Source organism: Trichoplax adhaerens, genomic scaffold, assembly GCF_000150275.1.
Source record: "Trichoplax adhaerens TRIADscaffold_3 genomic scaffold, whole genome shotgun sequence".
In the NCBI taxonomy this organism is placed as follows: Eukaryota; Metazoa; Placozoa; class Uniplacotomia; order Trichoplacea; family Trichoplacidae; genus Trichoplax; species Trichoplax adhaerens.
In genome coordinates, this window is record NW_002060945.1 from 11872 (window position 1) to 71471 (window position 59600).

Consider the following 59600-nt stretch of genomic DNA (forward strand, 5'->3'; position numbering starts at 1 on the left):
AGTTTATGAGCCCGGAAACTAATCTCTTTACGTCAATGACGATCATTCCTTGCTGTAGGCTTTTATTTGGCTATTAATAGGAACTGTTTAACTTAAGAGTTATCCATGTCGCAAGCTATTCTAATGGGAATTAGCTCGCATGAATGAAGAAAAAACTAATTAATTATACTGTAAAACTTTCGCGACTGTGTTTTAGAATAGATAGATACTGTAGTTTGTACCATTAGCATCTAAATATTGATGATCACATATAGCTGCTAGAATGAGAATCTTTCATTAAATTACTACGATAATGATGTGGTTTCTTAATCCCCTCGACAACAACAAAAAAGTTACAACTTAATCAGGACAAGCTCCGGTTAATCTTACGATTGGATAAGCTTAACTGTACTTGCTAGGTGGTAAAATTAATGATTGTTCGTAGCCGATGGCTGATTGTTAGTGAAAACTGGTTGTCAAGCTTTAAATGATGAGAATGAATTGGAAAGCAAATATAATAAATGGAAGTTTTTATTGATCAGCATATTTAGCAATAGTCGCATTGTTGTAAAGATTGTTTGATTATATATGATTTCTATTTAAATTTTTTTGAGAAAGGGATTTAGTATTATTCCCAAAGGAATAAAGCACTGTCAGTTTAGTTCTGATGTTGCCTTGATCTTTATATTTTAGTATAAAAGAAATGTTGTCGCGAATAATCATTAAAATATGTGTATCGTTACACTAATACACCAAGTCCGAACCGTAGCGTAATGTCCTACCTGATAATTCGTTGTAATTATAATAGATAAGTTATAAGTTCTAATAATCATAGATTGCAAATTATCAACATGTTATGTTATCAAAATGCCTGTCTGCGTGGTGTCTAGGAATTGAGTCAACTTCAATATCTGTATAGTACGACGTTGCTAAGTTCCAAACGATCCGTTACTATTACAGCTAGAATCTTATAAAAAGGAAAGTCTTAAGACCTCTTCGGCATTACTTTACACGATCATTCAATGACTGTGCTAATGTATGTACAGTACAACCTCCAATAAAGTCAATTAATTAGTAGCAAAGCGCGAGCTGCATTTTATGAAAAGTATCACTAGTCAACCTCAAGATCCACCACAAGGGGGAGGGGGTACCTTGTTATTGTACAAGGTATAGCTACATGAATTACTATCAATTAGGTGGCCAACTACATTATGATCATAATTTTATATCTAATTTAATTTAATCTAATTCAAGGGGGCACCCTGTTATTCTACTGTACAAGGTATAGTTACATGAATTACTATCAATTAGGTGGGCTGGTATTATGATCTTAATTTTATATCTAATTTAATAGTAAATTTAAACTAATTCAAAGGGGGGTACCCTGTTATTCTACTATACTGTACAAGGTATAGCTATATGAATTACTATCAATTAGGTGGGCTGGTATTATGATCATAATTTTATATCTAATTTAATAGTAAATTTTAACTAATTCAAAGGGGGTGCCCTGTGATTCTACTGTACAAGCTATAGCTACATGAATTACTCTCCATTAGTTGGCCTGGTATTATGATCATAATTTTATATCTAATTTGACCTATTTTATATCTATCAGTTGAGCAGTTGCAAAGGGAAAAGGTGGTAAAAGTGATTTCCATCGAAGCTGTAGAAAGTGCAAATGATTTTGACTTCCACTCTCTTGCATCTAGCGATGTACACTTACATTTAGCTGTCCCCGAATTTTGACTAAATGTTTTAACCATTTAGTTAAAATCTTGAAGAGTCTACAGTACTGTACAGTACATCGCTAGCAGACTACAGTGTACAGTACAGTACTGTACAGTACAGCACATCGCTAGCAGACTACAGTACAGTGTACAGTACAGTACAGTACAGCACAGTCCAGTACATAGTACTGGACTTATAGAAGGCACTGTAGGCTGTCTACTGGATTCATTATACTGTACAGTACTGTATTAGACAGTGTGCAGTACACTAATGTACACTCAGTGTACAGTACTGTACAGTACGGTACAGTACACTAACACAGTCATTCTCTCGCTGCTCCGCTGATCGAGTCATCGTGGCGCTCTAAATCTTGCTTTCATGATGTGCTCGCTCGATTTGCCTTTATAATATTATCCAACATCAAACTGTTATTGGATTCACGCTTGTGCTGTGTAAGTGATCTTGAATCGGATAGATACTCTACGTGCAATCATGAATTCACACTCATTTGATAGTAGTACTAGCTGTAGTCATCGTGTCATGACCGAGTGAGTCTTTTACTATTACTATAATCTGCACTATTCTTACAGCCTGTGCCACATTACTATGCTAGGGTATTACTGGTGTTGCCTCTCTTATTATAGATAAATATTATTATCAACATTTTAATATCGTATTATCGCTGTTGTTATTATTATTATTTTAGTGCTGGTGCTTTCAATTTCAAATGACGAAACGTGCTCAAATCTTATCCTATCGTCTAGTTGTAGCCTTGACTGTTTACTATTGAACGTTATTGACACTTTAAATTGCGTTACCCTCACCCTCGAAAGATCTCACATTGGCCATTCATTGCATGGGTTTGCGTTTCTATCCAGCGCGACAGAGGTCTACATCGTACTTTTTTTAATAGGCCCATACGGTTTGCCATGACTAACTATCTAACGCGATTGCTGAAGAAAATGCAGCCTGTCAGATCCATTTGCAGGTTAGCAAGTTTTATTGCTGTTCCAGTTTGTAGCGCTAGTTGAACATGCTTGTGGGATCCTACAACGCGGACTGGCCGCATTTTGCTACAATAAAGTTGCACCGGCTGCCGTAGCACTGTATCATAAAGCGAAATCAAGACACGTTTTTGTCTACATCATCAACCATGATGGCTATAACAGGAGACTATTGAACGAAGTGATACTATCTCACACTAAATTAAATCATGCTATACCGTACTTAATTCTAATAATTAATCTGCGTAGTGTTGAATCACAATCTTTGTGTCCTTACCATGACATAATTTCTCAAGGAGCTTCTGAAAAGGCATGAGTTAAATCTAAGTGAACATAGAGCAAGCATGTCTTAAAGATTAATTAATTTTTGGTATGGTTATCGAACTGGCAACTGTAGTAAAGTAACATGTAATCAATTAACCAATGTAAAAAGTCCTACTCTTTTTATGAGTACAAATAAAAATTTATGATTGCATGATGTAATTTGGTATGTGGATGCAGTTACTGGTGGGAAGATCCATTTGTTACCATATGAACAATGATAAATAACTACTAATTTTTATCTAATTTTATCGTGTCTTATTCTCTTGATTGTTATTATGTAATAACACTAACATCTCGTATTTGTGCTCTAGTCATAGCGCCAATATTACGCAATTAACTCATACTCACACTAATACCGCAAAAATTATTAGTGTAGAAGGTAACATTGGAGCTGGAAAGACTACGTTAGCGAATAATATTGGTGAAATTCTTGGATACAAAGTATTCTACGAACCAGTTAACCAAAATCCTTACCTTGCAAAATTTTACGAAAGTCCAAAGGATTATGCATTCAAGCTGCAATTGTGGATCTATCGACAACGCTTCTTGATTTATTGCAATGCACTACAACATTATTTATCCACAGGTATAAAATAGCTTAGATAATCCTTTTTAATAAATAATTCATTTAACCATGCTAACGTATCTCCAAACACTACTAGCTAATTCGTTTGCTATAACGTTGCAGGACAAGGGGTTATCTTAGATCGATCTGTTTACAGCGATAGAGTCTTTGCCAAAACTGGAAATAACGATGGATTTATATCATCAACCGAGTATGATCAATATGAATTGTTACGCCAACAGTTATTAAATAGAGTTATTCCTCCCCATTTATTGGTCTATCTTCATGTTTCACCGACTGATTGTCTTGAAAGAGTGCGAAAGCGTGGTCGAGTAAGTACTTAGCGTTAGTGCAGGATCTACTGTACTGTTGTACTCATTATAAATAAATACATGTAAACTGCATTTTTATAATACTACATAGTAAACTAGAGAATTGACGATTAATTACATCTTATTATCAATTGATAAATTATAGATATACGAGAAAAGTATATCCACCTCTTACCTGCAGAAATTGGAAGATGAATTCGATAATTTTGTAGAAGAAATGAGGTTTTTCGCTCATATTTTCTTTTATTATTGCAATAATTTAGTGTTCAAATTTAAAGTGAGTCAATGTCATTCCTTGAATATACTAAATATCTAATTAGCAATGTTCTTGTAGACGCAGTGGCGTTAGCGTTTACTGGTACGATTGGTCAAAATATGGAAATATCGAAAAGGTACTGCATCAATTTCTTAAGTCAGTGTTTGTGGTCGTGCTCTAATGAGGTAACTTAAACACTAAGAATGTTTCGTGTACCAATTTTTTTACAGATTATTGCCGACATAAATCGGCAAGATTCGACCGTTGAAAATTCTAAAAATATAAATGAAGTCAAGAAGTTTATCTGTAATCGGGAAGAAATATTATCAATACTACATCCATATGAAATTGCTAATCTAAATGTAAGTTAAGTTTCAATATTATAATTCATTGTCGATAATAATATTGACTGTATAGAAATTGAGCAGTCTTGAACTATTTTATAAGATCGAAAGTCCTGCTTACGTAAATGTAGGTTACTCAGTTTCATACACCCTCCAGTATTAGCACGTCTTACAGCGACGTATACATTCCCACTCAGATAACCAATAACACTGTCATTCTCACTGCCCAAAGCAATATGTACTATAATTAGTGAATTCTTGTCTATTTACAATCTTAAGTACTTATCGATTGGAATTATTTTACTATTTGTTAAAGGATGAAATTGATCAAAAAGCTGAATTAGATTATTGGTTACGGGAGCAGATACAATAATGTTATCGTATATAATATACGATACTACACTCCTATCTGTACGTATTTCAGACAGAATAGAGTACAACATTCATAATACTGTTAATGTTGAATATTTATTTCAGAGCTAACTTATGTAATATTTATATGGATAAACGTATCTTAAAGTAGCGATCCTATCTGTAATTTTTGAGATGATCCGTTATGTAAGAAGTTTTTCTTATACAGTTGTATGCTGTCATCAAATTTAGAACTCAGTAGTTTTATGAACATTAATTACCACTTAATCCAAGGTGTAACGCTGCTTATATTTTTAACAAATTGTAAATTATCGATTTCGATTTAAAAGTATATACGTTATTTATACGCTCACTAAACACACGTTAGATGCGAAGAAAAATTTTTACAATGCAGAATGTACGTATATCAAAGATTTATATTTGCTTTAAATTTATCCATAATTTCGTTACAAGTTTGAAACTTTATCTTTAATAATGATACAGCGTGATAATATTAAGTTATCCCCTGGAGTATGAGCGTGATGTAAGGGCACTTTAAACTGCGATTGACTAGTGATAGACTGTAATGGCTAAAATTTTTGAATACAGTGTTTAACGTTATTACAATACAGTTATACGGCAGTTAACTTTATCATTACTAGGGGTCGAAACGTACAAAAAATCCCTAATATTATATTTAAGATTATTTTTATCATTACTCGTGCTATGCGAGTATAATGGTAATATATAGTTTTACTAGATAATCACAAGAACTTTTTTATTATTACATGTTTTATCAGTATTATTGATAAGTGGTGTAGAACAAAGTTTTTTAATGCCTGATATCATAGATATTTTTTCATAGATTGATCAATCTTAACCATTATTAAAAAGAACAAGATCAGTATTATCAACCATTGTTGTAAGATATCGACAGCACGTACGGTTGTTTCTCAAAAGTTACATTTAATAATAAAAATCGTAAATGGAATATTGATAATGGACCATTAAACATTGACACAAAAATGCTGCATTGCCAGTATACGAGGCAACACATGATAATATCACTCGACAAAGATGGACAATTTTACTTATCAGAGGATACAATAATTATTAGTGTAATATTCAATAATACACGTTGTTAACCTTGCTGTTAGTGGCAACATAAATTATTTCTTAAGTTGGACTTTACAATAATTTACTATTGAACTGGAAGCTAAATTACAATGGCTTAAAATATTACCATTATACCATAGCGTTAAATCAATTAGTTTCTCCTTTGATAAGTGCTATCCGACAAACATAGGTATCATACAAAGAGATTGCTAGGCAATTTTTTAGCAGTAGACTGTCAAATTAGTATAGTAGTCTACGCAATTCCAACAATGCTGATAGGATTTAGTTAATTTGTACATACAGTAGTTTAACAAGTTATCATTTAAAATAGTACAATTTACATTTTACAGGTGGTGTGTACAGTACAGTATGTATCATTATCATTGAAACTAGAAGATTTTTGCACGCACCTATTAGTCAGCTGATTGCAGTCAATGTTACTTCTCATTTCTAGTAAACCTTTAATCCAGTCTCTGCTAGCTGTAGTAAGTGCTTCTGTTTCTGATAAGTACCTATACCATGTTCAGCAAGTCGTAGGTTAACTTCTGCAACAGTGAATCGATGTTTCTTTGGTAATTCAGGGTGATAAAAATGAAATCTTCTATTATTAGCAACCGTTCTGATACCAGCATGTTGTGCTAATATACCTACATAAACATCATCCAACATGGGTATCTTTTTGACAGCGCTGACATAAGCCATTAGAGAGTGCAATGTTTTAATTGGCATCACATAGGCAAAGCCAGAGCAGTAAGGCGGGAAGCGAAGATAAGGGTAATGATCGTAGGATACAAAATATTTGCCTTTTTTACTGCGGCAAGGAATACGATTATTAAGTGCTACACGGCCAATCATAGTATTCTGATACAACGGATTTATCTTTACCAATTCCAGGTACTCCAAAAATCGATAACTATTAATGAAGATGTCATCGTCGCCTTTAAAGTAGAAATCGCTATTTGAACAATAAACACGAATCCAATCCATGCCAGCTAATGTTTTCTCAGTCAGATTTTTATAGCTTTCATAAATGTCTACAACGATTATATCGTTATACATTAGTGCCTCTTCTATGACAGCATTGTCGGTTTTTTCATTGTTGGCTTTACCAACAATGAATAAAACACGCCACTTGTGCTTGATTTTGCTTGGGGGTAAAATATTACTGGTATTGCCCCAAGTTTGACGAATTGCATTGCGTCGTACAATATGACCAGGAGCGCTATTAATTAAAATGGTTAAAAATGTCGAATCTAAACAAGGCGTTGTACTAAAATTCCTTTGTAAGTAGCGATCAATAATACTCATTTCTTCTGTTCTGCTGAAAATATTGAAAATGGAAAACCTGGATGGTTTTTTGTTTTTCGATTCCTTACTTCGAGCATGCTGGCTAGAAAGCCAATGGACGTTAGTATAATAAAAAAAGAAGCCATTCAAAAGCGTAATTATTATAATCCAATTACACCAAGAACGTATTCTCGGCATGCTGTAGTCTGAAATAGGATTGGTCTCTGCAATCGGTCTTAATTGATACGGCAAAAATAGGAATAATGGAATTACCCTTTAACATTTCATGATGATGATCAGCGTTGTTTTACACTTACAATTCATGACCTACATAGAAATGAAAAAATTTCTTTTAAGTTACAGCTTTTCCATTACGTATAAAAGATTTTATGAGACTACTATTTTAAGTCTTTGTCGTGTCTATTTGGGCTATAATTTTATACATATAATAGCATCAATGATCACTCTAGAGGAAGTGAATTAACAATAAAGTAGAGAAGAATTAGTCGAACAGATCGACGCTGTGACGACGATCAGTCTTGACTTTTTTAATTCGATAAAACAGTTTTTACATCTTTTTGTCCAATTTTTAAATATTATTTGAATAATTAATGACATTATTTCTTGTAGTGTTAATGTAATACTAAGTCAAAAATTGAATACTGTCTAGTTTGCAATATCCAGTGCAGTTATCAGTAATTCTTTATCGATGAAACTAGACTGCTCGATATCACTGGTATACTAAGACTGTCATCAACCACTTTCAGAAGGTATACAATATTTGCAATAGCAACATCAAAATTAAATATCAAGGTTAATGATTGTTATAAAATCTTTCAATCAATCTTCTTCTTTGGAGATTTTGAATACCTCTGTTTAAGTCATAAATTTGTAAAAGCAAACTCATTGGCAGACAGTAAGGCTGTGAGAAAACATCACGGACAATCACAGATCGTTGGTGGACTTTCAGTTCAAAATTGAAGATAATTGCATATAATATATCGCGCTGTTGTCTGTATTGAGTCTTCAAAGTACCGTATGCATTCTAAACAAGGTTATTCACAAATTAATTATTTAGGCCGATGTCGCATTACTGTAGGTAAAGCACTGTTAAAAAAACGCCAACTATAGCTATTGATTTGAAAGGTATTGTCTAGACTTGCGATATTGGAAGAAGAGTTTTCGCAATCTGGCAGTTTCAGAATGATTACTTCCATTATAATTATTACTAAATCAATAGAAACAGTAGACGATATCATTCTAAGTCAGTAGAGTACAGTAGTAATGAATAATATTTCATTTTATTGTTCTGTAGAACAAGTCGTTCCGGTCTAATTTTCTGACAAGGAATAAAAATGCAGTTACCACAGTCTGTACAGTAGCGTAATGACAAGAAATGAGAACAAGTCGTTTTTCATTTTGTTTTAAATTATAACTAGTAGGTAAGCCGCTCGCTACGCTCAGATCGGTGTTGTTCATCCAGTTTCTTTATTGGTATGATATACTGTACGACGTATACTGCACGCTTATAATTAATTTATAATTATACGTTCAAGCTAGTAATGCTCTAAGATTTCAATAGCTTGATTGTTATAAAATTGGGTGATATTCGTTTAGATAGGTCGATCATTTTGTTTTTCTATAGAGTAGTAGTACTTCAACTATGAATTGATCAAGTTGTAAAGCTGTTACTATTATATGAGTAGAATTATTATACCAATAAGGAAATTTCAATTTTAAATTTACTTTGGCGCATAAAGTAGATCAAGCAAAGAGTAGTCCTGTAGAGTACTGTACCTAAACTCGTCTGCAGGAGTGGAGAGACCTCATTGCTAAAATTACTTGCAACTTCTGACATCTACTGTAATCTTCTGAGTTTGCCTACAGTTACAATTATTGTAATTTCGACTTCTATCACAGTTTAGATCATTGCATGAAGCAAATGTAGATATTGCATTCTAGAAATCTTACTCTCTCCGTAAAAATTAATTGGAATGATTGGTTTCGACCATTTTACACTTTCTGACAGTAGAGGTGTACGTATATCCTTGATGGCCTTTTGTCATCCATTCACTCAGTACAGTGTTATCAGCAGACTGCAGTATACTCACGTTTTCCAGCCAAGGTCAATTTTTCGATAGCTATTCCAATGGAGGAAGCGTTAATTGCGAAGATACTGTAATTAGCCAGGATAAATTCACATTTCCTATTTCCTTAATCACTTCGAGTTGGCTGTTATCCTTATTTTTATCATAGCGACAAGTCGCTTGTTCCAGTTAAGAGGAGCAAAAGTGGTGACGTAGCCTCCACGATTAAGATTAGATTAACTAACTGTACAGTAGATAGATTTACTGTAATCATCAATTTCAAATGGTATCTGATTGGCTGCATCGTATCAATACGAGGGGACTCTTTTCCATACGATTTTGCAATCAAAAGTCTGAGTAACTGCAGCACAGAGGGACGGAAACCGCCATTGATGGGCAAAAGACGAGACTAATTGCGTTAACAATTAATTACTAGTATTATTATGATTATGATTATTCTTGGCAGTTATTTTATTGGAAGAATTTGCAAATTGCAACCGTATACCGATCGCACTGTACGCTACTGGATACGGTAAACAACAGTAATAGAATGATCGAAAGATATTTCCGCTACCGCATAGTGTTGCCTTAAATTCTATTTTTAATTTGTAAGGTGTTATATGAAGTCTTTAATGACAATATTCATAATAATTCCTATAACTTTAAAAGGATACTTTTATATTATGTGCGCCAGGAGTTTCTGACGAGACTATAAAAGGCTGGTGCCTGAAGATTCCTTTCTAGTTAGTTAGTCGGTTAGATAGTCAACTAGTTTTTCAATTGATATTTAATTGTTAAGACTGTAATCTTGGGTGCCGAGATTTTTTCAGTATTAAATGATAGTAAATCTCTGACTTTCTCGTCTACACTATCTGTGACGCTATAATTATACCATAGTATTCGGTCGTTGGAACTGAATTATTTGGTGATATAGCTAATCTCGCCTCTTTAAGTTAGTAAGTGGCGTTCTCCGCAAGGATTGGCGTGTGTAGACTACTTTGTCACTAGTGGTGTGTGACAATTTTTAAGGACTTTCAATTTGGCTCAAATTTCATGCAGACAGCTCAGTATAACCTTGAGCAATTTGACTCTTGATGTTTTGATTACTTACTTACTTTTTATTGCAGTATTGAGTAATTTTATTTCTTTCAAATTTCTAATACCAACTATCAGTCACTGGTACCACCATTACGGTGGTCGGTCTAACTAGAGACCCTCTACTGTAGGTCTAAACCATGTTCCAAGTCACGTCGTAATATTGGCCTGATCAGAGAAATGTCCGTGACAGGAAATTCTCCTCGGATTGACGGACTTTTCTTATCAGATGCTTCTTTGTATTACTGTAGAAACATGAACCAAATAACAGTGGTACAGAGGGCGGTGCACTGCAGTAGCGTACGTAAGTTGATCAGTGTTGTTCTACAGCAACTGTTGATAGGACTAGCTTGAATAATTTTATTCTATACGGTATGTATAATTTGATCGGCCAATTTAGGAAGTATGATGAGCAGACAGTTAGGCTAGTTTTGATACAAATTTGCCAATTTGAATTACAATTATTTCATCTACGATATACTATACAGTACAGCGTATTAAGTCAGTATTTGACAGACTTCTACTATGGACTACCAAATCGACGCAGATTTTGGTAGTCCATGATTGCAGGATGACGAGCTTTTTGGGAGAAATTGGAGAGGGGGACATTCTTACTTGAAAGGGCTATCCAATTGCACTGACTATTAACAATCAATAACTGCCGTGAGATTGTTAGTATTTCTTGCACTGACTACTAGTAACTGTTTCGTTGATCCAATTGTTACAAATGTCTGATCTATCTTGCAACAGTACGTAGAAAGATTCTAGCCTATAAAAGAGTATCCAAACATCCATCATGCGGGCATACGAGCTTTTCATGGCCAACAAGGTGTTGGCGATATCGTAAGCTTCCATCGAATCTCGTTAAAAACAACAACTGATAAATTTCGAACAATTTATCTTCATGATAGACTTCCTTTACTATCCTATTTCAGACATAAACCATTTCTGAAACGATCAGTTAGATATAGTTGCAGTATCAACGGAATTGTAAAAATATGATGATATATGTAATGTACATTTATACAGAAATAGGCACTTAAAATTTTTAGCGCAGTTTAACAACGTGATAATAAAATAAATTTTTAAATTGTTGCTTAATCACCATTTCCTATAGGAGTATATGATTAAAGCTTACCGTTCTGATAACTTACAAATTGACACACAATGATAAAAGATGTTTCTGATTAAATAATATTAGTCAAGTACAGCCATTCCTAAGGTTAGTAACTTGTACCTTATAACAGAATAGATAATATAGCAGTACGAGGTAGGCAGTTTTACCTATGTCATGGAACGCAAATAATTTCAAAATTTCGAACTTCATTGAAAGAGCTAATATCGCACGATTGATACAGTATACCTAACTGTATCTAACGCGTAAACTGGTTGCATTAAATTTAGTTCTAAGTGATGATATTCCATTATATTACAGAAAAACTATAACTTACCGTCAAAAATTAAGATATAATATTGTAATATCATATCTATATCAAAACGAACAATCCACACTATCTACTTTGTAGCATCTTGCTATAATAGATACGATACTAAAGCATCGATAATAGATAGGGTAGAGATAAATAATCCTATTGTCGTTGTGAATAGTATTAAGCGATCGTCCATTATCAATATGTAACGGGCGTTAACTATAATACAGGGCATAATTTAGCAAATGCCGTTCTCTTGCAACTAATCACAGCCTTTACACATCAAGAAAGTTGTAATAGCAAATTAACTTGGTTCCATCATTAGAAAGCAATTTCCATCTTGATATCTACAATGAGAGTGCGATGAAGTTCATTTCTATCAAGATTAATCATGTGTAAATATCTAGCCCTTTTCTTGCCATATCCAATAATTTGCGATGTTTTTCATAGCTGATTATGCCATGCTCTGCAATACGTAGATTTATTTCTGGAATACGAAAGATATGATTTTTAGGTATAGCAGGATGATAAAAGTGAAAACGTCGATTATTGGCGTGTGGATGTATTCCAGCAGCTTCGGCTAACAATCCTACGTATACGTCGTCAATCGATTTTAATAGTTTGACTTTCTTTACTTGTTTAGCCAATAAATCCACACAATCGTTCGTCATCATGTAAGCAAATCCAGAACAATATGGGGGAAATCTCCTGCGAGGATAGTCCTTATATGATACATAGTATTTGTGTTTCTTGACTCGACAAGGAATACGGTTAGATGTATGCACACGGCCCACTAAATATTTTTTCTTATGTTGGGAATCAAGTGAGTCTGCATACTGTATCAATCGATATGTATTTACAAATACATCGTCATCGCCTTTATAGAAAAATTTCGCCTTCGGACAGAATTTACGTTGCCAAAGCATTCCTAGCAGTGTTTTATCTGTTAAATTTTGAATACTGTCCTTAAAATCTGCCAATACTAGATCACCAAACACCCGCGATTCTTTTTCAACAGATTGGTCTAAACTAGTCTGGCCAGACTTGCCAATGATGAAGACGACTCTTATCCTATGTTTAGTCTTACTAGTCATACTAATTTCCGTGGTATTACCCCATGTTCGTCGAATATATTGGCGTCTTTTACTATTGTAAGGATGGCTATTAATTACCATAGTTAAATAAACGTTATCATCACAAGGTGCAGCACTTGGTCTCGTTGACAAGTAGTTTACTTGAAAAGATGACATATTTGTGAGAATAGTTATATTTTTCACGGTAGAGCTATCAAAGGCCAATGGATTAGCTTGTGGGCGTTTATTATTTTTAGTAGTAGTCTTTCTATCGTCTATTTTACTGTGTTTTAAAGGTGTAGCTGGGATATTTTTACTATGCTTGATCAATCCCTTAAGAGTGGCTTTAGGTGTAATTGCTTTATCGACATCTTTAAGTATAATCTCGCGATTAATTTCTCGACCAGATTCTCCATCCTTGTTAGCACGATTAAGCTTTAATCGGCCATGAATGACTACTTTTTCTATTGATTTGTCGAGTGCTTTTGTCTTAGTTGTGACCAGACTTATAACATTTGTCGGTGAACGACTACTACCAAACAGCACGGACAGAAATAACAGGTTTAGCACCAACGATAGTAGTAACCAAAATTTCTCGTTGTAAAGGATCATCTTGTTGTTACTAATAGCAAAATTTTCGTAGCTCTGTAAAATGTATTAAGCATTGAATGAGTAAACTAACACATAGCAATAAGCCCAATGTCTTATCTAAAGAAACATATAACACACATGGTTAGCGCTGTAGAAGAAGTCTAAAATTTATCGGGCTACACATACCGTACAGTATAGATATCTATTCTTTCAAAATAGAGATGTATTCAATCTACAGTACTCGTATATTGAACAAAAATCATTGAAACTAGAACCAATAGCCTGTAAAATGAATCAAAACCATCCTAAAACAAGTAATCAAATGCTTAGCATGTTGCATTGCTTGGACAGATCAATTTTCTATCTGCAATAATGTAGTAAGCGATTACCGACTAATAAGCCCAACAAGTCATCGTTCTTAGCCATCTTATGACCATGGATAACTAAATGATTGTTGCGTGTGTAATCGAACTTGATTCAAGTAATTAATTAACCTGTAGTACTGATCAGAAGTATATACTGCCATTATATATTCGTGATATTGTAGTGTTACTACTGTACGCCAATAAAGCACTGCATCATAATCTGCTGTAAAACATTACTTTCTTAAATATATAACAAAGTTACCACAATAATGGATTGTACGGGTGAAAAACAATGCAAACAAGACGTTGTAAGTGATTTTAACGTATTGATCTAGAGAAAGCATCACGTCGCCATATCATAACAATGAGAACCTTTGTATTATATTTTTAATGATTTATTGAATTTCGCCTAACCAGATAATCAGATACCACATACGAAAGACCAATATCGAATCTGTATCTTATTACTGAAGCAGTCTTCGGGTTTACCGCTGTATAAACAATATACAGTAAACTAGATAAACTTAAACTATCTTAATCAATTGGTATCCAAGTCGATGAATGGCGGATACTAAAAGTTTTCATTTCTACGTTAAAGTAGCAAGACGATCAGATGGAGTTTTGATCACTACTGTAGGTACTGCATATTCACATCGATGACATTAAATATTGAAATATATACGTTTTGAAGAGCATTTTTGTGACGAAACTTGATGCTGGATTTGGAGTTGACTTTGACACTGACGCACTTTGATGTGGACAAGTTTAATGTTCAATGCTTTACTTTTTTAGAGATTTAATACAAGATCTCTAGTCTACTATTTTACGACTCTGACTACAGTTACTCAGTGCGACTTGATCCCTTTGACTGTTGATAGTAATATATCATTGTTCCACAATTCTTAAAAGAAAAAAATTGGCAATTCACAACACGTCTCTCTATTTTTTAAACCGAATACAAAAGCACCTCGACTACAATATTGTAATATTTACAGTTCATAATTATCAAGATTGGATAATTACTAAGTAATCGGGTAACTTCATTTATTTATGGAGTTTTAGGCAACACCTGGCCTGATGAATAACCGCTTGAAATTACGATTACATTTAGTTGACAGTTGCGGTGTTGAAGCGATAATTTACTCACGTTTGAACAGTTGATTGGAGAATTGTAGTCATTGTAACCATCATACCCACCCAGTACAATCATCAATCATTTAATCCGAGAGCTGATAGTTACTACACTGCATAAATTGTGATGGCTGCAAAGGATATTATCAGTAAAAATGTGAACAAAGCAAAAAGAAAATTGGCGAAGATGATAGCTAAGTAGCATGATCGTATCATGGAGATAAAAACTGACTGTAGTGTCCTATTTCAAGTGTTTGGATGCATGGATTATGTCAAGAGAGGAGCTATCATGACGTCTACTAAGTCATTTATGCAGAAAAGTTGAAATTTTGCTAATAAGATCATAGAAATGAATTTAGGTAGCAACGGATACTTGCAACTATCAATTGAAGAAGCTCTTCATTGATACAACATAACAAGCATAGTAAAACTAGTTGGACTGTGAACATCAAGCGAGTATTACCTTTGATACGCTTGATTAGAAAAGCAAATAAACGGGTGAAATTGGAAGGAGTCCCATCCTCAGTTCGGAAAACAGCCAGTGATTGATTGATTCCGGGTGGCGGTCAACCGGCGTAGCTGTAGTAATGACTCTGACTTGGATGAAAGTTGCACAATCGTTAGAGTGGACTGGCGCTTATTCCACAGTCTATCTACAGTAGCGTAGAATAACTGCAAATGGGTTGTGTTAAACGATGAAAGTAATGAGTAAATGGGGGAAAAAAGTAACCTATCCACTCTCGATGAATCCTTTACAATCGAATAGTGATGGTCGTTGCTTTCGACTGAAAGATAAAAGATTCCATTTCATCAGAACTGCCTTTCTTCCTCCTACAATACTGCAGTTACAATGTACAGTACAGTACATGCGGTAGAGTATGTACATACTGTACACTGTACAGTACTGTGCTGTAGTCTGTACTTACAGTACAAAGTAAAAGAGAAGAGTGACAACGCTTTGTACTGTAGTGTACAGTGTACTGTACACTGTACAGTACTGTACTGTACTGTAGTCTACACTCATTTTCGGATCGGATTCGGATTTTATGTAGCGCTTTCAATCGGATTAAATGTTTAGTCATAGTGGGGTTACAATACACTAGTCTACAGTACAGTTCGAGTTCAGAAAAAACAGTTACTGTAAGTTTTGCTGAACTCTATGACTACAGTGTATGGCATGCTTGGTCAATCAATAAGAGTACTAGAGTAGTACTGCATGGGCTTCTAGATAAAATGCTTCGTTAGCACTGTACTGTATCTGAGTGAAGCATACTAAAGAGAGAAGACAGTCCTGTGAGCATAATGATTGTACATTGTACACTGTACAGTACAGTATACTGTACAGTACTATAGAGGGTCTAATAAAGGGTCTAATAGAGGGTCTCTACTTTACTGTACAGTGTACAGTGTACAGTACAGCAAATCGAAAATCTAGTATGATACCTGTAGACTGTAGAGCACAGTGTACTGTACACTTGAGTGTACAGTAAATGAAAAAACTCATCGTCTCATAGTACAGTACTGTACTGTACTGTGCAGTACGTACAGGCATTGCCGTTGACTACAGTACTTTGCACCATAACCACGTATCTATCCGATGTCCATCCGATACTAAATACAGTACTGTACAGTACTGTACATTGAGTACAATAGTGAGACCTTCGGTACAGTACCTTGGCTACAGTACAAAGTACCGTATGCTAGACCAAGCCTTCCGTACTGCGGCTTTCAGAAGAGTTGCGCTACACTCAGTGTACAGTACTGTACTCTGAGTGACTTCCATTTTCTTATTTATCTCTCCAGCAAGATGGAGGTTACTACAGTACTGTACAGTAATGTGATTTTACGTGATACAGTACAGTACTGGAAGACTTGGACTTGGGGCTAACCGCATACGGAGTTTTCAACTTTTGGGGGGCAATATTATCTTCCTTGATTGGTTTCCATCTCTTTAGTCAATTTTTATAGTGCCAGTCGAAAACCCTCTATCCTCCAGTACTGCCAGATGTGAAGAAAAGATGGGATATGAGAATTTTTCGGTAAGATTATGTACAGTTACTAGTCAGAACTAGCAATCAGCAATGAACAAACACTGCTAACATCATCGTCGAATGTCTAAATAGAGATAATCTGGATAAAATCCATCACAAGGGATAGTAGCCAATTTCAAGAATAATAGGATGCGTAATAACTCCTTGTTGTTCAACGTCAATCGATGGAAGTTGTCAAGTTATGAGAGAAAAAGAAAGCACCCTTTCCAATCAACCCCCTCCCCTATCCATCGATCCAAGCTATATTGATTGACTACAGTAGTCCTGCACAGCATGGCCTACAGACTGAGTATGCTCTCAAGCAATGTCGCTTGTACTCAAATACGGTATACTCTACTCTACAGCGAAATGCACTATAGTACACTTGTAATGGTATCGTTAACCAAATGCTCCACTGAGGATGATATGGTTGACATTAGTATACCACTTGCAGTTAGTCAAATTCATCATCTCAACCACTATCACAGCATAGATTGATTCGCAACTAGCTTTACTCCTAGCTGTCATCATGTACAGTAGACTGATAACAGCCACATTGGCCTGCCAACTTGTTGGCTTAATGCATAAACGTTTGTTGAAACTTACTTTTGGACAACACCTCCCAACATCTTGTAAATGCAATTCCTCTTTTTCTTTAGCCCAATTTTATACTGCCAAAAATGTTGTCCATAACAATCTTTCAACGAAAGTAAGATATTGTAGACTCTACGGTCATTTTTAGGGCTTGATGATAGATCAATCGCTGCCGGCCTAGAATTGGATAGGGCTAAAATCATTACTATTTTTACATGCGCAATCTACAATTGCACACTTAAATGTCTATCCTTGCCGCTAACGTAAATCAATTGAGACCAAGACGTAAAGAGAAACATAGTCTAACATTAGAACTTTTTTATTGACAGTCTTGATCATTATCGTCCCCGTATGTCAACAATCATGCCATGACATTCATGCTGAACTAGCTTGTAATGATAAAACAAAATGGATTGGAAAATGGCAATTAAAATTACATAAACGAGAATGATTAACATTACTCTGCAATAGACTTATAACGTCTACGACTTAACCATGGCTAAGTCGTTATTCACCGCTATATTTCAATATGCTCTTTCCAACAAGTCATCGGTAGAGGTTACCTCTTACCCGATACTATGAGCTATCATAATGGTGGACATGTAAAGCTATTATATCATGACCTATCGGTAATAATGATGTTCACAAATTGCTTGGATCTTGGATCTATTGAAAGCATACTTGCAAATCGCAATAAATTAGCAATGTAAACTCATCACTTAGTCATGATGCTACTTCAATTAACTATACGAGTATACTAGCTTTTAATTCAAACTTAAAATATCTCTTCCCAGTTGTCAAATGATATTATGATTATCTATTTCACATACAACTCAGTACGACAGACATGCAATATATTACATTCACTTCGCTAGCTGTTGTTAATAATATGTGTACACTATGTACTGATTATGACCATAGACGATTTCTAATGCGTCTTCTTACTTCGGTGCTACCCTGTATTCGCACGATTAGTGTGCGGTATACAGGACGTAATTGCAATATTGTCAACCTAACTTTACTACATTACACATTAGAAGACTACTTGCAATTATTAATTATTTTATTGCCGTACATTTACATTTTATATAGTCTTAAAATGTTTTTTACTTATGAAACTACGAGTATAACAGAACCTGCTGTTTGTAGATGATAGGCTTTACTAACTCGCATACAACTCTTCATGAATTCATACTATAGTTATCGCGGTTTCTCATATGGACTGGCTGTGCAGTGGCCCTTGCTTTTTACAACTTTGGGTGGAAGAATTGTCTGTTGATTGCCTTTTATTTGGGTCTCTTTATTGTTGGGTAAGCTCAATCGAATTGAATTTGCTGTATAACATTTAATACAAAATAGTAGTCGGTATTAGAGGAATCATTACACACAATGAGAGTGTATTAGTCAACAATTGTAATTTTGTGTACGTATCACTCTATCGGATCATCATTAGTTTAGTATTTTTTTACATTATGTATAAAACTGCAGTGCCAGTAATTCTGTAGAAAGATTGAGGCTGTTCTAAAATGACCTTATGGCCACAATATTGTAATTAACTTAGTATTTGTAGTCATTCCTAAACTCTATGATATAGGCTCACTAGGCTACAAATCGCTTATGCTGTACCTACAAGTCTGAATCTAGTAGCAAATGTACGTGCATCATCAGTAGCAACCGATTATAAGCTCTACTAAATTAATTGCAAACCTAAAGTAAAACAATTTAATCCTAAAAAATTGTTATATGCACATTGAGCTAGTCATTGTGGAACTGCAATCAATTACCTTATAGACAATACTGCCACGAAGCAACATTGTTGTTAGCTCCACTCAGTGTACTGTATTAATGACCGTAAAACTGCGATCTAAAAGCTACACTAAATCATTTATCGATTGTAAAGGCATCAAAAATATCCTTTAAGCCCGATGCAATCATTTCGTATTTCATTCGGTATACTATAAGGATTATTTTAAATACCATAACCCCTTATATTATTCGCAATTCTAGGTGGCTCGGGTACTTGTACAGTAATGCACTTGCTAGCATACAAAATATTTGGATTGACAATAAGCTAATTCGATTACCGAGAAATAAAATCGGAATTGACAAGGTAACTAATTTACCCTAACAATTATAATAAGTAATAACGTGGCCTTGGCGTAATATACTGTTGCATTTTGTAGTTTGCAACCTTGCTATTATAACTTTGTTTCATTGGTAAGTAACTGTGTTTCCTTTATAAGTAACGATGTAGCAGTCATCTATTTATTTTTTAACATTTAGTGTTAAATATTATATAACTGTTTACTGTATGATATTGACTATTACTGTTTGTAGTAGATGCAAGTACTTCTAAGCTGAATTATGTTCTCCATTGCTTCAGATTGTCGAGACTGTCACCGAGGGTGAACGTCAGTATAAACTTGACAAGCGATTAACTGGTGCTAGCATTATTGATGGACCATTGCAAGATGTATAAAAATTTGATTCATAAATATTGCGAATAAACTGATCGTTACCTAGATTTATCGAATTGCTTATAATTATCGATTATATCGTTTATAAATTTTATATAAAAGGTAATTACTTACGCCTTTCGAGATTACATACATCCATGGTACGACAGTATCTCTGGACATCCGGAATTTATTTACGAGCTGCAGCAAGCGATACAAAAGGTTTTAATCAATTTCGCTATAAGGTAATCTAAGGATGTTCTCGATATCGTTAAAAATTTCGTACGAAAAGCTGACACTCGATCGAGTTTCTGTACGTTACGACTTAATAGTGATATTATTTTTATCTTTTCTTGTGAAAATACCAATAAACAGGTACAGTGTAGTAGAGATAATAAAACACTAACAGCTGACATGTAGCTGAAAGACAGTAGAATGTTATTTAATGCTACTTGTCATTGACAGTAAATTTCTATAAGTCTCAATAATCAACCTTTATCCTACCAGTAGCCTGTAACATTCAATAGACTAACCAGTATTGCCCTTGCTATTTGTATGCCTGGGTCAATTTATGATAATGCCTATCATATAAGTTATCTAAGTAACTATGTTTATTAGCTACAGTACTGCGACATATTTTCATAAACATCACTCCTAATGTTATACTAATCGTTGTTACAACAGGGCAAAAGATGCTGATTGGGTTAGGTTGATTACTGCCACCTGCATTGATGATTTCGCTTCACATATTCGACTTTTCAATAAAGCAGTTCAAAAGAGAAAGAAAGAAAGAGAAGGAAAACAAGAGAAACCTGTTCAGAGTAAGTAATTTAAAAGAAAATATTGTGACCTCTATTAATAAACATTATAGTTTAAAAATATTTATGCAATCAACTTTATTTATAAATTCATCGGCAACTTCGTATTGCAAATTTATTTAGTAATTTGTAATTTTAATTTTACAAAACGCAATTCATATCGGTGAAATTACGTTGTAACAGATGAAAGATTTGTTTTGTCATTCTAAACACTTCGTTCGAAAGTAATCCATTATTTACCAAGTTTGCTTATATTTGTTAAATAATAGTTGAGCGTGCTCTAGCTGAAATCGAAGTTATATTTTTCCGATTTGAAAAAGTTATGGAAAAACAATCTATTACCAGAGAGAAAATTTGCACTTGCCCTGAAGTGGAACGAGGTTTGTAATCTCTCATATACTATGCAATTACCTATAAATAGCATACTCGAATCAGTAGTTTTTAAAATTTTCGATACTATTATTGTCGTACATGTAGTTAGTAAAACGAAAACTATTTTATCTTGGTGCATCGTAACATGAAATCTAAAATAAAGTTGTACTTTAAATATTGCAGCTTTTCTACAAGACTTAGTTGAGATTCTTCTCTATCAATATCTTTCTCCGGATGACTTTGGGAACACGGTTTTGAGATCCCTTGCAAGGGTATCATATATACTTAAAAATAAATTTAAGTAATCCTTGAACCAGTTATGAAATTACATGGCTTAATCATTATAAATAATCATAAATTATTTTCTTATTTCATAAGGAAATCATTGTATCTAGTGTAGTAATACCTACAATAAATATTTTATGCGATCCAGATTTTATAAACGGGATGATCATTACCTGGGTTAGTGTATATGAAAAGTAAAAGAGCACTTTTACCTAGTCGAAAATTAATGAAATCATCGCTGATAACATTACTATAAAACATTTTAATCCTTATTATAGATGAAAGAAAATTCTTTTAATTTCGATTCCTTTATTACTGCTATCAGGTAATACATTTGCGCTAGAAAAATAATAGACTATACATAATTTGTTGCCAAGCTAATATCCTGAACGATATCTTTTTAACATACAGAACTACAAGACGTATGCCGGATATAACTGAAACATTACAAAGTGTAGAAACTGAAATTATGCGAGTCCAAAGGCAGGATACTGAAGGTTATCTTTATATCAATGTCAATTATTTACTGCCATTAACAACGCACATAATATTTCTACACTCTAAACAACTGCCTATTGAATAATTTTGGCATGCTTTAGACGCTAAACACCAATTGAATAATTTGAATAGCATTAAACGTGAATGTAATGCTATCTTGAAATATTTGCAAAGGCCTGAAGAAAATGTAAGAAGATGTCAAATTTTATTACAGTTTTGCTTCATTCTCTTTAAGAATTTTTGGTAATTTCAGTCAATCGTAAATTCGATTTTATGATAACCTTCATTATCGTATTACAACTATCCTTTCTAGGATGACCTTGATGATTCGAAGCAAGTGTTACCTGACTTACCGCTACATGCAATTATTAGTAATAATACAGCGTTGTTATATTTTATGGGTTAGTTACCGGGATAAAATCACTTTCTTACCTACGTTATACGTAGGCGTGAATAATTTCGTAATATTGGCCTTCATAATTGCTTACTTAGAGTATCTAGACAGTATTGGTGGAAAAGCCAAGGCCTATCTAAGCTTCTGGCTGAATATTGAAGTCTGTATAAAATATACGCCTAACATAATCAACAATTTTCCTTTATTTTAATGAAAATTACCAATTTTATTCTAATCACCTTTCGAAGTTAACTAAGGTTACGTTTACTGTTTTTAAACTAAATAGTGCTTCCGTACATCTGCTGAACAGCAAATCTCTGCAGTATTACTTAACGATACCAGAGAAGGAGACGAGGTAAGAATGGATTTTATCATTGATAAAATACTTATATATGTGCATCTTAAGTAACAAAACTTTACGATTATGGAAGAAAGTACTTCTCGTGACGTAATTGTGTGTATGACGTCCATATTACCTTGTTAGTCAATATAATAATTTCAAATTTTGGGATTGTGTAGGGTGGGGTTGAACCTGACCTAGAAACTTTAAGAGTTGCTGCCTTCAATCTTTTTGATGAATACCTCTGCGAGCAGGTAGTTAATTCTATTAGTAAGAGTTCGAATTGAAAATGCCATTTTATGAAAGTGCTTTTAAGGATTATTTTACTAACAAAACCAGGCTGACCAGCAAGTCGCTTTGAATCCCCAGACGGTAAAAAAATTATATGAAAATATAAAGCTGTCTATACCATCAGTCGATATGTTCGACACATGCCAGGAAGAGGTACTTAAATTTTATTATCGGAATAAAGATGACTTACGATGAACAGCGCAGCTTAATTAATCTCTTATTGGACTTTGAAATATCGGGTGTCTTGATAGGCTTACCATATCCTCTTACATGATTTTTGTCCCGCGTTCAAGAGAAGCCAATTTTATTATGGGTAAATATGAATATTAAAGGCTTATGGATCTATTTTAAGAACCGCATCTTCACGTCCATTAAACACTAAATTAGAATTTGCTAACAATTGTAGGTGTTGTGTAGACTTGGGGATGGTGAAAGATGAAGCAAAGAACTGTACGAACTAACTAGAATTATAAATAAAATGTTAATCAGCTTTTTTTGTAGATTAACACACTATGTTTCTTGTTTAATGGTTAGCTTCTGTCGGTTCTGATATTGAAGAAGAGTCACAAAATATAGCGCCTGTATCTCCGGTTAGCTTTAACGTATCATTAACAATCTATTTCCGCAATTTTATTAAATTGCTTCATAATTATTTTTATTTTAAGGTCTCTGATAATAATCATGACCCATTAAGTGAAAACTCGCAAGTTTCAAATACAAATAGCACTGATGGAGACCACAGCACTTCACAGCAAACGAATGTCAGTCTCAATGGTGTATCATTTACCGTGGCAGTTACTACTATAGGTACAAATGTATCAGGATGTTGACCATATATTTTATAGTATAATCGTAAACATACGCTATAATTGGCATGAATATCTGTATTTGTCTAATAAATATGCACAGGTGTAACAAAAAATGCATCTACGGGTACTGGAAAAACCTATGCCGTGTACGCAATCAGTGTTACCAAGCACAGCCCAACCGGAGATGAAAGTTGGGAGGTATACCGCCGTTACAGTGATTTTCACGATTTGCATATGCAATTAAAAGAAAAGGTAACTATACATTCATTTATCTCTATTTAAGTTAGCTATATTCTATTAGTGAAAGTTGCTAGCAATCAAGCAATTGTAGTAGAAAAAGTCCGAAAATGTCTCATTTGTGTTATAATATCCATCCATTCCGATTTAATAGTTAGGTGGTAAGTTGAGTATTTCATTACCTGGAAAGAGAACTTTTGGAAATAATCTTGATAAGGCGTTCTTGGAATCTCGACGTCGAAAATTAGATCTTTACTTAAAGGTACTAGCATAGTGTTACAATATTCGTAAAATCTCTAAAGATAGATTGAAAATTTTGAAATATGCATTGCCGTTAAGTTCTTTAACATTGAATGAAATATTGTTTAGGGTATTGTTGATCCAGAGTTTATGAATATGCATAAAAGCCTTATCGTTATCATCGCTAGCTTTCTGGAGCCAGGTTCTTATAACAAAGAAAAAAATAATATACTAAGAAAGGTATTAGTCTTTAGCTATACATTAAATGACAATAAATTTGTATTTTATTTATTCGTCTAGAAGTGTTGATGCTTTGTTCTAATTCTTAAAATGATATTGCTATAAAGTAATTATAATTGTAAAATAAATTAGATGCCGTAGCACTTACATTCAACTTATTTAATGATCCTACTGTCACTTATCGTTGATATGGTTTCAAACTTTCCCCTAGATGGACACGTTTGTTACACCTTTCCGGGATTCTGTTAATACTGCCGTAAAATTAGTAGACCAGAACTTATTTAAACCTTTAGATCAGAACGTTACGAAGAAAATATCTGTTGGACTTAACCGAGTTTTTGACAAAGTAATTATTGGCAAATCTTTTGTTGCATTATAGCTCTGTTATTGTAATTATTAACATATGATTTTATTTAAATAGCCATTTCAAACTAGTAAGGTAAAAGGTGATACTGATCCTGAACTCAACACTCATGGCAGTACTAAAGTTGCAGCGCGCTTACTTTCGAATGAGGTATACCAATCTGTATTTAATCAGCCTAGAATATGCATGATATAATATGTACGCTTGCAATTGAAGTTATACCCCCTGACTAATCGAATATTGTAATAATCCAATGGTAGTCTATCGATGATGATAGCATCCCTCTCCGTATCCTTCTTTTATTAATGGACGAAGTATTTGATTTTCAAAAGAAGTATGCGCTCTTCATTGTATTTCATGTGTCGCTGATGCACATTCATATAATTGTATCATTTGCTACTCTTTACTCACTACATGAGACTAAAGTTATATTTTTCGTGACCTATTTTTGCAGGAATCAATGGCTGGAAAGGCATAAAATTATGTTAAGCTTCTTAAAGCAAATGATTAAAGCGACGTATGGAGATAAATTGAATCGGTAAAACATATAGTGCGATCAGACTATTGATGTATTGTGCTTCAATGCAAGCAACCACGTCAATGCTTAATTTAAACTTACCTGTTACTCATATAGAAAAATTATTGATCAAGTGCAGTATCTTACATCGTCCGAACAAATCGCACAATATGTACGACAACTCAGGTTCAGTGTATAGCTAATTTCGAATAAGAACTTAAGCTAATTTTCTGTGTAGTTCTTATTAATTATCTGAGTATTATATATGTTAATGCAGAGATATATTATGGCCGAACGGTGTATTAGCGGAACCTACGCCTGAAAGGAAATCAGAACAAAAATCACGAGCCCGGATTGTTGCTTTAGCTAAAATGTTGGGAAGTGTTCCAGGTAACACATTATAAATTACAGGCATCTTTCTAAAGATAGATAATTAATTGAAAACATTTACATTACGCAAATACTAGATGATCTGAGAAGAATCATAGGGTCGGAAACTTGTACGGGAGGAATTGTTAGGTTTGTCACATTATTTTCTATTTCGAGCTTTACTCATTTAGGTAACTTTATTGAGAAGTTTTTGATGTAGTATTGATGTAACTTTCATTTTTTCGCAAAGGGTTTTCAATATGTTTCAACAAGCAAACCTGAATAAGCGTTTATTTTACACTATGATTGAAGCAATTTCCGAATCTGTCTTCCCAGAAACTTTTAGCGATATTTTTGCTAAGCTCTATGCTCACCATTGTAAATGAATTAAATTCTTAATATGTGACTTTTACAGGTTTTCAACTGTTTAAAATATAATTTTAGCTATATTTTTTTGTGCTTTAAGCACTCAATTTGTATCATATAGTGCATACGTTTGAATGAATTGTTAAAAGCCTTGGCTCTTTAATAGTCTTGAGAATTTTTACCTTATATCTATTGCTAGAAAACTTGTTTTATCGTACGTTACTGTATTTGTGCACACTATCAACGATCAAAGAAAGTTTTCGGTTAATTTTGATCAAGTGCCTTTTAATCTGAAACACCTAGTATGATATAACATGCGATCAATATAGCGAGTAGTAAGCATATCAATTTGAAAATGGAGTGCGATAGTACTCATATAACAACATACTTTATGACAAATTAGAAAGGAACAGTTATTTATAAGTTGTTAAGTCTAGAATAAAATGTAACTCCTTCGATTTCATTTACCGATTGCATCAATTTAGTAAAGTGTTTTGGGCCTTAAACGGATCATTTTATGACATTACATCATTTTAGAGATAATGAAGTTATGAACAGGATTGCAAAGTTTGAACTCTGCGACAGTGAAACTACCTTCAGTTTATTGCTATGAAAGATAGCAGCTAATACTATAACTACCACTGATGTATGCTACGGTACACAACACATAAATTGAAAGATTTCCTTCAATATGATATTTATCCAGCCTCATTAACTAGTACATATTATCATGGAGAGTATAAGTACTGTATATCTACTATGTTATTATGCTCATTTCGATAACACCTTCTTAGCCGAATACTGGGGTAGGGCTTTTAAAAACTCGTGAAGGCATTTCCGATCAACATCTAATATTAGAATCACGAAGCATAACCACATTACTGATTATCTTTACTTAATACACTTAGATGTCTAGAATAAAATTTTGATTTATTTAATTTTGAAAGCAATAAAAATTTACGATCACAATCATCCTTCATATATCAACGTTCATACTATATTTTCCATAGAATTGCAACTATTTACCAATGAGTAATTACGTGATATCTACTAAACAGAGCTATCACGTATTAATGGATACAGGAGAACATGATTATGTGTACAGATGGATCACATTCTACAATAGTATGGATGGATACACGCTTATATATACTCGTAAGTATGCTATTTCAAGAGGGGCAACAGTACTCATCAATGGCATATATGTGTGTTCTAATTGTTTACGTTATGCAATACATTAGCTAATAGTTATGCGATATAATTAACTATAGCTAATTCTACAGTATGTATAACGAACTGAATGAATATTGTAAGAAGGGCCTTTCTTGGGATTCTCTATTCTGACTGCAACTCTGGTCTGTTATATCCCAGCGCTACTGCAAATACGTGTATATGAATTGACTTGTGTAAGGTGTCGTAGTTCTAAACTATATGCACATTGATCCTAGAAATATACCTATGAGGGTATTATTACAACCATACTATGAAACTGAGAACGTTTTGACTAAAATATCATTGAATAATGAATCGTATAAATTCTACAACACATATGGCTATATCTATCTTATATGCTGTACGTACTACATACTACATGACAATAAGTATCTTTAAGGTTTCGACAATGATGTGAATATTTCATATCCTCTGCAACATTTCTGAAGTTTGTTATTACACTATTAGCATCTTTCAAAAACAGGAAGTTAAAAATAAATTATCTTTTCTATCAAATATAATCTATATTATCATTTCATAAATTGATTTAAACCTCATATCATAGTTATATTAATTATAGCTGCAAATTACTGTGAAATGGCAACGACTGCTAGTTGTACTACAACGTTACTTTCAATAATATAATTAATTCATAGACGTGATACTAATAAAAATTGACTAATAGTATAAAATTCAAGTATTGCGCATAATTTTACCTCTAATTTTGAAAGATTAGCGCTAGAATAGAACGCAGAATGTATGCGCTAAATTAAGGATGATAGTGATATATGACAATTAACCATCTACGAAAAAATCTCTACTATTGTCTTGCTTGATACTATTCTTTTACTAAATAATTATTGTAATAAATACATATAAACAGATTGATCATGACACACTTTGTAATCAGAGTCCTTACAGGATAACCACAAGACAGTTAATCATCAAGAAGAAGAGACCACTGAATGTATTTGTGTAGTTCAAAGTAAGTTGGTATTATACAATTCGCGGAGCCATTTGTAATGCCATTTGGTACATTTGTTTCATTAAGCCAACTTTGACTATGCCATGCTCTGCAAATCGACGACCAACCTCATAGCGTGAGAAACGATGATTAGGTCTCAAATAAGGATAGTAAACGTGAAATCCAGGATGATTTCGTGGTCGTACCTTGATTTTACTAGCCAATATGCCAATATAGACATCATCGATTGACTGCAGTATTTTGACGTGGGGAGCTACATCAAGCATTTGCGACAAGACATCGAAGGAGAGTACATAAGCAAAGCCAGAAACAAATGGCGGAAAGGTTTCACCTTTATAATCGTCATAGGACACATAATATTTATGTGTTTTAAGACGACATGGCTTCAAGGCAGTACGTTCAGCTAGTCGACCAACAAAAAATTTTTGCGCTTTATTACCCATACTAGCTAAATAGTGGTAGAGTTTTGGAGCATTAACGAAGACATCATCATCACCTTTATAGATAAATACTGGTTTACAATACTTAGCAGCCCAAGTCATACCGAATAATGTTTTACGAGTTAAATTTTTAACATGCTCGACGATATCAGTCAAGACTATGTCACCATAGAGCTTGGCTTCTTTTTCGACTAATTTCCTAATAGTAGCATTTAATGACAGGCTAACAACAAACACTGTACGCCATGCATTGCCTTTCTTGGGGCTTCTTAATGTAAAATAGCTGCTATTTCCCCATGTTTGACGGATACTTAAACGACGATGGAAATGTTCTGCTTTACTATTGATGGTCAATAGCACATATACCGGTGCTGGACAAGGTTTAAGTCCACGTTTTGGCTTGACGACTGTGCAATTTTTACAAATTGGTATTGATTTGTTGGCGTTTTCTCTATCATTATTATTTTGATTGTTAGTACTGTTGATGCAAGTTAAATTATTATCATTATTGCTTATATTGTTATTGATATCATTATTCTCCACAATAGACAATTTTTTTATTGCAGAACGTCGAAAGGCTTCTTCTGATTCAATGATGGGAATTTTTTTAACTGGCTTAGGAAATAACAAGAGTAAGAGAGTGATGCAAATAAAACAGACAAGCAAGCAATACTTGTAAAATGTCTTCATTGCACGAGTACCAATGGCTAAAATGGTGTCCACTCTTTTAATGTACATTGACGATGACACTGGAAATAGATGGCGGACGTAATCGATGTTCTCTTGACTAGAATCAATCCTCAGTCTCCAAGGTAGTCGATGTTTGTTGCCAATGACTTCCTCTACCTCTACAACTTAAATTACTGAATGATTGGTGGTTGATCTTCATTGACAAGGTACCAACATTAGCTCATCCATGGCATTTGTCCGCCATTAGGTTGGGTTAGCGTCTGCAGATTGCTAGATTGCACACTACTAGTAGATGCATCTTCCTCCGACGCTTAGTTTACAGCATGCGTTCTTGTGCGCACGCGTGAGAAGATAGGCCGCTTGATCGGACGGTCGGACATTTCTGCCACATGTGAGTCATATTAATTAATTTAATTTAATTTAATTTAATTATCACCTACTCGTAGATCATTTCCATTTGTTATAATTTCATGAAGCCAATGTTCGATTCTGTAATTCGCTTATTTTTCTAAATAAAGCAGCATTGCATTGAAATCTATTCAATTTTAGTTAGTTCTGTTCGAAAGCAATTATGCAAGATCATTGATGTTGTTGAATATGTAGAAGTGATTAAGAAAAATAGACATAGAAGATCCATACGAAGTACCTAATTTTTCGTGTTTCATTGGGTCTTAAAAGTCTGTCCGTCCGATCATGCCCAGTCTAGTCCATTCGGACGCTCGGACAATATGGCACATCTTTTACTATAATACTGGCCTATTCCATGGACTACTAAAAGAAAAGCTTACTTTTAGTAGTCCATAGCAATTATGCAAGGTAATTGATGTTGTTGAATATGTAGAAGTGATTAAGAAAAATAGACATAGAAGATCCATACGAAGTACCTAAATTTTCGTGCTTCATTGGGTGTTAACAGTCTGTCCGTCCGATCATGCCCAGTCTAGTCCATTCGGACGGTCGGACAATATGACACATCTTTTACTATAATACTGGACTATTCCATGGACTGCTAAAAGAAAAGCTTACTTTTAGTAGTCCATAACTATTTCTAACACTTCCATTCGCTCGTATTATTATGCGGATGCTCCATTCTGTAATTCACTTATTTTTCTAAATTAAGTTATATTACATTGAAATCTATTCTATAGTACTAAATTCTGTTCGAAAGCAGTTATACAACGTCATCAATGTTGTTGAATATGTACAAGTGGTTCAGAAAAATAGATATAGAAGATCCATACGAAGTAAGGAAATTTTCCATATTCAGCTTCATTGGGTCTAGAAAATTCTGCCCGTCTAAGATTCTACTACAAAGCCTCTTGACCAAGTCTCTCTTTCAGGCCCTTGCATGATATCAGACCGATATTACGACGTAAAATGGTCAGACCAACCACACAAGTATCCATGACTGATTGTTTGCATTCGAGATTTTAAAGAAATAAAATCAGTATTCAATACTGCGTTAAAAAGGAATAAAAACATCAAGCACCAGAGACTAATAGATCCATTCGAAATTTAAAAAAATAAAATTACTCAACACTGCAATAAAAATTAATAAAAATCAAGTGCCAGTGACTGTTGGTTTGTATTGGAAATTTCAAAGAAATAAAAATGACTCAATACTGCAATAAAATGTAATAAAAAAATCAAGAGCCAAATTGCTCAAACTTATACTAATCTGTCTGCGTGGAATTTGAGCTAGATTGAAAATGTATTTTCTGAATAATTGAAAGATATAATTTAATGCAACACTATGGTTGAATATCTTTCAGCCTTTAGTTATAGAGGGCTCACTACGCCTATGTAATGCCTATCTAACACCGGGTCTCTAAATAATATATAATGTACACGAATAGTCTTTTTCTATGTCTGCACTGCAGTATTTTACAACTTTCTTCTGTAATCTTTCACTATAGAATTTTATACACAGACAAGTCATATTTTGCAACATTTTATTGAACGCTTACTACTTGAATTTACAGATATTATTATGTGGGAAACCAGATATAATGCAAGACGGACATATGTACTGTATGTTACTTCATGCAAAAGATATTGAATCAAATTATACGCGTATTATCATGGTATTATTGATTTTGATATTTGTTATTACATCCGATCTACTATACTTAATTAATTGCAGCCTAATATGTACCAGAATAGCCATACAATTATTTATCACTAATTTCATAGTGAAATATTCTCTGCTTACAATCACTAGCTATACACTAAATTATATTAATTTTATTTTAATGAAATTAACGTTCCAGACTTCAGCGGTGATTAATTAGTAAATAAAATAAATGCAGATGTTAAGTGTGTAGGAGGTCAGAAAAGATAGTCTTTAATTGAAATTGACGTTCCATACTTCATAAAGGGATTAATTTGTAAATATAATAAATGCAAATCTTGCGTGTAGGAAATCAGTAAAGATAGTGTTTAATGATGTGATGTTATTAGGAGATATTCTCACCTACATGATGTAAGTAATAACAATATAACTGTAATTTGTGTGCCAATGTATTGGTGGACTAGCCAGATACTGTATATAAAGGAGCTAACACTAAATAAAGTGGGTATTTTATTGTTGGCCTAATTCTGCGCTTTTCGAAATTGTCCTCAGCCGGATACATAACAGCAGGTATAATGTTATAAGTTAAAAAGATACTGCATTAACAGAAAATTATGTATGATAAAAACCAAATATCATGTTTTCTATTCTCTTTAACTTTTAATGTGATCTTTTAGATGGTAGCTAGGCTAGATATGCTAACAAATTTAAAAATTGATTCCGTCCAATAAAATTGAGTCAAATATCAGCATAATCTATAAGGACTGTAATTAAAATTTCGCACAACTATAATATCGACATATGGACTTTTAAAATATCTTAGTAAAGGTATCTGATCATAGCTCATTAGTGGAACCTGGAAAATTGATGTAGCCACCAAATATAGATATTTAGAATAGTTACCGGTTCATTTGGTCTAGTCGAAGGGAATCTATATCATAACGAACAAGACCTCATATACCTGTAACATTACGAATCACATAATACAAACACAATAGTAATCTTTTAGATCAAATAATGGAATAATAAGTTAACCGTGAAAATTATCATGTTTAACAACAATCTAATGTGGATGTAACCTGGAGAATCCCTAAATACGATTTTGCAATATTTTACTTAATTAATGAATCAAATGAATCTGATATCTGATAGCTTATCCGATCCACTACATTTTTTTGTATATATTGTGATGATGGCTAACAATCATTTCTAAGATAAGCTTTTTCCTAATTTTCGTCGACTTAGTAAGGAAAACGAAAAGAAATTACAGTATATCTTGAAATTCATATTGATTCCCAGTATCATTAAGACATCGTATAAACTTTCATACACTAAATTAATAATCTAATATATGTTGCATACCACGCTGTGTCTTACAAGCAGTATAGCATTTGCTTGATTAATATACGTAGGTATGCTTCGAGCTAATACATAACTGTTTCCGTGAACTGAGTAAAGGACGCACGGTATAAAAATATGATTTTCATAAAACTACTGCCATTTTCATAGTGCCGTGTACCGTATATACTTAAATATACTGCTGGTACTATTATCTAAGCCTTGCATGTAAATTGTAATAGTTAAATGCAACAAACCTACGACTTACAATATTCTTTCCACCAATACTAATGACGAAGGACTTTGAAAAAATTTTATTGCGGGTTCTCTTTAACAAAATTTCTACAACAGCAGAAGTAATTTCAAAAGTAGCTAGCTTTATATCTTCTAACCTTAATCACGCACAGCTACTGGAGTATATGCATAAAACTTAACATTTTAGTAAATAATATTGACAATCATATATTTTAAGATCTAAATGTGTATAACTTTATGCTATACTTTGAATACGCTAGAAGATGCATATAGCACGAGATTGAGCACGACCCTAGCACGATCTGACCCTTAAGCTTATAAATTAGGTATCTAAAAAATTCATTGGCCCTTACCCAAAAATAGATTAGTTTTACAATTCTAAATCTACTAACAACCTATCTTGCATAGTAATATATTATTATTGCAGTACAAGTACCGTGAACTTTTTAGAGTATTGATTTAGTTTATTTATTTCCCTAGATTGTTTATAGTCCCAAGATCATCAATAGAAATCATTGAATCGTATCACCAGTCTTAATACAAGAATTAAATTCTTGAATTACTGTCTTTGGTTTTATGCGAAATCAAAATTGATTAATTCTTTATAATGATAATAAGACCTTACACTTATAACTGCTAACTTCAGATAGCTCTATATTTTTGAAACGATATTTGTAATCTCCATAACAATAACATGATTTTACTTATACTTATAACCGCTAAATGTAGAGAGCTCTATATTGTTGAGAAGCCATTTGTAACCCTCACAACGATGACATGACCTTACTTTTACTTAAAACTATTAATTCTAAATAGCTCCACATTGTTAAAACGCTATTTGTAATCTTCACAACAATAACATGACCTTATAATTATAAAATGCTAGCTTTAAATAACTCTATATTATTGAAATGGTATTTGTAATCTTCACAACAATAATATGACCTTGCACATACAGTACTTATAACTGCTAGCTTTAGACAGCTCTTTGTGCTGAAATGATATTTGTAATCTCCAGAACAACTACATGACCTTGCTTGCACCTAAAGCTGCTAACTTTAAAATAGATCTACATTGTTGAAACGAATTATAACCTCCACCACAACAGCATGATCTTACTTATACTTATAACTGTTAACTTGAAATAGCTCTCTATATATATTGTTAAAACCCAATTTATAATCTTAACAACGACAACATGACCTTACTTACGCTTATAACTGTTAACTTTAAATAGCTCTATATTGTTGAAACGCCATTTATAATCTTCAAACAATATTAATATTATTAAAAAGTGTATCAAACTGTTAGATAATTGGGCTTTGTACACATTTTTAATAGTTCTGCGCAGATGGTAATTAATTGATACACTAGAGTAGGCGTGACGGGTATTCTAAAGTTAAGATTATAAAGTAAGGTAATAAGATATGTTCATGGACGTAATCTATTAATGAATTTTTTGTTAACAATTCTTACATAATTTAGATGTTGATATTTATGAAGATAAGTTGTGGACCTTAAATTTTCTTTTTATGAAGGAAAATTGTGCTACACTGTTAAATAAAAAGATTTTTTGATTTTCGAATTTCATAATTGAATTAGATTAGGTTTAAATGGAATATTTTTTATCTGAGATTTGTAAAGTTTCTAATTAGTAAATTACCAGGTAGCTATATGATTGAGCCCGAATGTAGTGACAAAAGAAGGAAAAAATGAACTTGCATAAATTTAATTTCCAAAAAAATCTTTCAGAGTTTGGTACTTGTTTCTTCCACCTTAAACTTAAGTACTAGCAATGCAAATAAAAAACAGACTGCTGACTACGAAGCTAGAGCGATAGATCATAATATCAGCTAGATTATAAATCTAATAAGAGCAAGTTAATATGGATTTATCTGTAAGCAAAGTAATGAATTTACTATATAGCATCGCAATAATATTCATATAAATTAAATACAGCTAAGTTAGCGGAATATGTACTGAAATGATAAGTTTACAAAGAAATATGTTAAGTGCGAGAGGATATAAAGGTTATACTTTACTATATGCAGTACCGATTAAAGAAGCTACACACAATGTGTATTGAAAGAACAAATATGCTTGCGAGAATGGTTTAAGAGACAGAAAGTATAAAGGTCATATTTTTTCTATTTGATATGTTGATTAAGGCTACAGCTCTTTATAGTTACCAAAAATGCCTTAGCACAGCTAAAGTTGAACAGAAATTGTATTGTAATAACAAATTTGCTTGAGAAATTAATCTGCGAGACAGAAAATTTGAACGAAATATTTTTCACATTTGGCTGCCAAAGTAATACATTTAGGCAGCTATATGTGCGGTAACAGTGATATATGAGCATCTATTTGACCATCTTTCCTTTCTTGTAATTCATGAATAGGTATGCTAAGTTAGACCAGTTAAGTTATTGACTACAGACAGCCAGTGAATAAAATCAGTAAACCAAGATACTTCCTTTTGTATTAACATTAATACACAAAGTAATACCATACTTTGTCAACGCTGCACATTAGATATAGATGTTATCATAGATATAGATATTGCATGGAAGTTAATACGGAATATGATAGACTATACTGGTTAAGAGCCATATATAATATAGGTATAGATATAATGTTGGATGCACAAGTAGATAAAAAATGTAGACACTTAAAGAGCAGATTTCTATCTTCGCTTCTCGAAAAGACCGGAAGTGAAATAGTAATCAATCAATTATTGATAATAAGAACTACATTTGTTAAATTACAGTGTGACGGAAACATTGAACCAATAGGTATTTTTATTTTTCACGCTAGCATCGTGATCGTCCTATGCAGGAAAACGATAACCAACAATTTCTCATTCTAAGTGATAGCAACTTCCATCCGTAATTCGATCCAACTGGTAAATTGCCCTGCAATTTTAAGGTGCAATTATAATAGATTATCATGAGTTCATATGATAATTTTACAAATTTGGATAATGGATCTCAAAGTACAAGAGATTCACTAGGCTTTGGGGAATACGTGATCTCTTCAGTTTATGCGCTTATAGCCTTCATCTCGGTCACATCCAATTTAATGTTTTGTTTGATCATTTACAATTATAAGAAAAAATCATCAACTACAAAAGCTATAGAATATCTCTTCATGAATTTAGCTATTGCCGATATGATAGGAGGCATATTATTGGTAATTGTACCTGGTTTCGTTATTCCTAAACCCATCTATCCTATTCCTCATGTTGGGCTTGATGTATTTTGTAGTCTAATTTGGTCGAATAGCTTATTTTTTTTGGCAGGTTTTATTTCAGCGTGGACATTATTAACCATTAGTATCGATCGGTGGTGTGCTATTGCTAGGCCATTTTCTTACAAAGAGTTTTGTACTAAAAAGAAAATGCTCATTATGATCGTAATAATATGGATTGCGAATATTGGCTTAGAAATACCTAATATCTTAAGCTTTACTGCTAATCCTAATGGCACTGGTTGTCAATCATCTAATTGGGTAGGTTCTATTGATCGAAAGGCCATAGTTACAGTAGTCCAGCTCATTCGTATATTTATACCAAGTTTTATTATCGCGGTTGTTTATATGGATATTGGATGGCGAATACTTTTTGCTGGTTGTCATAAAAGGATCAGAACTGATAGTAACCTTAGTGCGAATATCAATCACACTTCTCAACGCGATGCTCTTATCCGCAAGCAAGTAACTATTATGAGTTTCATAGCTGCAATTGTTTTCTTAATTTGTTGGCTGCCAAATGAAACTTATTATACAGCAGCATTATACCATCCAAGGTTGTTTAAAAATGTTACTTTTCGTCGCGTTACCAAATTGCTAACGGGACTTAATTCAGCTCTTAATCCTTTAATCTATGCAATTTCCAATAAATTTTATCGTCAGGCATTTATGGAATTACTTCGCTGCAGAATATCTAAAATAGGAGCAGTGAAGAATCCGCTATATTTCCCCGTATTCGTCTCGCGCCATACTGCTCTCGTTAAACCATCAGAAATTGGAATATGATTTCATGGCTTCACAAAATGCTACCTTTCATACAAGATTATATAGCCCACGAAAGTAAAAAAATGTTAACTATGTTTCATAGTTAAAGATTTCTATCAACTTTTACGAAGGTGCTAACACTGTACTACTCTCTAAAAATAGAATTCTGTTTCACTTTTTCTTAGACTGTGTGTGATCATGAGAGAAAAAAAAATTAAGTCAATTGACAAATTCCGTCAATTTTGGTCAGGGTATTATTCCAAATCATTAATAAGAAAATTTTCATCATCATCGCATATTTTTGTAAGAGATTAAACCTTCAATTCAATGATGAGTTATGTGTTTTTTTCAATTCTTTGTTCCTAACATTAATGAATAATTTCGTTATAACCACTTTTAGTGAGACATAGATCTACTTAATTATGATATAGCTTTGCCTATTGTCTCTCTTTCATAATTATGCACACATTATACAGTACTGCCGATTAATTTAAATGCTCATGTATAATTCTCGTTGATGTTAGCTGACCCAATAAAATTCTAAATAAATAATTACTATATAATTGTACTATAAAGATTGTGGACGAATTTAAGTTACGATTTATCCATTGCTTTGGTTGTAGATTGTCATAGGCAAGAATTATTTGATGAAAACTCATCGTTATCATATGATCATTATACTTTAGTTAGTATTGAGGGTATTAAAATCATTTATTCAATGAACAATTATAACTATTGCAAAACCTTTAATTTTTATTATATTGATCTTTAGTCTACTGCAAGATATTGCTATCGGTACATATTCTAAAATATCAGAACTAATTTAATAACTTGGTTTTCTCTTTTTCTGAATGTCAGTTTGCCAGTATGTACTGTATTTCCACTTTTTCTCTTTTTAGCACCTGCGGCAGTTTGCTAATTCTATATAAATACGCGCATATCTATATAATGGAAATGATAATGATAAATTATGCGCTCTAATTATGTTTATCTTATAACTGCTTATTAATTTAAGGTGGATTATTTACTCGATAATTGGTAATAAATGTTGCATTAGGTACCATTAATTAGCGATGAGGGAGCAGAAAATTAACGTCAACCCTAGCAAACGAGAGGGTGCAAGTAATATAGTAAATACTGTAAATGCTGTTAAAGACAACATAGCTAAATATTGCGCAGTACGGTCTATAATCTTGAATGCGTGTTTGATCAAGCCATGATACTTTAAATTCTGTATTTTATTAGTTCTGAAATAATACTATTAAACTATAACAGTATTGAAACGTAATATAGAGCGCAATATACAGTAATTTAGGTATGAAATTTCAAGGTTACGTGGACGTTTTAGCACAGCCACTTTGGCCTGGCTGTTATTGTAATTATCAGCAACATTTTAAAACTAGTTCTGTAATCGGTAGTTTGTAGCATTATTCAATGATTAGGCAGTGAATTGGAATTTCTTACAATATTATCATAAATAAAAATTATAAAAGGTTTTATAACCAGCCACCGACACTGTCTACATGTTACCGTATCAAATACTGTCGATAAATATTTTAGTAGGTAGTAAACTTGATACGAAGCAAGACCAGCACATTCGGGCACACACATGTAAATACATAGAGTGCATTTTAATTACGCTTTATGGTATTTTCGGTTAATGGATATCAAACTATGATATTATGGTAGGACATAATAATAGTCATTGCTACGTTTTCCTAACTATATTCAATCAATAACAGTCCAGCATGAGCTAGAATGGTCATACAGCTATTCAGGGCTAATTTTTACAGTTAAATATTCTCTACTCAAAACTCCTAGTTTATACGGTGCTGTAGATTTAATTTATTTAATGAAATTGACGTACTGTACTTCATATGGTCACTGATATCTATCTTTTAAAACCATTTTTATAATAAGTGCCAATACAATATAACGAGTTAAAGCTATAGTTAATTATATTTTGACGATGCATTAACAGGAAATTGCATGAGGTATAAATAGAATATCGTATCATTTTAATACGAGAACTGCATTAAAGATACATAAAAAATATTTGTCATCCAATATAAGCAATGACTTTTTTTGTTCATCGCAGCTACTATGACTAATACTAGTATTGTACTTACAGTACCAGTAAATACTATCCCTAGAGTTTTATAGCATGTATTAAATTGACATATTACACATATATTGCAAAATAAAGCTATAAAGATTCAAATCAGTAATTGGATTTTAATTAGTTTTAAACACATTTTTGGCATAGATCAAATCATATGATAGTGTTAATTAAATATATTAGTTATTTAATAAATTTTTACCCATCAATGCTTTACTATATACTGCATGAGATGGACCAAAATCGAGTTTTAATACTTCAAGTAGCCTAATAGAAAGGCATGATTGGCCTAGATAAATATTCATATAAAGTCTTGATCACTCTCAGTACTTGCAATGATCGTAAATTTGACGAAGCATTCTCATTTGTCTAATTGGTGATCTAATTCCATGAACCGCAAATAATTTACAAAGCTTAGGAATGGAGATATATTGTAACGTAAATGGATAATGTTGAACATCAAATCGATGATCATGAGTCGGAACTAATCCAATTTGTTGGCCAAGCATGCCAATAAATACGTCATCGATCGATTGAATTTTCCTCTTGTACTGTACTGCGTGTAACATACCTTTTAAAACATTAGCTGACATAATGTAGGCAAATCCTGAACAATATTTCGGATAAATTGATCGGCTATAGTCTTTATAAGACACGTAATATTTACTTGTATTCTGGCGTACTACATCACGATTCTTTTCACCAACATTACCAGCCCATAAAGTTGGGGCTAATTGAAGATCAGGACGCCTACTTAATTGACGATTTCGTTGAATTAAGTAATGAAAGAGATTGGCCTGATTGACGAAAACATCATCATCACCTTTATAGTAATATTGTGGACGGCAATACGTTGCAGCCCAGTACATGCCTAATATCGTTTTTTCCGTTAAATTTTTAAAATGATCAATAAATTGGCCAATTAAGATATCACCATAACGCTTAGCTTCATTTTCAACAGTAAGATTAATGTATGCATCAGTAGAGCGGCCAATAACAAAAATTGTTCTCCAAGCATAAGGATGATTCATTTGTTTGATTTGTGTGCTACCATCACCCCAAGATTTACGGATGCCATTACGTCGAAATATGTTATTTGGCTTACTGTTAATAACAAGAAGAACAAATGCATCTTTTCTACAAGGCCTGATATCGCTGTGATTCTTCCAATAAGTAGTTATTGGATAACGTTGGGTTTTTGATTTAGCTTGGGTTGGTAATTTGTTTGATAAATGGAATTTTTGCACAGAAATCGTTTTATGATCTAGTAAACTTGTTGCGTTCCCTGCTATTCCCGTGGATGATGCTAAATTTGGCTTTTCTACCTTATCATTCCAGGTTTCTTCAACATGCAAACTAAGGTTATTCATACCAGATTGATGACGTTGATAGAAACCATCTTTAGTCATTATTACATATTGACCATTTCTGTGATGACGACGACAGAGCATCGTTATTGGACATTTTGCAGATTGAGTTTTACAGCGTTGACTTAATATACAAATAGGAATCAATCGATTATCAACGTAGATAAAACCTAGTAAGAAGATACCTACATAGACAATACATATTAAATAAAGATATTTCTGAACTGGTACCATAGTTGAAGAGAAATGTTGAAATGTAGCTAATTATTTCAAGAATAGCGATTGAAAACCATCCTATAAGCGACTTTATGTAGTATTATTGGTCGATCTCGTTAAATAATTATAATCAATCATTGAGCATCTTAGCAATAAAGAATAATCATCTAATTTTTGCTGTATCTGATATAAGATTGAAAGCTTTACTGCCTAATATTGTGCATCATGATGGTATATCAGCAAAATTATATAATAGATCTCGCATTAGTTCAATTCTATACTATAAGCACTTATATGCCTTGTTGTAGGATGCATTACATCACATAATCGTACAAACTTGAACTTTGTCCATTTACTCATTCTTTCACTGGCTAAATGTTTATTTTATTATGAAGTTGTTGATTAAAACATAGTGATCCTTTCCTAAATATTACATACCACATATCGGCACATGTAACTACTAAGTGCGGAAATAGCTCTTGGAAATAAAAATAATAAATGGATAGATTGCCAACAGAATATCATGATTTCCAATTTCAATTTTAAAGACTGATTTTATAATTTCTGAGGCTAGTATGCTGTGCTATCGCATTTATACCATTCGAAAGATAGTTGTAGGGCTATACCATCACAGACAGGAATTAATAATACTGACGGCAAGTCTGTGGTGATGTAATGTAACAACAATTTGTCCTTGCCTTCTACCTGGATTTATGTCGTCTGCCTTTGCTAGGTTTACTACACGAAGATTGCTGTAAATATTGATATACTCTTATCAAATGACGATTTATATTTAGTCTTAAGTGTGGTCATCCTATATACTATATGCGAGCATGTGTTAAACCTTGAATATTCGCTTTTGCACGATACGACAAAGTTTTGATAGTCTAAATACGTCTTGGCAAAAGAGAGATTTGATTAGTTAAAATTCTATGTGTTAATATATATATGTATTGCACGGAAATTTGAGGCTTTTGATTGATAAAAATGGGGGGGGAGTTTCTGCACAATACGTGATCGGAAAAAAACTTTCTTAAATTACATTACGCTACGCGTTTGCGAAGGATGGAAATATGCTGCTGGTATGTTTGATATTATTTACCAAACCTGCAGTATTCTAAAATATTTAACTATCGCTCAAAATAGGTTTATATTTATTAAAAATGATCACTACTCGATAGCGACTATAGCATTGTTCATATTATTATTTAATAACCATGATTAATGGCATCTTACTTTTCTTAGTATACATCCTAATGACATCCGATAAATTCGAGATCAACATATACGTGTATACTTTCCAAATCAAAAAGTCCAAAACACGCAGGCTAATGTACTGTACATCGTATACTTATAAACACATACAGAACAATCATGTAATTATCGTCAACACTTATTACAACATAGAATCATAAATAAGATCTACAGTAACATTGCTTAGAGCCTAATTGCTTAATTTACATTTCACTAGTAGTTACATTATCATTGGACTTTTTATATAGATTGCTAATAATTCTTGCACTTGAAACGAACTACTTTCATATAGAGTAGCTATAAGGACTATACTGGTATTGCTAGCTAATACTGCCTAAGAAATGATACATTTGTATCATTATTGTCTAGACGTGTCATAAAAAATTCTTATTATTGTATTTATACTATTTCCTATCATAAAAGTACTAAATGTGTTGCAAGCAGTGTGAGAGTAGGCTATATATACAACGTCGCAAGTTCGCGATTGTCCTTCTTCCATAGTTTGCACAAGTACAAATATCGTCTACCAACAAATACTTAACGAAACAAACTAAGACTGCCATTTACAGTATTTGTAATAGAGGCACCGATAGCACGAGATATCACTGCTTTAAGAGTAGGATTCACCCCAGTAGTAGTTCAAATATCCCTTTTTTAATATAAATTAACAAAATTTTTCGCTAGAGAACAGAAACACGACAGAGTACAAGTAAAATTATCCGCAACATTTAAATGATCTCATCATGCTATATTTATAGATATTTTATAAGCCTGCATAGGTTTAACAAAGTTACAGCGACTACACAATAGTAGTTAAAGAGGATATTCTATTTTATTGCATCTTCATTAACTTAAACGATATCAAGACTCAAGCGGAATAATACATTTACCACAACTAAATTAACTCTATTTCAGCATTTTACTATAATAATTTTTTACCTGTTAACGATTCCAAACTCAGATTATAAAGAAATAAATACGCTACTATGTATCGACTCGAGATGATCGTATTTTATAGAGAAATCGAACTAAAATGAAATATCCAACATGCCTGTACTTTCTGTCCTGGTATTCATATTTAATACCAGATATTAAGAACTACATTATAACAGCATTATGGGCTGATGCCTTCCTTACTGCATATAATATTGTAACCCCAAATCATATATCGCATTCAACTTGCAAATAAAATATTAATCAAAATCTAGAACATTAATATTTTGATGTTCTTATCCGATGACGACATACTCAAAAGAAACAGTAAGAATTGTTTAATTTGAATACAAATAGAAGAAAGAATCGTGACTAAACATGCATAAGGATTGGCTATTAGTATGGAATATTTTATTTCAAAGTTTGTTGAAAAATGAACATAAAAACATTATCATACACAATATTATATAATACGGTGCATGAAATATTAATAATTATCAAAGGACAAAATCATGATCTCATATTTTGGGAATTTTACGTAATTTATGAAGTCAATCAAGAATTTAAAAATCTTAAATATGGAATGGCGATAACTATAATTTGCCGATAAAAAATTTTTTACCAATAGTTAACAAATTATAAATTGACCTATATTAACGTAGTTCAACTTCAGCAAATTAATTAGATTGGTTGTTTTCGAAGGCTCCCTATTTTATAGGATATATGGTTCTACGATGAATTTGATAAACTAAAGTTTTTGTGTATATTAACTGAGTCTATACTAGATGCCATAACATATGATTTCAAGTTAATAGACAGTCGAAAGATACTACACAACCTATGTAGCATTTCACTTATAAGATGATAATCTTAATCAATATGAAACGATCAGATATGAAAGGCATCTATTACTTCTTTACTGTACTCTTCTACGATATTCAAGTAAATATACACAGCATGCTATTGTTTAGTATAAAACGTAAAAATAAATATTTTGATAAACAGTATTCATCCTATTACAAAAAATTACAAAATATTTATATGCAGTTTTCATATAAAATTAAGTTTATCATGATCTAAATCGAATTAAAATAGCATTTCCAAATGTCCAGTGATTTGCTTGCAGCTTTATTGGGATCCATGATTTCATGGCTACCAAGGACATAAAAACAAGTCATACCCGTGGGAATGGGTGGCTCTTGATAGGAATTCGTTTCTTGCTCTTGTGAATCCGATGTTGTTGATTGCTGGCTATCGCCTGATACTATAGATAATGCATCGGGAGAATAATTCCCTCCTAATCGGCTATTAGCTGGAGCAACAGAAAGCCGTTGAATATGAGGGGTAGATAAGTTAGCAACTAACTTTTCATGGTTTTCGCCTGTATTATCGGAAAGAAAAGAAGCTGGCGAAGAGCCGGGCCTTAAATGAACTAACCAACTCGATTGATTCAATTGAGCTGGTAGCATAAAGGATGATATCGATAGTAAAACATGACGGGAATAAGGCAAAGGAATTTCAATACCAGTACGATCTAACTGTATTTTACGCCAATGAGTTGTTCCTGGGTTTATATAGTGAATTTTAAAATTTGAAAATAAGAACGAAGTAAAGTTTTTAGAGCTCACTTGCTACAAAATTCATTTAAACGAGAATAATGACGTTAAAACTAGAGTTTCAGAATTACTAATGAGTATTTTGACGTCAATTTCAAGCCATAGTTTGAATAATTAATATATTGATGGTGCTGACAGTAAAGAGAATCTATTACTCTCTTACCAAAATCAAATAACCATAAGTCGGTCATTATAACTCCGTAACTTTCACCACCAAGTATTGCCATTCCGTGACTCGTCTATAGTGTCGAGATAACAAGAATTTATCTTCTTATTCAACCACTAAATATTTCTGATATTTAATTGCCATCAAGAAATATGAATCCATTTGGGAATATGTTCGTTACCTTAACTGCAGAATGTTTACAGAGTGGTGGGGGCCCAGATTTCGATTTAATACGTCTCCACTGTTGTTGTACTTTAAATATGAACAGAGCTTCATTAAGAATATTTTATAATTCCAAACGCTTATTTTACTAATTTAAATGAAGCGGTAATGTGGCATATAATAAGAGTTATACTTATTAATCTACTATTATTAGTATATTTATAACCAAATAAATCAGAGCAGAATCGGATGATCATTCGATCATAAAATAGCGATAAATATATAGCCTATGCTGTATTTTGCAATCTATTCTAACTACTATTTACATTATCATTTCATAGAAATGACCGATTAAAATAGGCTCGAATCTACTATCAAAATCATTTTGATACCATTCTATTCGTAATTCTTGATACAAAATTTTAACTCTACAGTACAATGATATTAGAAATACTTACGAATATCCCATTTCCACAAGTCATTTGTAACATTTAAATCATTCAAGCCGCCAAATATCCAAAGTGCATTATCATGTACAACTGTAGAATGAGCGTAACGACCAAGTGGACTATTACTATCTTTGTAATCAAGCGGATAGACTAATTCCCAGGTATCTGATTCTGTGCGTAAAATACAGAAGTAAAATCCGCTTAAAATCAAATAATATAAAACGAATTTCCAGGAATAGCAAAGGGCATCACTATAAGATTAGGTGGGATTTAACTGATATTAACTCATTCAAGTAATTTATAGGCTTAATTAATTATTATTAATAATGGACTGAGTAAGCATTTCATGAAGATAAAATCAAAAACGTCCATTTATTCAAAATATACGATATAACATAAGTGAAAGCAGCAGATTGCAATAAACTTCATAAGAATCGAAAGATATACTTTCGGTAAGTCTTATGTTGTAATATTAAAGTTAAACAAGAAATTATTCATTCCGGATAGGCTGAATCGAAATATCTGTATAACTTATGAAATTACAATTGTAATTCAAGTATAATATCAACATAGGAACATTTAAAATATTTACCGAAAGCATATGACCAAAGCTCATTTGTAGAGCCTCTAAAATCAATATAGCCACCAAAAATGTACATAGCCCCATTTATAATAGATGCTGTATGATTTCGTCTAGTAGAAGGAATCTATTTCATTATATGATATGTAACCAAGATGAGTTAGTTTGAACTAGGGAATAATATAATACAATTAATGAAATTTATAATCAATAGGTCCAAAATTAAACTATAAACTAACCATGCTACCATCCGGTTCAAATGGAGACCATAAATTAAATTCTAATTTAGTCCATTTTAAATATCGAAAGAAATTAATAAAGAGTTTCAATTATTATATAATTTCAACATCATATGGCGATAATCTTCATTATTATATACCAAAGTTATAAATCCAAAATGAAGCTTCATCTTGATCACTAAATTGACCACCAAATAAATATAATTTGTTCTGTAATTCATCAGTAGAAAAGAATAACAATTTATTAGATTGGTTTTATTAGAATTAGTTTACATCTAATACAGTCATTGCTATTCTGCAAATCAGGAGAAGATAATATCGATAGCTTACTCTATAAACTACAGTCGTTTGCCCATGTCGAGATGATGGTGAATAATCGTTTCTAGGCTGGACATTTTCCCAATTTTCATTAACTAAAGGAAAAAACAACAATAAATGATAGCTGAAATCCATATTTTCAATTCTTATTCATAGCCTCAATGTCGATTCTCTAAATCCCTAAACCATCGTATAAAGTAATAGAAACTAAATTTCTAGCCCTAATATATGCTACGTACGAAACCATATCCTATAGATAGTAGAGAATGGCATTTATTCTTAGTAATAAACGCTATTGACTAATGTACAAATATTTTCATGAAGTGAACGAATGATATGAAGTACTATAGATACGACTTTATAGTATTACTGGTGGTATTTTATGGAAATGCATAACTCAAACTAATTTTTAATATTGCACCAATAGAATTACCTCCTTTTCCATTTTAAAAGATGAAGGCAAAAATAAACTTACATAAATTAAATTTCCAAAAATCTCTTAGAGTTGAATATTTTGTTCTTCCACCATAGACATAAATACAACCATTGTAATAACAAGCAGAATGTTGGCTGCGTAGTTCAGGCGATAGATCATATTGGCTGGCTTTATAAATCCAATAAGATCGAGGCACTATGGATTTATCTGTAAGCAGGAAAACGAATTTATTATTCTATATTACTATATATTTAATATATAAACTAAGTATTTTATGCTTCTAGATAGAGTGAACAGTGAATTTCGTATAAAATGAAATTATTTTTACCACGTCCACTAGCCATAAGTTAAGCTATCACATTCTATAGTCATGCTATATACGTGTATTACTTTTTTCCCAATATACTACCTGAAATAGTAACAACCTGACAGAACACTTTATAATATAATAACTTTTAGTGGTAAATTCGAAAGTAAGGTGCTAAATCAAAAACTAACTCAAATTAAAATTAGTTTAAAGAAGAATATGTACAATTATCGAAATTGTTTGAAGGCTTATTCCTTCGGATCTATATACAACAATCTGAAATCTATCCTAAGCGTAGAATACTTTTAAAGACATTCTATCATGCTATTTCATCTCCATATCGTAAAGAGTATTTATATAATACTATGATGTCATAGCCAACTCGGAGCAAGAAGATTACTAGATGAAATTTAAACTGTAAAATAATAACCCTGGGAAAGCTAACAAGCTTGAATACCCATTGTTAACAGATACAGTCGATAACTTACTTGTTTCACTAATAAGTTTTTGATCTTCTGGTCTGTTTTGATGTATCCAGTTTTGTTTTTTAAGAGGGGGTAAACTAAATTTACATGGAAACAATCAAGATCAACTTTGATGTTAAAATTGAGGAAACAGTTTCTTCTCTTGTATAAACTTCGACATACCCATTTCTTCCAAATTGCCAGCTGGTATTATTATTTGCGGTTGTTGACTGATTTCATTTATTAGGTAAGATATAGAAGAAATAGATTGGAAAACTATAGAAAAATCGATTGTAATCATATAAAGATAAATTTTTAATAATTTACTTGGTGATTAAAAACCACGTCTGGTAATCGATTAAATACACACTCCATGAGGTAAGGATTGGCATCAATCCATCGTGAAAATTCCATAAAAGAAAGCTTTCCAGTCTATTAAGCATTCCATTGCGATACATACAACGTACGTCATGAAACATTTTAAATTGTCTTTGCAACTGTTCTACATGAACATTTACATAAGTTACCAGTAACTAACAAACGATATGTAACTTTATTGGAGGCAATTTTAATGGTACTAATCACTAATTACATTGTTTGCTTTTATCTAGTTTAATTATAAACTTGAGCAAAATTAAGCTTATATCGATTAATTTTTGTTATTATTCTATACAGAGAATCGAAGAAGGCTTACATGATTCTTGTGGTATGTATGGTATGCATCCCTCATTATATCTTCAATATTCAGATTCAAGTTGGGATCTGACACATTAAAATTACAAAAAGGAAACCTTAATTAATTTACAGTTAGTTTTTCTGTATTCCAAATTAATTTATCGCGTTATAAAGAATAATGTAAATTGGTAAGTCTTTAACTTTTACCTTTGCCATGAAGAATTACTGATTTAAGGACTGTTAGCATATCCGATTCTATAATACCTTCACGACCTACATGATATGTATATAACACGTCAATTTATGAAACTCTTATGGTACTGTCTTAATATTAAGTAAATTACACTAAAGTAATTGCTAGATCCAATACGTTAGATGAATACTCAGATATACACTGTTATTTTATAATGAACATAGAGCTTAAAAATTCTTCCTGCAATTTATCTACTTTGTATTTATTTGTATCGTACAAATAAGATTGATTACCTGATAAATTATACTAGAAACCATATTAGTATAACATCATAACAAAATTGCCAGTTCAATCATCAAGTGCCATGTCATTGAAAAATACAAATTAGAAAGTTTATGATTCTATTTATTGTTAGTAATTTCATCTTTATTTAAATAGATGTCTATAAAATTTACTAATAGCAACAGCTACGGAAAGAGCTTACCATTCTATATAGTATTTTTTGCTTTTCTCGTTTGGTTGCATATATACAAGTAGCTAATCCATCTGTAGCAAAAGTATCCAAGATTAGATGTTATTTTATATGGCAAACTTTGTATAGGAGTACTCTCCGTGGTAGAGTAGAGAAGCATGCATGAAAACAGTTATGCAGTGATAATACTAAATTCAATTGCGGATTATAATATGATTTAATTTTCATTACTGCAATTGTAAATTAAATGTAAATCAGAGTAAGATAACATTAAATTTTTATGGTATGAAAGTTTACTACACTTGTTAATGTATAAACTTAAAACATGTATCGATATAAATTAGAATTAGATATTCTATAGATGCTGTTGCGTAAAAAACTGTGACATATGTTGTTCATCCAATTATCCACATACAGTATAAGAGAATATTAAGTGAGAAACAGAACTAGATTTTATAATTTAGAAATTTGTAAGTTTATATTATCAAAAATTGATCAAAGCTCTATAAACTTTCTAAATATCGATATTGAATAATGTACTATCGACATGTTAGAGCTGCAACAGTACTTTTATGACATTAATTTCATCTAAAATCAGGCCTTCTAGCAAGATTATATTTCTAATCATTTCAAGTCAATCAAGTACGTAATCCTACCTATAAATTCTTCCTGACTCAATCGGTTATCTTTGTCAGTATCTAATATTGCAAACAGTCTACGCGATAGGATTCCTTGCAAGTGGAAACATTGAATGCTGCAAAATGGCATAATTCATGTTAAGATAAAATAGCTTATAGAATTCGAGTAAGTCCAGTTTACTTTAAGCAAGCATTTAAATATCGTGATAATTAGTTTTAGCCATTTCTTTTGCATTTATGTAATTAAAAAAGTGGTTAATGACATTACATATAGCATTAGCATAGTAGAGATATCTGTTAGTTACAAGATGTAAGAGCTTTGGTTAATTTAAGCCTAATTCTAAAGCAGTCTCATAGTTATACTCGTATGATCAGCGCATCGGAAAGTTAATGTAGATTGCTATCACAGAATGAAAGTAGAATAGCTTGGATCTGGAGCAAGAAAATGCTGAGATCATATAAAAGTGATGTAGATTATACTGAATTAATTTCTAACATATTTATTGGCGATCTGCATTACTCGTATATGGGAAAGCTTATGTACTATAGCAATAAAGCGAAGAACCTTGGTTCAACTGTTAAAGTTAAGATACTATATTTAATTAAAGCGCACATAAAATTAATATTCTGCGGAGAAATAATTATTTAAAGGAAGTAATAGCTGCCTAAAAACTTTACCCGCAGAAAGAAATTGTAGTTAGGTATTCTCTATCGTAGAATTTATCACAATCTTAAACTTACAATGATCTCATATCCACCGAGCCTGACGTTGATGACAGCTTGGAAAGAGAGTTGAATACTTGGACGAAAGGAATCATTTCATCTTCTTTTACTATAAAGGTTCAAGAAAGCGGAATTGATATCATTAAGAGGTTGAAAGTATTATTTATACTCTGATAGAAAATATGATACTATCATTATATCGCTTATAAGCAGATTCGACTGAAATCATGATCTCTTTATCTTGTTTTATAACTATCCATATCACGAAAGAAATTAATAGTAACCATGAGAACTAATATTATTTAAAGATGGAAAATTTTATTCATACTTTCCTAGAAATTATGATACTTTTGATATTTGGTTTATGAGGAGATTTAAGAAATAATAATCAATCTCTTTATCCTATTTTTATAACTATCGGGGAAGAAATGGATGATAGCCACATGAATTAATATTATTTAGAGATGGAAAATGTTGCTCATACTGTAATAGAAATTATGATGCCTTTGATATTTGGTTTATAGGCAGATTTAAAGAATAATAATCATTCTCTTTATCCTCTTTTATAACCATCACTATCACAGAAGAAATGGATGATAGCCACAAGAATTAATATTATTTAGAGATGGAAAGTTTTATTCATACTCTGCTAGAGACCATGAAACTGCTGATATCTCGCCTATGGCGATAGTTAATGGTTAAAAAGCGATCTGTATCTATCTCCTACTGTATAACTATTCCGATCACAAGAAAAAGCGATAGTAGCCATAAGAGCGATGAAATTATCAAGAGATGAAAGTGTCATATATCTGAATCTTAGACTTGGTTAATGTTAGTATATGATAGAAATCATGATACTTCAGTCATCTCGTTTATAGATAGATTTAAGAGATCAAAATCAATCTGCATATCGTATTTTATAACTATCGCAAACATAGAAGAAATTGATGTTAGCTATAGAAATAATTAGTTTTGAGTATATTCAACAGCCCAGAATATCCAGTAAACATAAACAAAATAAAATGATGGCCAAAAATATAAAGACGATATTAGCTATAGTCAGAAATGAATAGGCGTAGACTTTAATGACATCATTCAATAAGAAATGATTATTTACAGTACTTGTACTTTTATGCTTTAGGCAATAGAACTGATATTCAATAGAGCAAATAAAGGATTTATTATACTTGCATGCCACTAGTAATATCCAAGAAGATAAATACTAACAATAGTATCGTTGCATTTACCGATTAATGGAGACAACTAAATATAACAAAGACTATTCTGATCGAAACGGAATACATGTTTAGGTAAGCAAGTTTTGAGATCGTTATAGTAGGCAAAGGATAACTGCTGAATAGTATCGCTGCATTTACAGATTCATGGAGAGAACTAAATATAATAAAGATTACTCTAATCGAAATGCAATACTTGTTTAGGTAAGCAAGCCTTGAGATGGTTACAGTAGGTAAAGGATAACTGCTGAATAGTATCACTACATTTATAGATTCATGGAGAGAACTAAATATAACAAAGATTACTCTGATCGAAATGCAATACTTGTTTAGGTAAGCAAGTCTTGAGATGGTTACAGTAGGCAAAGGATAACTGCTGAATAGTATCGTTGCATTTATAGATTAATATATTAATGGCGAGAAATAAGCACAATAAAGACCATTCTGTTCCAAACGGAATACTTAATTTAGGTAGGCAAGTACTGAGATGGCAAGTAAAGGATAACGACTGATACTAGTGAAGTGATCGTTCTTTGAGAATATTGCTTAACGTTTAGCTGGAGAAGCTAGATGATGACGATAAAACGGTAAAATATAGTTTGTTATTAGTATGTCTTTCCAATTTGACGATAGAAATTAACTTTGTAGGACATTTTCATAACAGTCTAAAACAAATATTTTTAAGGACGTTTGGGCTTTTTCAATTAGCCGATAGACAGTGCCCGAGCTTTATAACAGTCTAGGAGAAAAGCATTTCAATTATGTCTAATCTTTCTAATAAGAGATCATAACATTATCGGAGTTTTAGAACAGCCTTTGAGCAATCAAGAGATACTTTTGAACAGTGCTGCGATTCACTGGAAATAGGAAAATCGATGAGTTCTATTAGATTCTCTGTGATTTTCTCCCATAAATGGATCAATACGTACTGTGTAGGAAATAACAAAAGAGGCCAAGAAAGTAAACTAGAACTAGTAAAACCCCCAAGTACTAATGATTATATAGAAATAGAGAAGGATTTTAAACTATGTTTTGCCTTTCCAGTCTGCCAATAATTTATAAAGATGTGAGAATGGGAATTTGACAGCATTGATGGTTACAAATGGTAGAATGGCTAAAAGTTCTGATCCTAAAAAAGAATGGAGTAGATGCATCAAATTGTGCTGTAGTTGATCTTCTCGAACGTTTACCCAATCAAGCAATCAACAGGAGCTACAGGAGTGAACGAATACTTACGACTAGAAATGGCAAAAGAGTTGCAAATTCTCATAGCCAAAATGTCTTTTCTAATCGAGCAATATGTATGACATGTAACTGGCTTGATTAAGTTAAAGTTGTACACAGTCTTTAGTCCATTTTAAAGGTTTCAAATTGAATATAGAATAGCAACATGGGGAAATTTGAATCGCCAATGATCTAATTTGTAAATAGATAAGAGTCGGGTAGTAACTCAAGAGAAATGATGCTATAATTTTATTACAGTTTTCAATTGTAGGCATGGCAAAACGAATGAAGTGTCCTTAATTCATTTGATTTTCTTCCGTTAATCGATAAGTAAAAATTATTGCAGCAAGGTGAGAAATTTCAGTCACTGTTTTCCAGAAATCGGAATAATTACCAGTGATAAATTGCTGTAGATGCAAGATTCTCTTATTTGAACTACCAATATTGTTAGTCTTGAGTATTTATGTGTAGTATGTGAGTAATAAAAGGTAGGAATTTGAATGATTGGAAATAGTCGAATAAAATTAGTCGTAATTCATTTTTTACTGGCTAGAAATTGAAATGTAAATGATTAACCTAGGGGAATTGTAACCACCTTTAGTCATTTATATTTAGGGGATTACTTTCAATGTAGACTATCAGAAAAACTCACCAACTAGAAATAGTAGGGTACAGGGATGATAGAACTAAATTTAATCTTTCTGCTCAAGTAATCAACTGTAAACCTACAAAAGAGAAATTTTGATGATGACAGATATCAGAAATTCACTTGGTAAAGCCGTTTTCGAACGATTAAGGTATGAAATAGAAGTGGACAGAAATGTGAAAATCTTGACAGCCAGGAAAGATGAAATGATTCAACCTAACCATGACTAATTTTTACGAAAATCTTGATAATTATGGATGATAAAATGGCTCAATTTAGCCATAGTTTGGCTTCACAAATTGGAAAAGTTATAGTATTAAATTCTCGTTTCTCGCTAGTAAAAGCTAGCCGATAAATTGATCTTGAACAAGCCTTGAAATAAATTAAGATTCAGTCATGCTTAGCAATTGCAATATCGCGTGTAAAATTGCCAATAATCAGTGACTGCAAGAAATAAACTCCTATCTAGTCTAGAAATCTCATTAGCAAATGATTGATAGCTAACAGATTGACTTTGAGTAAAAATAAATTGAATTAAGATTCAATCATTTTATGGTTTACTTTAATTTGTAAACTCCCTACAATCAGGTACTAAATAGAATTGAAGGGCAATCCAGTCTAAAAATCTCATGATTAAAATGTTCCATTGACTTTAATAAAACAATAAGCTGAATTTCCAGTCATATTTTAGCTTTATTAAATTCAGTCGCAATTCCTCAGCGAATAGGGAACGAAGTAGAGCTAAAGTAAGGTAGAGTTTGAAAGCCTTGATACGAGTAGTTAAAAATGATTCATGGATTAATTGTAAACTACTGACGAAATGAGTTAATATCTAGTTATTAAGTTATTATTATTATTAACATCTAGTTATGTTTCGTTTCCACGAATTTTCTGTAAATTCTTAGCAAGCAGTCAATGAAACAAGTCTAGACGACAACACTGTCAGAAAATTGTTCAAGTGATCCATAGATTAGCTTTAAATGACTGATGAAACGAATCCATATTCATCTATATTTAACCTTAGCCAATTATTTACAAATTCTTAGTGAGCAGTGAGCGAAAATAGGCTAAACCACAGTATTCTCCGCAAATCTGGATATTTGAAAATGAGCTATAGTTTGGTTTTTAACGAATGACACAATAAATTAAAATTTATTTGGGTTTAGATTTCGTAAACTGGATTGTAAATTCTTTCAACAGACAACGATCAAAAAGACTTTACTGTATATAGGCTGAGAATCTTGCAAACAGAAGATAATATTGGCTTTAAGTTAACGACGGAATAAGTTTAAAACGAAATCCTCTCTGCTTTCACCAATTAGTTTAGAAGTACTCGATGAGTATTGATGGAAAATGCTCGACTCATCATCATGATCAAGTCTCTATCTATTAGTTATTAGACTGCGATGGAAATCGACTAGACTAAGACGTAGTCAAAAAATCTCAGTAGTTTAAGAAAGCTAATGGACGGTGTTGAGACATGTTTCACTTAACTCATCTTAAGTAACGGTTATGGCATTACTTGTTCGATTTAATAGGCAAAAAGAAAGTTAGGAATACTAGTTTACTTTTAAAGAACTCAACCTTGCCAGCAGAAGACCTTAATCTCCCGCTCTGAATTGAGTTGAGAATTGTAGTTAAAACCTTTCGATTGAATTGGAGAGTCGGATAGGAGTCCTATTATATGGATCTCTCTATGATAACTTTAGATGGACTAGTTGGGTCAGTAAATAAAGATTAAGGAAATGATAGAGGAAAAGTAACAATTTACTTTAAGAGAAATAAACACCGAGAGAAACGATTATTTTTTCCCTATTATCTCGGCTTAATTTTCATGTGAATCAAGATTTGCCACGATTTTCTTTTTCGCATTCACGTTGAATATTAGTTTTAGCATCATCGATTCAAACAGAATGAAAATAGATTTAAAATAGAAATGAAAACGATAGTAGGGATACGTTCAGTGGTATCAAGTTAATTCTATCCATGGATCACTTATACATTTTATTCCTATGTCTTGAAATAGTTGAACCATTTGAGCACAGCAATGTTGAAGATATTTCATCACATAACAATCATGCAATCGTATAACTTACGCCATCGACTGGCTTTATAATTATGATTTTCCACATTCTTGGTCTGTCCAATTCGACTATTCTCTTGACCCATGGCGCCTTTCTTAACTTTTCCTTCAGCGATATCGAATTAATCACTCTCCATTATCCTATCCTGGCACATACTGCATTTCTAATAGTTATTTCGATTTTCTTTTATCATGACGGCTACAATCATTATGGAATATAAACTAAAGTGCTCCTCCAATACTGTTTATAAAATAGGGACACTAAAAAGATGAAGGAGAAGATGGAGGTGAATGAGTTCGATGCTCGACCTACTTCTAGCAACAAAATGGCCCGATTAACTGAGTAAAGTAAGAATGACGATCGATAATCAATGACTTTAAACAGCTAAATACATCTAATAGAATGGATAAGCTCTACTCTACATCGAAGATTATCCACCAAATAGTGAAATCTAGGTATCTATGTAGTCTAAAAGCTAGAATAGGTATGCCGGTACCACACCTAAAGTAATTTTATTTATTATAACCATTGCAAGGAGAATTTTGTCATGATCGTTGTTAAGGGAGGGGTAGGGCTAATTTAGCTGTTACCATGAGAAGCAAGACAAACAGTTAATTATTGTTATTTCGACATGCATTATTCGCTTCATGAATAATTTTCTTTCAATTAGAATTGTTTCTATAAGGATGGGTACTTTAATCAAGCAATCAGGTTATTCTCTCATCAAACACTCCTATAGAGGCGTTAATTAATTGCATTGAATACCTTTGAGCAGTATCCAGTAGGATAAATTAACTCTTGCATTGTTGCAGTATAAAGATTGCCGAAGCACAAGGCGAGAAATCTAGAAATGAGGAGGAATACCTGTAATATTAGGGGTTTCAATAACGGATTAATGGTGGAAGCAAAAAGTACACACAAACTACGTACGCTATTACTAAAAACACCTTCTATTCTGATTCATCAACATTACATCTAATCTGCTAGCTACAACAAGGCTAGGGATCTCCTCGACTTCGTGCAGTTTACTTGATCATTATAGATCATTCAACAAATTAGTATAATCCTTATAATCTACTTTAGGCAATTTTAATAACTACCAAATTAAGAAGAATTGTTATACTAGAATACGAATACTATAGTGTAAAAATGAAATATAGTATATCGGCAAAAGTACTTGAACACATTAGGTACATTATCATGATTAAAACTGTAGAGTATTATCTAGATTATGTACTAATAAATAATCTTCATAATAAATATGATTACAATCGGACCAAATTAAAATTAAAAAAATTTCCGAAATAAATTAAACCAAATTTATCCATCATTACAATGATTTATCCTGAGAATATTAATGTAAGAATAAAGATTGTACAATCTGTACTACTGTATGATTATGTTGCATTCGAAACCTTTGAATGATGTACAATAATTCTACTCTTGGTTTAACGTTGTTCCACTGTAAATATTAAATATTATCGATAAGCAAGATTGCATTATAAAGATGGAGCAATTTATATTATGATAATGTTGTATTAGAGATCTTTGAACGATGTAGAATAATTCTAATTTTGCTGAAATATTATTCCACTTTAAATATTGCTTATAAACGAGGCTGAAATATAAAGACGCGCAGTCTGTATTATGAGCATTTTGCATTCCAAATCTTTCAACGATACAAGATAATTCTACTCTTCGTTTCATGTTATTCTGCTGCAAATGATATCTACAAGCAAGGTTGAAATATAATTAATTATTCACCAATTAGATTGAAGAATGCTTTCGAGAAAGGACTAATAAAAATTAGGATTTGGGAATAGATGTTAAAATTGGTCAATAATGAAAAATTCTATACTGGTATCGAATAATTTGGTAAGATGGCTGCTGCCATCCACAGGTATTTCAAGTTAGAAACGCAACCCTATAGTAGATGACAAAGTTTTTAAATGGTAGAATATTGCAATCACATCTATCACATCTAGTAGAATAACATGGTGACCTATAGGACGTTAAAGCTAGAATAAGGGAAAGGATCAATGATTCAAATTAGAATTAGGATTTGGAATAGATAGCAAAGTTTTCAAATGATGAAATATCCTATGCTGATATCAGATAATTTGATAAGATGGATGCTGGCATCGATCGGTATTTCAGGTTAGAAAAGCAATTATTTATTACATGACAAAGTTTTCAATGGTAGAATATTGCGATCAAATCTAGTAGAGTAACATCGTGGGCTATAATTATAATTGGAGGACATTTTCAGCCTAATTATAGCTATTTTAATCTTATGGCTACGCGTTATATTCGCAAATTAACAGGCTAATGCAAGCATAATTGTCACGGTGTTAATAACCAGTGTTAAGTATAAAGACGTTATATCGATCGTTATAAAGTTGTGAATTATAGTTGTGAATTATAAGTGTGATAGAGTGGAATAGGCAATCATACCTTAATGCTTGCTTCTGGATAGCTATAGATAGTATTGTAAATAGATATGTATTTAATGGCTCATGTAATAAAATAAAGAATCTGATTCTAATGTAAGTGTGATAAAGTAGAATAGACAACTACACTTTATTGGTTGCCTCTGGATAGCAATACATTATAAGTAGATACGTATTTAATGATTTCTAAGAAAAAATAAAGAAATTTGATTCTATTCTTTCCGGCATAGTACTCAGATTCTTATTTTATAATCCTAGGATAAAATGCATTCACGAAATTGATTACTTGCTTTATCCCTAACCCAGTGCCCATAGGTAGAGTTATATTGAAAAGTAAACGAATTATTCTTATTTAGTAGCCCAAATTACTGAAGCTAATAAAAGACTCCGGCCACAGAAACGGATCCTATATCGTTCATATCTATAAGATAGTGTCATTGTTTCAGTAAATTTTTACATTTTGCTGTTATATTTCTTTAAGAGCGTAACTTACTTTCGGTCAGTCTTATTATTCAAGTGTTGTATTAATCCAATTCTAGCAAGTTTAAATGTTGTTCTTCCTACTTCAATTATAATTTCTCTTTCAATTTTAAGTATTTTTAGACAATTATTAAAATGACCATTTTACGCTTTTATTTTTGCTTCAAACAAATCACGATGACGGTAGGTAAATATTTTACTTTTAAATCTAGCTTAGGTCTTTTCAGTTGCATCATAGTAATGATATGGATCCAATTTTGTTACATGTAAAAGCAATTTTGCTTTCTATAACCTCAATTTATTGCTCACTTTTAAACATTTTGAGCATGCAAGTAGACAGTATACTATCGTAAAGAATAGCATTATCTATGTAATTATAGGATACTATATATAACTATTTTAAGCGATATTTACCACAAGCGATACTTAAATTAACACTTTACTTATTCGTATAGTCTAACAGCTCGTACATGTTCCTGGTAACATTTTTATAACAATAATCGTTCAGTTTTGTCTTAATACTTATGCATACGATTTAATTTAGTAGGTGACATCTCTTTCAATCCGTTAGCCTCATATCCTCTTCGTAATATCCTTATCATGGTAGCAACTTAACATAATCAAAAGTAAGAAAGTATATTTCCTTTCTATAACCTTAAATTACCTTTTGATTTTAAGTGTTTAAGTTTATATTCTGTTGATATACAATACATAATCTACGTAAGCATAAATCAGATATTTTAATCTTGCATAGTCTATACTTTATTAGTAGATTGACAGATATTTAATAGTCAATGCTGATATTTTCGCTTAAATAAAATAAATTAGTTAGAATAAATGATACCCACGCTTCATGCATTTACAGTTTAGA

The 59600-nt window shown here is 32.3% G+C and overlaps 8 protein-coding genes across 8 annotated transcripts; 3 read left to right on the forward strand and 5 right to left on the reverse strand.

Annotated features, from left to right (window-relative positions):
- Nucleotides 1-2639: 2639 nt before the first annotated feature.
- On the forward strand, nucleotides 2640-4908 carry TRIADDRAFT_53995 (uncharacterized protein; the record flags this gene model as incomplete). Its single annotated transcript, XM_002110184.1, has 7 exons — nucleotides 2640-2698; nucleotides 3350-3624; nucleotides 3727-3935; nucleotides 4081-4212; nucleotides 4256-4327; nucleotides 4422-4553; nucleotides 4852-4908. 7 exons carry the CDS (start codon nucleotides 2640-2642, stop codon nucleotides 4906-4908), a joined length of 936 nt encoding a protein of 311 aa, XP_002110220.1.
- A 1706-nt stretch (nucleotides 4909-6614) lies between these two features.
- On the reverse strand, nucleotides 6615-7283 carry TRIADDRAFT_15433 (uncharacterized protein; the record flags this gene model as incomplete). The annotated part of the gene is made up of 1 exon (XM_002110722.1): nucleotides 6615-7283. A coding segment is annotated over one exon (669 nt), but the record flags the coding sequence as incomplete, so codon positions are not given.
- A 5163-nt stretch (nucleotides 7284-12446) lies between these two features.
- Nucleotides 12447-13100, reverse strand: TRIADDRAFT_5002 (uncharacterized protein; the record flags this gene model as incomplete). Its single annotated transcript, XM_002110723.1, has 1 exon — nucleotides 12447-13100. A coding segment is annotated over one exon (654 nt), but the record flags the coding sequence as incomplete, so codon positions are not given.
- A 4285-nt stretch (nucleotides 13101-17385) lies between these two features.
- Nucleotides 17386-26301, forward strand: TRIADDRAFT_53998 (uncharacterized protein; the record flags this gene model as incomplete). The annotated part of the gene is made up of 29 exons (XM_002110185.1): nucleotides 17386-17438; nucleotides 19693-19795; nucleotides 20069-20158; nucleotides 20265-20386; nucleotides 20826-20962; nucleotides 21229-21339; nucleotides 21515-21603; nucleotides 21710-21793; nucleotides 21895-21941; nucleotides 22028-22113; nucleotides 22216-22301; nucleotides 22428-22515; nucleotides 22607-22668; nucleotides 22795-22863; nucleotides 23028-23102; nucleotides 23188-23292; nucleotides 23472-23589; nucleotides 23674-23729; nucleotides 23805-23946; nucleotides 24049-24200; nucleotides 24340-24447; nucleotides 24555-24665; nucleotides 25087-25179; nucleotides 25290-25363; nucleotides 25484-25567; nucleotides 25664-25732; nucleotides 25824-25936; nucleotides 26014-26065; nucleotides 26166-26301. 29 exons carry the CDS (start codon nucleotides 17386-17388, stop codon nucleotides 26299-26301), a joined length of 2715 nt encoding a protein of 904 aa, XP_002110221.1.
- A 2332-nt stretch (nucleotides 26302-28633) lies between these two features.
- TRIADDRAFT_15767 (uncharacterized protein) lies at nucleotides 28634-29281 on the reverse strand (the record flags this gene model as incomplete). The annotated part of the gene is made up of 1 exon (XM_002110724.1): nucleotides 28634-29281. A coding segment is annotated over one exon (648 nt), but the record flags the coding sequence as incomplete, so codon positions are not given.
- Nucleotides 29282-36218: 6937 nt separating this feature from the next.
- On the forward strand, nucleotides 36219-37304 carry TRIADDRAFT_54000 (uncharacterized protein; the record flags this gene model as incomplete). The annotated part of the gene is made up of 1 exon (XM_002110186.1): nucleotides 36219-37304. One exon carries the CDS (start codon nucleotides 36219-36221, stop codon nucleotides 37302-37304), a length of 1086 nt encoding a protein of 361 aa, XP_002110222.1.
- A 2559-nt stretch (nucleotides 37305-39863) lies between these two features.
- TRIADDRAFT_15221 (uncharacterized protein) lies at nucleotides 39864-40538 on the reverse strand (the record flags this gene model as incomplete). The annotated part of the gene is made up of 1 exon (XM_002110725.1): nucleotides 39864-40538. A coding segment is annotated over one exon (675 nt), but the record flags the coding sequence as incomplete, so codon positions are not given.
- A 3710-nt stretch (nucleotides 40539-44248) lies between these two features.
- TRIADDRAFT_54002 (uncharacterized protein) lies at nucleotides 44249-50705 on the reverse strand (the record flags this gene model as incomplete). The annotated part of the gene is made up of 15 exons (XM_002110726.1): nucleotides 44249-44736; nucleotides 44952-45027; nucleotides 45136-45206; nucleotides 45575-45736; nucleotides 46158-46272; nucleotides 46385-46425; nucleotides 46525-46594; nucleotides 46715-46797; nucleotides 47178-47345; nucleotides 47934-48007; nucleotides 48093-48139; nucleotides 48604-48671; nucleotides 48792-48857; nucleotides 49906-50003; nucleotides 50629-50705. 15 exons carry the CDS (start codon nucleotides 50703-50705, stop codon nucleotides 44249-44251), a joined length of 1704 nt encoding a protein of 567 aa, XP_002110762.1.
- Nucleotides 50706-59600: the final 8895 nt, after the last annotated feature.